At 35.0% G+C, this 72,089-nt stretch overlaps 1 protein-coding gene, 1 long non-coding RNA gene and 1 other non-coding gene across 4 annotated transcripts; 1 reads left to right on the top strand and 2 right to left on the bottom strand.

Moving 5' to 3' along the window:
* Positions 1-35,403: 35,403 nt before the first annotated feature.
* Positions 35,404-40,320, bottom strand: LOC141720524 (aquaporin PIP2-7-like). The gene is made up of 4 exons (XM_074522973.1): positions 39,922-40,320; positions 39,210-39,505; positions 35,832-35,972; positions 35,404-35,714 (listed from the first exon to the last, which is right to left on the bottom strand). The coding sequence occupies exons 1-4, from the start codon at positions 40,178-40,180 to the stop codon at positions 35,595-35,597; spliced, it is 816 nt and encodes a 271-aa protein (XP_074379074.1). The 5' UTR covers positions 40,181-40,320; the 3' UTR covers positions 35,404-35,594.
* A 5,199-nt stretch (positions 40,321-45,519) lies between these two features.
* On the bottom strand, positions 45,520-49,829 carry LOC141716998 (uncharacterized). Of its 2 annotated transcripts, XR_012573488.1 has the most exons (5): positions 49,652-49,829; positions 49,471-49,558; positions 48,121-49,393; positions 47,054-47,139; positions 45,520-45,944 (listed from the first exon to the last, which is right to left on the bottom strand). It is a non-coding gene; the product is annotated as an uncharacterized LOC141716998 (long non-coding RNA). The 2 variants fall into 2 exon arrangements; XR_012573487.1 differs by lacking the exon at positions 45,520-45,944 and having other exon boundaries at positions 46,820-47,139.
* Positions 49,830-59,983: 10,154 nt separating this feature from the next.
* LOC141723222 (small nucleolar RNA R71) lies at positions 59,984-60,090 on the top strand. The gene has a single exon (XR_012576208.1). It is a non-coding gene; the product is annotated as a small nucleolar RNA R71 (small nucleolar RNA).
* The last annotated feature ends 11,999 nt before the right edge of the window (positions 60,091-72,089 follow it).

Below are 72,089 nucleotides of genomic sequence, written 5' to 3'. Positions count from 1 at the left end.
CATAGTTCGTGCAGCTTCAATGAGAGTCCTGTTCTTTCTTTCTACAACTCAATTTTGTTGTGGAGTTCCAGGTGCAGAAAATTCCTATTTGATTCCATGCTCTTTGCAGAACTCTTCCATGATTGAATTCTTGAACTCAGTGCCATTATCACTTCTTATAATTTTAACAAAATCTTTGACCAACTATCCAGCTGTCTTACATGATCAGTTAGAGTAGATGCAGTATCATTCTTCTTGTGCAAGAAATACACCCAGGTGTACCTTGTGAACTCATCCACTATAACCATAGCATATTTCTTCTTTGCAATAGACATGAAATTGACTGGACCAAATAGATCAACATGCAGTAAGTGATAAGGCTCAAGAATTGAAGATTCAATTTTACTCTTGAAAGAAGATGTTCTTTGTTTTGCCTTCTGACATGAATCACAAAGGCCATCAGGAGCAAATACTGATTTTGGCAGTCCTCTCACAAGATCTTTCTTTACTAGCTCATTTATGTTGTTAAAATTCAAATGAGAGAGTCTTTTGTGCCAATTCCAGCTTTCTTCAATTTATGCTCTACTTAACAGACAGATTGCAGAACCATCAGAACTTGTTGAAAGTCTGGCTTCATAAATGTTACCATGCCTGTAACCTTTCAGAACCACTTTTCCTGTAGAATTGCTTACAACTTCACAGTGTTCTTCAAAGAAATCCACATGATAACCTCTGTCACAGATTTGACTCACACTTAGCAGATTATGTTTAAGTCCTGAGACAAGAGCTATTGTTTCAATGATGACATTCCCAAGATTGATATTGCCATATCACAGTGTTTTTCCCATGTTGCCATCTCCATAAGAAACTCCTGGGCCATCTTTCTCCACAAAGTCTGATAGCAGGGCTTTATTTCCAGTCATATGTCATAAACATCCACTGTCCCGCACTAGGATATCTTTCCTGTTGCCCTGCAATCACAAAGACCACTATTGGTTAGTTTTAAGGACCCAGACTTGCTTGGATCCTTTGGCCTTTTTAAGTTTGTTAGCATTTGCAGCGGATTTAATTTCATAGTTTATGCTAACATCCTATTTATCAGAGTTTTTATCAGACTTTGCATCAGACTTTACACTAGAAGGAATTAAAGTAACTTTCTTCAAAGAAGGTTTTATTTCTTAATAATCATAGTACAGACTATGATATTCCTTACAAGTATAAATGGAATGCCATAAACTACCACAATGAAAACAAGAATTTTGTGGTTTAAACCTAATAGACTGACTCTTAACTCCTGATCTAGGAGGTATAGAGTTTATATCTTTATTTTTCCTGCAAAAAGAAGCAAGATGGTTAGAGTTTCCACAGTTATAAAATTTCTTTCTAGGAGCATTATGAACAGGCATATAATTATTGCTTTTATTCACACCATCATTTTGATTCCTATTTTCCTAGCTTCCTTTACCTTGTTGACATTCCTAATCTCTTTCAGCTTATGCTTAAGCTGCTTCTTTGTCATTAAGCCTATATTTACTTCAGCTGGTTTATCCTGTTTCAATTTGTTAGAAGTTGACTTTTCCTTAACTTCTGTCACAGATTCTTTCATCTTTTCATAATCAGACTTTACAGTTTTTGCTACAAACTTAACAGGATTTACCTTTGGCTTAGCAGTCTGTTTAACAACAATTGGCTCAATTTGTTCAGTTCATTTTTCACTTTTATCATCTCTATAACCTAAGCCCTCTTTCTAGTTTCCACTACTTAATCAATTTTGAGTTGTTTTTCCAGAGTTAGTCGAAGTTATGATAATCTATTTTTCCTTTTCTAAGTCAGCTTTTAGAGATTCATTCATTTTTAACACTTCATCTCTAACATATAAAGCATCATCTTTTTCTTTCTTAGTTTGATAAAGAAAAATTAACTCATTTTCTAAATAATCAATTCTCTTTTTATAAGCAAGATTTTCAGATGTTAATCTTTCACATGTTAAAGTTTGATCTCTATAACTAATGAACATGGTTTTAAGATACAATCTCAACTCATTAATATCATCAGTATGAAAGGCATAAGTTGTTTGAGGTACCTTCAATTCAGCAGTTCCAGGGCTGCTGACAGCATTTGCCATCAGGGCATAGTTCACCTCATGTTCAGAATCTGAAGTGTCTGTCCATCTTTTCTTCTTTGTGACAAGTGCCTTCCCTTTATCACTTTTTCATTTCTTGCAGTCAGGAGATATGTGGCCTCTTTCATCACACTTGTAGCATTTGACATTTGAGTTGTCTCCTCTGTCAGACTTTCCTTTACCTTCAGACTTTCTGAACCCTTTCTTATCAGAACTTTCACATTTTCTGGAAAACTTCTTGCCTTTTCTGAATTTTCTGTAGGCTATCTTTGTGATACCCTTCACTATAAGAGCACACAATTTCATCATCTCTTCATCAACATCTATATCAGGTAAACTTTCAGTTTCTGAATCATCATCATCAGAATATGATGACTCTGAATCAGACTTTATAATGAGAGCCTTTCCTTTGCCCCTCTTTGAGGCAACCAATTTAGGAGATTCCTCCTCAGCCTTAAGAGCAACTGTCCTTGACTTTCTTCCATGCCTCTTTCTCATTTGATCCATCTCAAGTTCATAAGTCTTGAGCATACCATAAATTTCATCAAGAGTAGTTTCAGTAAGGTCATAGTTGTCTCTTATGGTAGTAGATTTCAAATCCTAATTTTCAGGAAGAGCTAAAAGGAATTTTAGATTTGAATCTTCAAGATCATATTCCTTGTCCACCAGTGACAGATCAATCAAGAGTTTGACAAACCTGTCATATAAGTCAGTTAATGACTCATCAGCTTTTGAGTCAAAGTGCTCATACTCTTGAGTGAGTATAGTCCTCCTATTCTTCTTAATTGCATCAGTTCCCTGGCATCTTGTCTCCAAAGCATCCCATATCTCCTTTGCAGTTTTGCAATTAATTACCCTGTTTTACATGACATTATCAATGGCACTATGCAGCAAATGCCTTACCCTTGCATCCTTGGCAATAGATGAGATGTCTTCAGCTGTGTACTCACCTTTCTCCTTTGGTATGGTCTTTGCTGGTTGATCAGCAACTATAATAGAGAGCTTGGTAGGCTTATGTGGTCCTTCATTAATTCTATCAAGGTATTCTATATCTATAGCTTCCAGAAATATAGCCATCTTCACTTTCCATATGGAATACTCAGAAGTCTCAATATGGGAACCTAATAGTCTCATATCGACTGTGGGTTAGAGTCTTTTGAGTTTCTTCAGTTTTGATGGGCTTAGTTGGAGTTTGTGCTTCTTCAGACATGATTGTTTGGATCTTTACTGTATGTGTGTTAACATATAAGCTCCGATACCACTTGTTAGGTCACATAACACTGTAGAAGGGGGTTGAATATAGAGTTATTACAATCAAATCGATTTAACACAAGTATGTAACAAAAATCAAGTATATTGAATAAACTCTGTTACAATAAGAACTATTGTTCTCTCTCAGTGATGAACAAATATCACTAAGAGCTGCTAGGTTACAATATATAATCTTCTCGATAACGATAACACATATAGTGTAAACCCAAAGTCTGTGTTTATATAGTACACAGTTACAAGATAAATTCTAATTGATATGGAATATAATTCTGTCTCCTAAAATATATCAATCAGATATCTTCTACAAGTCTTCCAGTCTTCTAACTCTTTCCATGCATATCTTCTTTTATTTAGTCTCGATCTTCTACTGTAAATCAGCTTCCTTAACTGTAAGTCTTCCCGCACTTAAGTTCTGATATGACCTTAAGTTCTGATATTCAGTTCTGACTTCCAGTAAGTTCTGATTTCAGTTAGTCCTGATATGTCCTGTTTATTAAGATCTGAAAACTAAACATGAAACATATTAGACATGACATCTCAAATATATCTAACACTATGAATATATAGAATAGAAATTGAAATGTTTATATTTTTAACTATAATATATTTTTAAAAGTAAATTAATAAATATATAATTATATTATTTTAATATACACCAACATAAATAAAAGTTTTCTGTTAAAGTCAAGTGGATATTAAATTTGAGTTACAATAATTGAATATGTATATGTAATTATTTATACATGTATTTCTAATATTAAAAAGATACAAAATTAATGATCAAAATAAAACGCTCAATGCCAAAATAAAGATAGAAATATCATGATAGACAAAATATTGTTGAAAAAGTTAATATTTTTCATTTTAGTATTTAAGATTTATTGGTTGGAAATATCTTTAAAAAACTACGGTAAAACAATTGTTTTTTTAATTAAGTGCATATATCTTATAAAAATAAAAAATTATAATTATATCACTTATTTCTCAGAACATAAAAGTTATGATATATGGAAATAAAAATTATTTAATAAAAATAGAAAAATAGCTTTTGAAAAAACTTTCATGGAAGTATTAATTATGCTTCATTATCATTGTAAATGGTGAATTATGATAAATTATATAAAATAATATTTTTTCTTATAAGAAGATAAATATTCATTTATCTTTTCTTACACTTATATTCATTTTATACATGTAAAATTAAATATCTTATAAGAAGAGGTAAGTAATATTTATTTTTTTAGCTTAAATTTTTCGTAATCAAAAGTTTATTGTATATTTTTAAATGTTACAATATATATTAATATTTATATAGGAAGAAATCACCAATAAAAATATATTATATTGCAATTAGTAATAATAAATTTCACTTTGAAATAATATAAAAAGAAACCATAGCTGATTAATCCATCTATTTTAGAGATATTTGTTGAAAATGCAGCAAAATTGTTTGAGCCATGGACCATAATTGCAATATCCTAAAAACTTTTATCATTAAATTAATATTCATACCCTCACTAATAAAGGAGAGAAATACCAAAACTATGAGTAAGGACAGACTACATCCAACTTTAAATTACAAAATAAAGGCAACACTTAGATCTACAAAATAAAAACCCCGACCCCTCGAAAATGAAGAAGCACATGCTTGATTGGAGAAATTAGAAAATCCGGATACTTTCATGATTAATAACAAGACTAAGAAAACTGAAAGAAAATAAAGAGATTTGGGTTTTCAGCGGAAAAAATGGGCGAGAACCCACGCGGCGGCTGTTATGGATAAAAAGCTAAGGTTACTACTTGCTGTATTTAATACTAAGATTCGGGAGCTCAAGGCCTTTAATGGCTGCTCTCGTACTTCGTAGCTTAATTCTGCCTTTACGAGATGCCTACGTATCTCTGTGAATTAGAGAATCAAGCCAAAAAACGTAGTTCTGATTTGTGGGGTGAGGCCCCTTATATAGATGTGGGAGTCCTTGAATTGGACTTGGTATAGGAGACTTGGTGGACAAGCCTCTGAATTAGGATAGACTTAGGAGTCCTAGGAAGTAGGAAGCTGATTCCTTATCCTTTTAGGTCCCCTTGAGGCTAATCTATAAGGATTTATATCCTTATCGGGACTCTTCTCAATAGCTGATTTTTCCCTTATTAATTAATTACGAAATTAATTAATAATTAGGGCTTTTGGGCCTTTTTTATTCCATCAGGCCTGATCTGGTCCATCAGGCTTAACCTTTCTGGTCTGAGTTTCATATATCTTTTTATTGGGCCTAGCAGCCCACAGCTTGTACAATTAATGCAGTATTTAATTATACAATCATAATTTATTTATCCCTATCATTTGCCCCCCAACTTTTGGGAAACATTGAAATAGGTTTCGCAGAAGTTAGGTCTATTTGTTCCCTTACAGGGTTTCGTTTTTCCGTAAAGTGTGGAGCGACCTACACGTTTACAACGAATTTTTCCTTTTATTTAGGAATTATTTTGATTTCCAGGAATTTTTCCCTTATTTCCGGGATTTTTTCCTAATTTCTGGAATTTTCCCTAATTTTTCTGGGATTTTTCCTTATTTTTCTGGGATTTATCCTTAATTTCTGGATTTTTCCCTTAATTTCTGGATTTTTCCCTTAATTTCTGGGATTTATCCTTAATTTCTGGAATTTTCCCTTAATTTCTGGGATTTATCCTTAATTTCTGGATTTTCCCTTAATTTCTGGGATTTATCCTTAATTTCTGGATTTTCCCTTAATTTCTGGATTTTTCCCTTAATTTCTGGGATTTATCCTTAATTTCTGGATTTTTTCCCTTAATTTCTGGGATTTATCCTTAATTTCTGGATTTTCCCTTAATTTCTGGGATTTATCCTTAATTTCTGGATTTTTCCCTTAATTTCTGGGATTTATCCTTAATTTCTGGATTTTTTCCCTTAATTTCTGGATTTTTTCCCTTAATTTCTGGGATTTATCCTTAATTTCTGGATTTTTCCCCTAATTTCTGGGATTTATCCTTAATTTCTGGATTTTTCCCTTAATTTCTGGGATTTATCCTTAATTTCTGGATTTTTTCCCTTAATTTCTGGGATTTATCCTTAATTTCTGGATTTATTCCTTATTTCTGAAAACATTAACATTTTTCAGAAACTATTTAAGGAATTTCCTTATTTTTTGTAATTTTCCAGGATTTTTTCTTCCCTTTTTCTTCCTTTTCTCTCTTTTTTTTTATACAATTTTCGACCAGGAATCCATTCGACCAGGATCCTGGTCGAATTAGCCTTTGTTGTGCCTTGGTCGAAGGAAATTCTACCTCAATTCATTCGACTAGGATTTTAAGGCAAGTCCTGATCGAATTGGGTAAAGGGTACCAACTTTTTATTTCTAACTTTCCTGGGCCTCTATCTTGGGCCATCCCTTTTTCTGATTAGATTTTCTTGGGCCAACCCTTTAGTGGGTTTTAATCCTGGGCCCATTCCCTAATAAATTTGGGTTTTCCCTTTTGGGCCTTTGATTTTCAACTAAATGGGCCCTTTTCTGGGCTAGTTTTATTGGGCTAATCTTTGGGCCCTCTGTTTTTAACTGGGCTTTTCTTTCACCCCTCTTAAAAAGGTATTTGGGCCTCAAACATGGCTTTTATACCTGGGCCTTAGTTCTGGGCCTTTATCTTTAAGCCCAAATTCCAGGTTCTTCTAAGGTTTTTCTGGATTCTTCTAGAATCTTTTAAAAATTAAAATTTTTCACTTGGTTTTTCCAGGAACTTCTTGGATAGTTCCAGAACCTTCTAAGCTTTGGGCCCAAATGGGCTTTTTAAGGCCCATTATCCCCCTTCCTTGGCTATATAAAGGTGGGGTGAGAGTTTGATTTCTCCACACCTCTCATTTCACCTCTCTACTCATTCTACAACTTCTCCTCATCCTTCCTCCAACTTTCTAACCTTTCCTCTCTCAAATCCCCTCCTTTAGTTTTCCAATCTCTCCTTCCTAGCTTTACTAATGGCTGACAAGAGTTCTGAGAGGGCGGCCAAGATAGCCTCGGCTTCAAAACGAGGTAAGGATATCGAGATCCGTTCTTCATATATGTCTTTAATCGATATGATTAACACTAGGGGGGATGAATATCCCTCCACTGCACATCTCGACTCTTTTAATCATTGTAATACTTGGCACAACATAGATTTCAATAAACTAAATGATCGTTATAACGTCCTTCCTCCCCTTAGATTAGTTCCAGTCTCTGGTGGTGATCGTACTTGCCACTGGAGACCCGATACTCTCTTCATTTACACAGATGCCCTTAATGCTGGGCTTAGGTTTCCTTTTCACCCCTTTATTCCTCATCTTTTGGCTGATTTACAAATCAACCCGTGTCAGCTTCCTCCAAACGCCTGGAGGAACATTCTATGTTTTATGGTCTGCTGTCTTAGGGAGGGCTTTCCTCTTTCTGTAGCTGTTTTTAGGAAAGTCTTTCAGTATTACAATAGTTCTTCCAGCATCTGCGGCTGGGTCTATGTCAAGCAAAGGCCCAAAAGCAAACATATTTTTAACAGTGCCTCTATTCCTGATAATAATCAAAATTGGAGGAATAGTTTCGTCGGGTTATGTTGGGAGAATGGTGACTGGGGCACACTTTTTCGATCTTCCTTTGGGAAGGTCAGTGATGGTAGCCTCAAATCCATTCACTTAACTCCTGAAGAAACTATTATTTATAATGGGCTTACTCAGGATGATGGCACGACCACCAGCTGGACTCTCTTAGAGGAGTTTTCCCTGATTCATGTGGGACTATCCTCTGTTTCTCAACAGGGTATTTTTCTTCCCTTCTCAATTTTACTTCATTTCATGCATTATTAACTTCACTTATTTTGTCCTTTGCTTTGTTTCAGCTGCTAAGGAGATTAACGAGGACAATGTTCCTTTGGTTGAGGAAACAGCTAGGATGAAGAAAGCTCGGCTCGCAGGCCTAGACACCCGGGGAAAGGCCACGGAGCCTATCTTTTTGAAGAAGCACAAAGAGCCTATAGGGGAGGCCTCAACTGAAGGAGCTGGGGGCCATAATTCTCCTATTACTGCTGCTGCCCCTACTGCTGCTGCCACAGGAGCCTTCCAGCCTCTCTGGGGATTCCGCCGAGGGGACACCGTGGTTGGTTCCACGAAACATGCTTGGGATTGGTCCTACCATAGCGTGACTCCAAAGGACTTTACTGATGTGGTGGCCACCCCTGACCTTGAGAGGATTAAGCTCATGGGAGCCCAATCTCTGGCTTCGGTATGCCTTCTCTCTTTTAAATTTATCTTTCATTCTTGTAGCATTTTCTTGCCTTATACTTCGTTGGTTGCTTTGTTTCAGTCTAACGCCTATTTTCAAGGCGCCGTGAGGCAAGCCGAATCATGGAAGCGGGCTTCTGATAAGGCCGATAATGCCCTCAGGAGGCAACAGAAGAAGTATGCTACCCTGGAGAAGAAGCTCAAGCGCAAGGAGGAAGAACTCGGAGAGTCTAACGCCGAGCTGGTGGTACTTCGGGCGGAGAAGGATAAAGTTATAGACAACTATCTGGACTCGGAGGAGTTTGCCCAATCTATGAGGATTAGGGATGATTCAGTCTTTCCCGAGTTTTTTAGGACTGGTTGGGACACGGCCCTTGGGACCGTGAACGAGGCTTGTCCTGATATTAACCCGGCGGACTATATCTGTCCTGATGACGAGGCTTTGCTACAGAGGTTTCGTACCCGAGTAGTTGTCTCAGACCATGCTCCTCAGGATCCACTCCTTCCTCCTCCCGAGTCTTCTTCCAGACCTGCTGAGGACGACAGCTCTTCCTCCTCCTCCGAGACGACAGAGACATCCAGCGAGAGTGGAGAGGACGATGATATGGATGCCGAGGGTACTTCAGCTCCTTAGAGCTTTTTCAGCCCTGCTTGGCTTTTTTTATTTTCGAGACTTTATTTATCAAACTTTTGTAACATCTATCAGATCTATTTCATTTATCACCTTTTATGCTTGCATCCATGCATTTGATTTTTATTTGTTAGGCCACAAACATACTTTGAAGAACTTATGAATTTCATAAAATTGTCTGGGATTCGTCCCTTACACAAGTCTTAACAAATTTCGTAATAAAACTAAAACATATAAATCCTAAGCAAGCAAAGCTTCAAGGTGCTTTTCAACCTACTCGCCATCCTGACGAGTGAGAATCGTACTTCGACCATCTCACACGTAGTAAACCTTCAGGTTTTGTGCGTGCCAGGTTCTCGGGACTTCAAAACCATCCATAGTCTCCAGCTTGTAGGTTCCTCTACCCTGAACGCTCTTGACTCTATACGGCCCTTCCCAATTTGGGGCAAGCTTTCCTTTCTGTCCGACATCAGAAGCCTCTATTTTTCTCAAGACTAGGTCACCTTGTTTGAAAAACCTCTCTTTAACCCTTAGGTTGTAGTAGAATGAAGCCTTTTTCTGATATTCTACTATCTTTGCGTGTGCTTTATCTCGCACTTCATCGATTAAATCCAGGGCTAACTTCTGCCCTTCCTCATTTTCTTTTTCATCAAAAGCCTGAATCCTTGGAGAGGAATGTGATATCTCCACGGGAACTACTGTTTCCGCCCCATATGCCAACATGAAAGGAGTTGCATCTGTCGTGACTCTACAAGTAGTCCTGTAGGCCCATAATATTGGAAGTATCTCATCTACCCAATTATTTCTTGACTTCTCGATCCTCTTCTTTAGTCCATCCAGGATTATCTGATTTGCTACCTCTGCTTGTCCATTGGCTTGCGGGTGAGCCACAGAGGTGAATCGTAACTCGATTTCATTTTCTTCACAATACTTCTTGAATTCCTCATTGTTGAATTGTGTTCCATTGTCAGTGACAAGGATACGGGGAATTCCATATCGGCACATAATGTTTTCCCACAGGAATTGTGCAACCTGCTTAGTAGTGATTTTGGCCAAGGGTTTGGCTTCAATCCACTTGGTGAAATAATCAATGGCTACAATCAGAAATTTCCTTTGTGCCGTGGCCATAGGAAAAGGCCCTAGAATATCCATCCCCCACATGGCAAAGGGAATAGGCGAGTTGATAGAGGTCAGCATCTCAGGGGGTTGTCTAACAATTGGTGCATGCTTCTGACAGCGGTCACACTTCTTTACATATTCTTTGGCATCAGCCATCATTTCTGGCCAATAGAAGCCTAAACGAGTTATCTTATGAGCCAAGGCCCTGCCCCCCAAGTGTTGCCCACAAATACCTCCATGCACTTCCTCAAGAGCTAAGCGTGCCTCATCGGGCCTGAGACACCTCAAGTAAGGAACCACGAAAGATCTTTTATATAGAATCCCATCTATCAAAGAGTACCTTAGTGCTCGAACAGTTAACTTCCGTGCCTCAATTGCATCGTTTGGCAACCAACCGGTCTGAATGTGAGCCTTGATGGGATCAATCCATGACGTCCCCAAGCCTACGGGAGCCACAAGCTTAACATCTATGCTTCGTGTCTTCAAAACACGGAAGTACACACTTCCTGAACTTTCTTCAATCTCAGATGAAGCAAACTTTGATAGCGCATCTGCTTTAGCATTTTCTTCCCTTGGAATGTGTTCAACATGGCATTCATTAAATTGGGTCATCACAGCCCTTACTAGGCGAACATACTTAGCCATCGTATCATCCCTTGCTTCAAATTCTCCCTTTACCTGGGATATGATCAACTTCGAGTCTCCACGGACCTTTAAGTTTTTGACTCTAAGTGTCCCAGCTAGACCAAGGCCAGCAATCAGGGCTTCATACTCTGCCTCATTGTTTGTGGTTGGGAAGTCTAGCTTCATGGCATACTCAATTAAGAATCCATCAGGGCTTTGCAAAACCAACCCTGCTCCACTGGAATTTGTTTTTGATGCTCCATCAAAATAGAGAACCCAATATTCTTTCTCCTTGTCCCCATTGTCGACTCCCTTGTCTTGAGGTATGGTATCTTCCTGCCCCCCGACTTCTTGGTTGGGTATGGTACATTCCACCACGAAGTCAGCTAGTGCCTGGGCTTTTATGGCCATACGTGGCTTATACTTGAGATCGAACTCTCCCAACTCTATTGCCCACTTAATCAGTCTCCCACTTGCCTTGGGACTGTGAATGATATTTCTCAGTGGCTGATTTGTTAGCACTTCAATTTGGTGAGCTTGAAAATAAGGACGCAGCTTTCTCGAAGCCATTACCAAGGCTAAAGCGAATTTCTCAATGGCTGAATAATTCAACTCAGCACCATGCAAAATTTTGCTGACATAGTATACGGGTTTCTGGACTTTCAGTTCCTCCTTAACCAACACCGCGCTCAAGGCGCTTTCTGAAACAGCCAAGTACAAGAATAAAACTTCACCCAGAACTGGCTTGGCCAACAACGGGGCCTGGCCCATATACTTCTTTAACTCTTCAAATGCCTTCTGATTTTCCTCACTCCATACAAAGTCTTTAATGTTCTTTAATGACTTAAAGAATGACAAGCACTTGTCTCCTGACTTGGAGATGAATCGTCCTAGCGCAGCAACCCTTCCTGTGAGTTTCTGAACATCCTTGACAGTTTTTGGGGGTCCCATGTCCAGGATTGCCTTTATTTTATCGGGGTTAGCCTCAATTCCCCTCTTTGAGACCATCAATCCCAAGAATTTTCCAGATCCTACTCCGAAAGCACACTTCGTAGGATTCAACATCATCTTGTGGTACCTCAGGACCTCAAAAGCTTCCCTCAAATGGGTTATATGATCAGTCTTTACTAGACTCTTGACTAGCATGTCATCAACATAGACTTCCATAGTCTTCCCAATAAGATCCTTAAAAATTTTATTCACCAACCTTTGATAGGTGGCTCCTGCATTCTTGAGACCAAACGCCATAACAAGATAACAATAAACACCAAAGTCAGTGATAAATGATACCTTTGGAATGTCATCCTTATGCATTTTGATCTGGTTGTATCCGCTAAACCCATCCATGAAACTCAGCATCTCATGTCCAGCGGTGGCATCAATCAAAGTATCAATTCTAGGCAGCGGAAAACAGTCTTTGGGGCATGCATCATTCAGATCGGTGAAGTCTATACACATCCTCCACTTTCCATTAGCCTTCTTCACCATTACAGGGTTTGCTAACCACTCCGGAAATTGAATCTCCTCAATGAAACCAGCCTCTAAGAGCTTTTCCACTTCCTGCTTTATAGCCTCTTGTCTAGCTTGGCGGGATCAGCCTTCAAGGGCTTAGGCCAGCGAATATCTCTGTCTTTCTCAATCTCCATCAAAATCTGACTTCTGGGAGCATTCAGCTTAGCGTATTCAGTGAACTTTTGCCCAGGTCCTCCCTTCTTGGGGGTTGAATCAAGGTTTTGTTCAGTTCTAGGATATTTATCCTTAGCGATATACTCCAAATCAGTTTTTCGTTTCTTGCCTCCAGTGGGCTCATTACTACGGTCTTCCTCATACTTTCTTCAACCTTGATATACTTCCCTGCCCTCTCTTGGAGCTGCAACATGCTCTCAGGGGGTCGTTTGGCCAAAGACATCTTGAAAAACTCATCCCTAGTTCCTTGTTGCAGTGCTATCATGGCTACCTTATCATCAAGGTCTGGGACTTTTAAAGCCTCCTTTGTAAAATGATTTAGGTAATCTCTTAAGGATTCTTTAGCTCCCTGCACAAGACTCATAAGAGATGCTGAACTTTTCTCATGGACTCTTCCACTGATGAATTGCTTAATAAAAGCCTGACTTAATTCTCTGAATGATCCAATAGAATTTGGGGGTAGGCGACTGTACCATCTTTGAGCCATACCCGACAGGGTTTGAGGGAAGGCCCGACATTTTATAGCATCATTCACGGGTTGCAGCAGCAGTGCATTAGAGAATGTCCTAACATGATTAGCGGGGTCTCCCGTGCCATCATAGGCTTTGATAGTGGGCATCTTGAATTTCCTTGAGATATGGGCATTCATTATCTCTTCCGTGAAGGGTGGAGTTGGATCATCAGGATCTCCAAGGGGAAGGAGATTGCTTGGATCAGTTCTTGGGACAGCAGCCCTTCTTCTTACCGGACCATCCAGGTCTATGATAGGAGGAGGATTTCTCCCCCTAGGAGGTATGTGGGGTCTGGTGGCTTGGTGAGCCTCCAAATCACGCCTCAGCCTTTGGATTTCAGCTTCATGAGCCCTGATCTTTTCCTGCACTTCTTGGGGATTCGCCCCTGGGGTGCTTTGGGGGCGTTGCCTTCCATCGGCCATTGGCTCTTTTCCAGGACGCCTCCTTCTCGGGGCCACTTCATCATCCGAAGATTCGGAGTCTCTCTCAGTGTATGGACCAGAAAATTCCCGATCCTCAGGGATAGGATTCAAACCTCGTATATAGGGGGGCGACCGCCCTCGTGCTTCGCTTCGCCCAGCATATCCACTTCCTCCAACCTCAGAGTTAAGGGGCATCCCATAAGGGGGGTTAGTAGTAACAATAGTTGAATATTCATACCCGACGGGTCGAGAATTCACAGGTATATGTATTTGTTGAACTTGAGGATTCGTACCTTGAATAGTCGGGGGAGTTGTCCCTTATGGCTGAGGTTGAGTTGCCCCTGTCTGGGCTTCCCCCTGAGTAGATGCATAAGTTGAATGGGGAGGAACCTCCACGGTTGATGAAATCACCTGGGTTGTCTCTGATGGTGTTCCTTCCTCTAGAGCTCCAATTGTTCTCCGTGTTCTCGCCATGGTTGTTGTTTTTCCCACAGACGGCGCCAAATGTTATGGATAAAAAGCTAAGGTTACTACTTGCTGTATTTAATACTAAGATTCGGGAGCTCAAGGCCTTTAATGGCTGCTCTCGTACTTCGTAGCTTAATTCTGCCTTTACGAGATGCCTACGTATCTCTGTGAATTAGAGAATCAAGCCAAAAAACGTAGTTCTGATTTGTGGGGTGAGGCCCCTTATATAGATGTGGGAGTCCTTGAATTGGACTTGGTATAGGAGACTTGGTGGACAAGCCTCTGAATTAGGATAGACTTAGGAGTCCTAGGAAGTAGGAAGCTGATTCCTTATCCTTTTAGGTCCCCTTGAGGCTAATCTATAAGGATTTATATCCTTATCGGGACTCTTCTCAATAGCTGATTTTTCCCTTATTAATTAATTACGAAATTAATTAATAATTAGGGCTTTTGGGCCTTTTTTATTCCATCAGGCCTGATCTGGTCCATCAGGCTTAACCTTTCTGGTCTGAGTTTCATATATCTTTTTATTGGGCCTAGCAGCCCACAGCTTGTACAATTAATGCAGTATTTAATTATACAATCATAATTTATTTATCCCTATCAGCGGCTATATTTGAGAAATAGAGGAGGATGTAGAGAGAAACTTAAATTGACACGTCTCTAATATATCTTTTTAATTAAAAAATAGAAACCGTCACTAAAAATGTTATTTTGATCTGATTTAAATTTCTAATTTATTGAGAAATAAATTTAAGTAACAAATTAATGTGATCCGATTTTTTATAAAATTGAACATATGATAGTATGCACTATTATTTTAACATCCTTTCTAATTGATACTTTTTCATTATTATACATATTTCTCTACTTTGAATATACATTGAGAAATATATACATATATTAGGAGAAACAACTAGTTTTGTTTTTTTATAACTTAATATTTATTTCATTGATTATTATAATTTTTTATTTAACATATTACAAGAATACATTAACTACATTGTGTTATGTTCTTTAATATTAGAGTATTGTTCATATAATGCAATAAATTATAATATATACATATTTTCTATTACACGATTTTATTTATAAATTTTGAGGGGTCGTCGAAAACGACACCGAGAAACGGCCAATAAAATATCTAATTTTAATTTTATTTTAATTTAATTTTAATTTAAAATTATTTAGAAGTATATTTAGGCAAAAAATTAATCTGATTTAATTTTTGTAAAATATAATAAATGAAACTATATATCATTAATTTCACATCCTTTTTCGATTCATACTTTTTCATAAAATATGCATTTTTTCTACTTTAAATAAACATATTGAGAAATAAATATATATTTAAGCAAACAATTGATTTATATGACTTTTGTAAAATATAACGACCAAAATTGTGCATCATTAATTTCACATTCTTTTTTAATTCATACTTTTTGTTAAATATACATAAAAAGAATTCAACATGCTACATTTTTAATTTAATAACTTTGAAATTAAAAAAAAATACTTTTTTATATTTTATACCTTTTTAGTTGCATAATAAGAGGCGTCTTATATCTTAATTTTATATTATTCCAATTTCAGTATTATTGTATATTCTCTATTATACTTTTTAGTTATAGAATACGAGGTATCGTCGAATATAAAGAAGAGAAACAATCAATTGATATATTATTTTAATTTTATTCCAATTAAAAAATTATTATATCCTCTTCTATACCTTTTTAGTTGCAGAATATGAGGTGTCGTCGAAAACAACGTCGAGATACTGTCAATAAATATCTTATTTTGAATTTATTACAATTTCAAAATTATTGTATATCCTTTGTTATAATATTAGAAATGCTAGGTACCCAAAATTAAATCCCAAAACTATTCCAAAATTTCATGTGTCACGTGTTTATTGGTCATGGAATTATTAAATAAGATGGACATCATGCATTCATATCAATCCTCCCAAATAAAATAGCCTAAATTGCTACATCACCAATGACACATCATTTTGGAACTCATTTTTGAAACCAATTTTGGGTACCTAGCACTACACTTAAAATATTTAGTGATAGAAAATGAGGCGGCATTGAAAAGAAAGTTGAGAAACTGTAAAATAATATTTTATTTTAGTCATACTCCAATTTCAAAATTATTTTATATCTTCTTTTATATCTCTTTAGTTGCAGAATACGAGGCATCGAGAAACTGTCAAAAAATATCTTATTTTGATTTTATTCCAATTTCAAAATTATTGTATATACTAGATTATACTTTTTAGTTATAGAATACGAGACCATCGTCAAAAATGAAACCGAAAAACATTCAATGAATATTTTATTTTGATTTCATTCAAATATCAAATTTATTATATATCCTCTTTATATCTTTTTAGTTGCAGAACACGAGGCGTCATTTTCGACGATGCCGAGAAACTATCAATAAATATCCTATCTTAATATTATTCCATTTTTAAAATTATTGTATATCCTCTTTATACTTTTAAGTTATTGATTACAAAGCATCGTTGAATACAAGAATGAGAAATAATTAATTAATATCTTATTTTGATTTTATTCCAATTTAAAATTATTGTAAATCCTCTTTTATACTTTTTTAGTTGTTGAACACGAGGCATTGTTTTCGTCTGAGAAACTATCATTAAATATCTTATCTTGATTTTATTATAATTTCAAAACTATTGTATATCATCTCTTGTACTTTGTAGTGATTGAATATGAATTATCATCGAAAAGGAAGTCGACTAACAGACAAATAATATATTGTTTTGATTTTATTCCAATTTCAAAATTATTGTACGTCCTCTTTTATACCTTTTTAGTTGATGAATACGAGGCATCGTATTCGACGATGCCAAGAAACTATCAATAAATTTCTTATTTTGATGTTATTCAAATTTTAAAATTATTGTATATCCTCTACTCTAATTTTTAGTTGTAGAATACGAGGCGTCCTTGAAAACAAAGCCGAGAAACACTCAACTAATAACATATTTGATTTCATTCCAATTTCTAAATTTTGTAATTCCTCTTTTATTCCATTTTAGTTACAAAATATAAGGCATCGACCGACGACGCGGAAAAACTGTTAATAAATATTCTATATTGATTTTATTCCAATTTTAAAATTATTGTGTATCCTCTATTATACCTTTTTAGTGACAAAATACGAGGTGTCATCGAAGACGACAGCGAGTACTTATCAATAAATATCTGATTTTGATTTTAGTCAAATTTCAAAATTATTGAGAAAAAGTTCAAGCAAAAAATTGACATGATCTAATTTTTATATAATGTAATGACCGAAATAATCAAGTTATTGGAACTGACATCGAATCGCATTACATTAACATTTTCGATACTTTCACCGAACAATCAAGAAATACCAAAATATACTAAATATCAACTTAACAACAAATGTCAAATAAATCAAGTAAACATATAAATCGAATATGATAAGAAAAACAAATATAACTAATCGAATACACACATGCATACGACTAAAGACCCAAGTGGATATCGAAACCCAAGTATGAGTACATACCTTACCGAAAGCTTTAACTCCCAACTCTAAATGAGAAATAGCCCATATTGGAAAGCCCTAATCGACTGAAATTTCTTACGAGCAAGTAAATATGTCTAAATTGGAGAAAGTATGTTAACAATTATCGGTTAATTTGAGCAAAAACACAAAAGCCCCAATTTGAAGACCTGCAAAATAAATGAAGAAATTAGTATGGGCCTTTAAATTAGAGCAAAATATATGTGGGTATTCAAATACCAGATCCAAGAGACTCCAATTTCTTCTTCAAGAGACGAGAGGAGAGTTTAGATCCAAGAAATTTCTCTGAGAGAGAGAGAGAGAGCAAGAAAGAGAGTTAGAGACGAGTGTGTTCAGTTTGTGTTAGTTTTTTTTTCTAAGTCCCGACAATGTTCTCTTGGGGGGGGACTGCCACTTTTTTCACCAAAATGTTCAGCAATTTTTAATATTTAATATTTAATATTTATTTTTTAAATTTTAATAATAAATTATTATTTATTAAATAATGAACCACCAAAGTTATTTTTTTATTTATTTATAATAAATTTCGTAATTTGTAAGTACTTGGATGTGATATTCTTGATTAATTAATAATTCAGAATATAATTTTAATACTAGTTCTATAGTAATATTTCCACTTTAAAATTTTTTAAAATAAAAAGTACCTAATGTAACACCAGGTGCTGGTGTTACATGCTGTGCAACACCATCATTTCATTGCAATAGTAGATTTATAGCTATTGTAACACTGCAAGTGAGGTGCTACAATAGGACAAAAATCTTTTGGCTAATATAACGCTCCTTGTAACAGTTGCATTAGAGTAGCCGACTTATGGCGTAGTGTCATGATGGAGGAAGTAAAGGAGGAAGAAAGTAGATTCTTGGGAAGAAAGGTGGAGAACTAGTTGGAACTAGTGGTACTTCTAAAACTACTAGTAGTTAATCTAGAAAAGGTGGAGAGAGAGGGAGAAGTGGAAGACAATAAAAACTGACTGTGATTACAAAGAAAATGTTGACAGTCATAAATGCTGATGAAGAATAAGGTCTTTTGGAGAGATAAGCAGGTGCTGAGGCAAGTCAATTTTTACAGACATTGAATTTTAAAGGTAAAAAGACAACTCTATTCTACAAGGATCCTAAAATACAAGTATTTGATTGAGTAGAAGGACTTTTGAAAAGGAAAATCCAGGAGTTGATTTTGAAAAATTGAGGCTTATGGAAAAGGAATTCAAATCTTTGAGACAAGTAACTGCTAATATTGTCTCACCATATGATTATGTTCCTGGAAAGAGGTCAATCAAAGGTGTAGTAATAAAAGAAGTCAGCCAAACTGAAGCTAAAGGACCTATTCTAAGGTCTCATGCAATTTTATATGCTGACAGGAGTTATAAGGCGAAGGAAAAGGTTGGTGAGAAGTCAAAGATTAAAGCTAAGCTCAAGCTTAAGAAGAAATCAGCATCTACCAAAACTCAAACACTGATAGGTCCAGTCTATTTAGTAAGTCAAGCTCATGATGATGCTGATGAAGAAAAAGTTCTTGAAGAAGAAGCTAATCAGGTCCAACAGATTGTTAATATTTTCTAAAATAGCATATTATCTTTATAACGACTCCAAAATTTACCCCCGCTTTCTTAATTTTCCTTCAACATATTTCATAATTTAATTCTATGTGTCTAAAAACGATGTTAACAACCTATGTGACGGTAGGAGTATATGATATATGTCATAGAAAGATTAATAGTGAAGTATAAATCGTACAAATATGTATAAATAGTTTGTTTTATTTTTTATTTCATTAAATTTAATATAATATTTCACCATTTCATTATGTTGGAGGATGAGTTTAGATGGATGACATATAAGAATATACGAATATGTATGTGTGTGTCCCTATATTAATTATATATATGTATATACTTATTATATGTATATATATACGTATATATATGTATGTATGTATGTATGTATGTATATATGTATGTATGTATGCATGCACATATTAATTATATAATAATTGATAATTTTTAATAAATGAAGGACGAGGTGAATTAAATATTATATAGATATTAATGTAGGGGTATAATTGTCATATGAATTAATTTGCTCAACAAACCTACTGACGATGTTAACAACTTATGGGATGGTGGGAGTATATGATATATGTCACATAATTATTAATAGTGAAGTATAAATCGTATATATGTGCATAAATAGTTTATTTTATATTTTATTTCATATACTTTAATATAATATTTGGTCATTTCATTGTGTTGAAGAACGATGTTAAATTGATGACAAATAAGAATATATCAGTATGTATCTATGTATGTATATGTGTATGTATGTGTGTGTGTATTTGTGTGTACATGCATGTATGTATGTATGTATATATATGTACGTATGCATGTATTAATTTATATATATATATATATATCTATATTTATTGTATATATACATGTTTGTATGTATGTATTAATGTATGTATGCACATATTAATTATAAAACAATTAATAATTCTTAATAAATGAATGATGAGGTGAAATAAATATTATATAGATATTAATGTAAGAGGTATAATCTTTATATTAATTAAATTGTTCATCAAACCCCATGTTGTTATATTATATATATAATAGATTTTCTGATATCTAGCTTGAAACTTTCAATATTGAAGTGTCAATATTAGTGTATGAAAACTTGTGAACATGTATGGTACTTTATATGCACCCGAAATTTGGTCATTTCTCTACAACTTGTCTTCATCAATCTTTTGACTGCATTGTGATCACTACAATAGTTTAGGTCATTCTCTACAAAATCAAATATATTTAAAATGTTTAAAACTCCTTGGACTAATGATGATTTTTCAATTTTCTATTTTCTGAATTATTTCGAGCGTGGTTATTTATGTGTAAATGTTTATTGCAAGGATATGTCTAAGCTTATGTTTGATTTTCTATGCACTCTGACCGACATGGACTACATTGTCTTTCACGCAACTGTAAAAACATGTGAAGATCGGGCAAATATGGTATATGTTCTTTAGGTTATGCAATCTTCTTGCGAATACATCATATCTTTTTTGTCTGTCCATGTAGAAAATTCTCTATATTCATTTTTTTGGTAGTAGCTATATTTTATGTACTCGATAACAAACAATAATGAGATTATGTCTAATTGTGATCACATGTGTTATTCATTAGACCTAAAGATGGAACCCCAATTAGTTCAGATGTAGAAAAAGAACGTGTAATTCTCTGTTTGAGGGATGGAATTGAAAGAAAAGCATATGAGGTAATGTTTCGTGGGTTATATCTTATAGCAAAACACAAACTGTCTTTTATATGATCTTGTTAGTATCTTTACAGTGATGTTTTTCCCTATTATAAAGTTTTACGGGGTATTATTCAACTTGAGCTCTCGGAAGATGACTAACCAAGAAAATTGGCGGATGCAATGCGGACATTTCGAGAGAATGGTATCAATGTGACAAGGGTTGAAATAGCCACTACATATGAGACGGCTCATAAATACCATGTTACAGATGCTATTGGGAACCATGTTCGTCAAAAGATCTATAAAGCAGTTTGACCAAAGATCGGTATAAACAAGTTAAAGGAACTTCCCTCGATATATAATGAAAAGGAAGGAAGGGATAATGAAGCCACATCAGGTGTTACTGGGGCAGTGTTTGTATCGATAAGGAGTTTATAGCTGCTAACTGGTACCGTTTATAAGTTTTTGAGAATGTTATTGAAATATAGTTTACAAGTTTGGTTATGTTGCTACTAGAATTATTTTATGACATAGCATATTTGCTACTAAAATTATTCTTCAAACAAAGTATATATTTTAAAAACTATATAATTAACTGTTGCATTTGTCTACTATAATATAATGTTTGTTTATAGATAGCATTACATTAATCAAAACTATTGTTTCTCAATTGAAACACAATAATGTTACAATAGATAAAATATAAGTATTACAATAGTCTTTGTGTGGGACCTACTTCTGCAAAATAAATTCAACCTAATATAACATTGATAAGCTGTTACAATTAGCTATGAAAGTGGTACAGTAGGGCCATGTTGTAATAATTTTCACGCTGTTACAATATGTTAGATATATTTGATAATGTCATGGCTAATATGTTTTATGTTTAGCTTTCAGATCTTACTGAACAGGATAAATCAATACTTAACTGTTGATCAGTACTTATACTGGAAGTCAGGACTTAAGGATATCAGTACGTATGTTATCAGGAGATAATCATCAGACTATAGATATCAGAACTTAAGTGCTGAAGGATAATCAGATAAGGACAGTAGCTGATTAAAGGAAAGAAGATCAAGATAAACATAAGAAGAGATATGCATGAAGAAGGAATTCTGTGAAGAATGGAATACTTGGAAGAAAAGATATCTGATTGATATATTTTAGGAAGCAGAATTATATTCCATATCAATTAGCGATTATCTTGTAACTGTGTAGTATATAAACACAGACATAGGGTTTACACTATAAGTGTTATCATTATTAAAGAAGATTATTCATTGTAACCCTAGCAGCTCTCGTGATATTTGTTCATCACTGAGAGGTAACAGTTCCATACTGTAACAGAGTTTATTGTTTCAATAAAGTTTGTTTTCTGTTACTTAAGTTCTTAAAGTTCGATTTGAGTGTACTATACACTTTATTCACCCCCTCTACAGTGTGTGTGTGACCTAACAATTGGTATCAGAGCTACTCTGTTAACACACATACAGTTAAAGATCCAAACACAATCATGTCGGACACAGAAACTCCAACTAAGCCTACCACAACCGAGGAACCACCAAAGACACAAATTCAGAGTCGGTATGAGACCATCAGAGTTCCCATACTGAGACCATCTGAATATCCCATATGGAAGGTAAGGATGACCATATTCCTGGAAGCAACAGATCCAGAATACCTTGATAGAATCAAGGAAGGCCCTCACAAACCAACCAAGCTCGCTGTTGCAGTTGCAGGTAAAGCAGCAAAGACCGTACCAAAGGAGAAGAGTGATTATACTGCTGAAGACATAGCATCAATTGCTAAGGATGCTAAGGTACGACACTTACTGCATAGTGCCATTGATAATGTAATGTCAAACAGGGTAATCAACTGCAAGACTGCTAAGGAGATATGGGATGCTCTGGAAACAAGGTGTCAGGGAACTGACACAATTAAGAAGAACAGGAAGACAATACTCACTCAAGAGTATGAACACTTTGACTCAAAGGCTAATGAGTCATTGAATGATTTATATGATAGATTTATCAAACTTTTGAATGATTTGTCATTGGTTGATAAAGAGTATGATCTTGAAGATTCAAACCTTAAGTTCCTGTTAGCTCTTCCTGAATGCTGGGATTTGAAGGCAACGATAATAAGAGACAACTACAATCTTGATGAAACAACTCTTGACGAAATCTATGGAATGCTCAAGACTCATGAGCTGGTGATGGAACAAAGAAGCAAAAGGAAAGGAGGAAAGTCAAGGACAGTTGCTCTTAAGGCTGAAGAAGAATTCCCCAAAGCAGTTTCCTCAAAGAAAGACAAGGGTAAAGCTCTTTTTATAAAGTCTGATACTGAGTCATCAAGTTCTGAGAGTAATGATGACTCAGATTCTGAAAGCTTGCCTGAGACTGATGCTGATGAGGAGATGATGAAGCTGTGTGCTCTTATGGTGAAAGGAATCACAAAGATTGCATACAGGAAGTTCAGGAAGGGAAAGAAGTTTTCCAGGAAAGGCATAAGTTCTGATAAGAAGAATTTCAGAAGATCTGAAGGCAGAGGAGGAAAGTCTGACAGAGGAGATTACACCAATGTTAAATGCTATAACTGTGGTGAGAAAGGCCACATATCTCCTGACTGCAAGAAGGTAAAGGGTGACAAAGGCAAGGCTCTTGTCACAAAGCAGAAAAGCTGGACAGACACCTCAGACTCTGAAAGTGAGGAGAACTATGCATTGATGGTAAATGCTGATAAAGAAAGTGCTGAGAGCAGTTCTGAAGCTGCTGAAACAAAGGTACCTCAGACTACTTATGCTTTTCATACTGATGATATTAATGAGTTGAGAAGATATCTTAAAACCATGTTTGTTAGCTATAGAGATCAAACTTTAACATGTGAAAGATTAACTTCTGAAAATCTTGCATATAAGAAAAGAAATGATTTCTTAGAAAAAGAGTTAGTCATGTTCCATCAAACTCAGAAGGATAGAGATGATGCTTTTTATGTTAGGAATGAAGTGCTAAAATTAAATGAATCTCTAAAAACTGAGTTAGAAAAGGAAAGAAAGATTATCAGGACTTGGACTAACTCTGGCAAAACAACTCAAAATTTGCTAAGTAGTGGAAACTGGAAAGAGGGCTTAGGTTATGGAGAAGATAAGAATGATAAAGGAACTGAAGAAATTAAGCCTGTTGTTAAGCAAAAGCCAAAGTTTAAACCTGTTAAGTTTGTAACTGTAAAGTCTGAAAATGAGAAATCAGAAGTTAAAGAGGAATTAACTTCTGACAAACTAAAAAAGGAAAAGACAGCTGAAGTGAACATAGGCTTAATGACAAAGAAGCAGCTTAAGCATAAGCTGAAAGATGTCAAGAATGCAAACAAGGTAAAATCACCTAGGAAAAATAGGAATGGAAAGGAAGGTGTGAATAAAAGCAATGATTATAAACCTGTTCCTGATGCTCCTAGGAAAACATGTCATAACTGTGGAAGTTCTAACCATCTGGCTTCTTTTTGCAGGAAGAATAAGAATATTAACTCCTTACCTTCAAAATGAGGAGTTAAGAGTCAGTCTGTTAGATACAAACCACAAAATCCTTGTTTTCATTGTTGTAGTTTATGGCATTCCATTTATACTTGTAAGGAATATCATAGTTTGTACTATGATTATTATCAAATAAAACCTTCTTTGAAGAAAGTTTTCATTGTTCCTTCTAGTGTAAATTCGGATTCAAAGTCTGATAGTGTAAGTTCTGATAAGAAAAATGTTAACATAAACTCTGATGCTAATCCGCTGCAAATGTTAACAAACTTAATAAGGCCAAAGGATCCAAGCAAGTCTGGGTCCTTAAAACTAATAATTAGTGGTCTTTGTGATTGCAGGGCAACAGGAAAAATATTCTAGTTCTGGACAGTGGATGTTCAGGACATATGACTGGAAATAAGGCCCTGCTATCAGACTTTGTGGAGAAAGCTGGCCCAAGTGTTTCTTATGGAGATGGCAACATTGGAAAAACATTGGGATATGGCAATATCAATCTTGGAAATGTCATAATTAAACAAGTAGCTCTGGTCTCAGGACTTAAACACAACCTACTGAGTATAAGTCAAATTTGTGACAGAGGTTATCATGTTGATTTCTTTGAAGAACACTGTGAAATTGTGAGTAAATCTAAATGCAAAGTTGTTCTGAAAGGATACAGGCGTGGTAACATTTATGAAGCTAAGCTTTCAACAAGTACTGATGGTTCTGCAATCTGTCTAATGAGTAGAGCATCAATTGAAGAAAGCTGGAATTGGCATAAGAAACTCTCTCATTTAAATTTCAACAATATAAATGAACTGGTCAAGAAAGATCTTGTGAGAGGATTGCCAAACACAGTATTTGCTCCTGATGGTCTTTGTGATTCATGTCAGAAAGCCAAACAAAGAAAATCTTCATTCAAGAGCAAGACTGAATCATCAATTCTTGAGCCTTATCATCTAATATATGTTGATCTATTTGGTCCAGTAAATGTCATGTCTATTGCAAAGAAGAAGTATGCGTTGGTCATAGTGGATGAGTTCACCAGATACACATGGGTATATTTCTTGCACACAAAAAGTGAAACTGCATCTATCTTGATTGATCATGTCAAACAGCTGGATAAAATGGTTAAAGATTCTTTGAAAATTTTAAGGAGTGATAATGGCACTGAGTTCAAGAATTTGATAATGGAAGAGTTCTGCAAAAGCCATGGAATAAAGCAGGAATTTTCTGCTCCTGGAAATCCACAGCAAAATGGAGTTGTTGAAAGGAAGAATAGAACTCTCATTGAAGCTGCACGTACAATGCTTGAAGAAGCAAAGCTTCCAACCTATTTCTGGGCTGAAGCTGTGCAGACTGTTTGTTTTACTCAAAATGCAACACTCATTAACAAGCATGGAAAAACACCATATGAGATGGTGAAGAAAAAGAAGCCAAATCTGAAATATTTTCATGTATTTGGATGCAAGTGTTTTGTTCTCAAGACTCATCCTGAACAACTATCAAAGTTTGATCTAAAATCTGATGAAGGAATCTTTGTTGGATATCCACTTTCACAAAAGCCTTCAGAGTCTATAATTTGAGAACAAAAGTGGTCATGGAATCTATCAATGTCTCTTTTGATGACAAGAAGATGTCTTGAAGATTTCATTGACCATGATCAGCTGAGATTTGAAAATGAAGACTCAAATTCTGATACTGAAAATCCTGACAGTCTAAGTCCTGATACTGTAAACTCTGATGGATTAAACTCTGATGTTATTGAAACTGTGGTGACTACGTCAAAGGAAGATGCACCTATGCAGGGGGAGCATACTCAAGATCCTACCACATCTCAAGAAACATCAGAACATGCATCTGGCTCTTCAAGTTCTGATTCGTCAAGTTCTGATAAGCCAAGTTCTGATAGTGCTGAAAATCTAAATACTGAAGAATCCAACTCAGAGAGCATAGTTTCAGGGAGAGCATCAGAAAATGAAAATGAAAATAGCATGGATCATGGGGGAGCATCCAGTTCTAGAGAAAACCTTCCATCTGCAAGGAAGTGGACAAAATCACATACACCTGATTTGATAATTGGAAATCCTGATGCAGGTGTCAGAACTAGAACAGGTACTTCAAATGAATGTCTTTACAATTCTTTTCTCTCTCAGACTGAGCCAAAGAAAGTGGAAGAAGCTCTTCAAGATGCTGATTGGGTGCAAGCAATGCAGGAAGAGTTGAATGAATTTGAAAGAAACAAAGTCTGGACCCTAGTGCCAAGACCAAAGAATAGATCTGTTGTTGGTACAAAGTGGGTATTCAGAAACAAAACTGACAGTGATGGCATAATTACAAGAAATAAGGCAAGGCTGGTTGCAAAAGGATATTCTCAACAGGAGGGAATTGATTATGATGAAACATTTGCAGCAGTTGCTAGGTTAGAAGCCATAAGGATATTTTTGGCTTATGCTGCTCACAAAAAGTTTACTGTCTTTCAAATGGATGTGAAAAGTGCTTTTCTCAATGGAGAATTGGAGGAAGAGGTATATGTTGAACAACCTCCAGGTTTTGTAGATACCAAACATCCAGATTATGTCTACAGGCTTGATAAAGCACTTTATGGACTTAAGCAAGCTCCTAGAGCATGGTATGAGACTTTAGCTCAGTTTCTTCTGGAAAATGGATTCAATAGAGGGACAATAGACAAAACACTGTTCTACCTCAACCATGGAAAGGACTTACTTCTGGTCCAGATTTATGTTGATGATATCATTTTTGGATCTACAAATGACATACATTGCAAGAAGTTTGCCAAACTAATGCAGTCAAGATATCAGATGAGTATGATGGGGGAACTTAGCTATTTTCTGGGCCTTCAAGTCAAGCAGAATGAGGAAGGCACTTTTATTTGTCAAACCAAGTACACCAGAAACTTGCTGAAGAAATTTGGAATGCAAGATTGTACAAGTGCATCCACTCCAATGGCCACTGCTATAAAACTGGATAAGGATACCGGTAAATCAGTAGATATTACTGACTACAGAGGTATGAATGGCTCTCTACTCTATCTAACTGCTAGTAGACCTGATATCATGTATGCTACCTGTCTTTGTGCAAGATTTCAAGCAGATCCAAGATAACCTCACTTAACAGCTGTAAAAAGAATCTTTAAGTATCTTAAAGGAACAGCTGCTCTGGGATTATGGTATCCTAGAGAATCAGATTTTAAACTAACAGGTTACTCAGATGCAGATTTTGCAGGGTGCAAAATTGACAGGAAAAGCACAAGTGGAAGCTGCCAATTTCTTGGAGGCAGATTGGTTTCTTGGTACAGCAAGAAATAAAAGTCAATTTCCACATCAACTGCAGAAGCAGAGTATATTGCTGCAGGAAGCTGTTGTGCACAGATTCTTTGGATGAAGAATCAGTTACTGGATTATGGGTTAACATATTTTAAAATCCCTATTTACTGTGATAATCAAAGTACTATTGCTATGACAGGTAATCCAGTTCAACACTCTATGACAAAGCACATCAGCATCAGGTACCACTTCATCAGGGAACATGTGGATGAAGGTACAGTGGAATTGCATTTTGTTCCCACAGATCAACAACTGGCAGATATCTTCACAAAACCACTGTGTGAAGCTACTTTTATAAGATTGGTAAATGAACTTGGAATGGTTTTAGGTTCTTTCTCTAAATCTGCTTAGACTTGTTCTGTGTTATCAGACTTTATGCTCAGTATTTACAGAATTAATCTCATTGTATATTCTGTGCTTAATTGATAAATGTCTTTAAGTACTGACTGTTGTCTGATATATGTTTCTAAACTCTGATAAGTGATATGTCTGTTCTAGTACCTATTCAATCCTATGAGGATAACTGTGCTAGATACTGACCTAGTAGTCTTCAATAAACAAATGATTCCATGTAAGAAGTAATTATTTCAGTGGAAATCTTATGACACTAGCAAATTCTGATAATTGAGCTTAGTTAAGTTTACTTTGTATATCTTATTACTGAGTCACAAATTAGAATAATGCTACTCATCTGCTAAGTTCTGATACTAGTAAAACTGCTGAATGTACTAAGTGCTGATAAACCTCACTTATCAAAAGAAAAAGCAAAAAGATCAAAGAATAAAATCAGGTACTCCTTTGAGATCTAGAGTAAAAATGTGGAAGGGACGACCCAAGTGCATTGCTGGTATTAAGTAAATATGCATTAGAAAAGCAAAATATTTTCTTGGTGACTTTTCACACTCTATGATTACTGGAGAAATACTCTGATAATAGCATAAATTCTGATAAACAGTCGTGACTCACTTACACTGAGAAGCCAGTGTAAAATAGAATTTCAAAAGATGCATAAAATTAGCACAAAACAGTTGAGGTGGACTCAAGCATAAACTCATTCATCAGTAGGTTTCAGGACAATGACAGCTCTTTAGCAAAATTTTAGTTATGCCTTATTTTTAAGATGTACTGAAGTGAATCAGACTTTACTCTTTGTCTGTTATTTAGCTTAATGCACACACTAATCACTCCATCTGAATGATGAAAATTTCTGTGGTGGTCTATGTTATTTTAGATAAACAGTCATTGTGTCATTATTGCACAATTTCTGAGGACAAGTTCTAGTTACACGATCTGATGATTAAGTTCTGACGTCTTTAACTCAGAACTTGTATGAGGATTTACTAAGATGGGCATTCCTTTTTCGAGTTAAGAAATTATGTTCTGATGACTGTTAAGTTCTGGTATAGGTCTAAGTTCTGATTTCTCAGTCTAATCTTTTACTTGGCTTATCTGTGAATAAAATTTGATAACAGTCTCAGTTCGTACTAGAATATGTTGAAGTGGAAGATTAATAGTCACTATGATTAGGATTAATGGTATTCATCCTTGAACAATCCACTGTTTCTTGTGTCTTGTGCGGTTTAAACCATGATTCCTCTTTCCAATGACTGTTATTCTTTTTCAAAGTCTAGGGAGATGAGGTAGAATTAATTCTACCTGTCAACATTCAATTTCTTTGCGTCTCCTGGCATTCTCTTGTCTATATAAGCAACCACTTCACATCAGTCTTTCCATCACATTCTTCTCACACACTTATCCTCCTTTTTCTTACAAAAACACAATGGTCAGATACAACATGTTTTTGAACTACCAAACCTTCAATATGGAGCTAAGTTGTGCTGAGTGGCAGCAGGAATGGCATGTCACAGCCATTCCTGAGGAGATATGGGACTCTGTCCCACAGGAGGTACTGACACGCCTCCTGTTCTTCTATATAGACTACCATCGCCATCTAGAGCGATTGGAGGAGAAAAGGCTGGAAGCTCTCCGCCAGCAAGAGCGAATCATCCGACTCGCCATTCTGTTTGTCGAGAGTAGGAAGAAGAAGAAGAAATGATTTAATCTTGTCTTCTTCCTATTTTTCTTCATCATCAGCTTTGTTAGGCTTCTTAGCTAGGACTAAGGCTGTTGATGTTAGGATTAGAAGCTTAGGGAAATTCTTGTATAAGTATTGATGTAATTTCCATTTCATAAATGTATTGTCTTGATATATTAATGAAAATTATTTTTACTTCAAGAGTTTGTCTCTGAGTTATTTTATCTTGTGTTGATAAATCCTGATTGATATTCTGATGACCATATAACTTTTGTTTTATATTAAGTTCTGATTCATTTTCAGCACTTACATATCTAATTTATCTTGGTCATTTTCATGTGATGTATTTTTAGAATTTCAATGATGCAGTGAAAAATAATTCAATCAGTGCTAACGGTTTAAATTTTGAATTAAAACTGTTTCTCTTGATAAATGGAACGGTTTTTCCTTGAAACTAGGCAACTGGGTAAGTAATGATTCCTGTTTTCTCGAGCCCAGTAACTGTCCGTTATTACTGCATGTCTGACAGGTGTCCAACGGTAACATTTTTGTTCAGAGTATAAGTACAACAGAGAGAAGATTTCTTTAATCTTTTATTTTCTTTATACTTTATCTCTCTCCTTACTTTTACTCTCCTTCTCTTCTTTCTCACGTTGGTTTTTCATACAGATATTATCTCAAACACCTAACAGGCATACTTGAATCTTATTTTTTTTCACATGGCACCAAAGGATTTAATCATTGATGGAGCTAAGTTTGTTCCAAACAACTATGCTGCAATTCTTGATCATGCTGAAGCTCCATTTGAATTGTATTTTGTGCAAGATCTTCTTGCACACAGTGAGATTGGGTACACATTAACACAACCTGAAGTCTTTTCGAGTCAACAAGTTCTGACATTTTGGCGGACTAGGCACTTTGATGATGGTGGTAAACATGGCACTCCCAGTATTGTTTTTGAAGTGGGTGATTCATCTTATGTAGTCACTCCTGGTACAATACGCAAAGCTCTACATCTCCCAGAAAATTGTACTTTTTCAACTCCAGAGGAATCAGCACTTCAGGAGTTAATGGCTGATTTGGGATATGAAAAGAGTTTGGCAAAGCTTGGGCAGTTAAAAAGGGCTAATATCAGAAGAGAATGGAGTTTCTTCTTTGACTGCATCACCAAAGCTTTTGGGAACAAATGTTCGAATTTTGATGCTATCCCAATTCTGAGTCAGCACATAGGGTATGCTATTATTCATCAAACTCATTTTGATTTTGCAACTGGAATAATTGGTTTTATTGGGGATAGGATGACAGAGAATAGCAATATTGTCTATTTTTGCTAGATTCTGTCAACTTCTATATACTTTTTATACTGATGAACCTCAACTAGTCAGTTCCTCAACCCCACCTTTTCGAGTTGCAAAACGATACTTTAATGATCTGGTAAATGCCGATACAAAGAAAAAAGTGGTTAGACCATTACAGATTCCTCAGTCTGTAAAACAGATCCTAGTAAATGTTGATCCTGATACTTATAGATCTGTTTACTTTGATTTCTAACCAACCACAAACACCCAAAAACCATCATCCTCAGCACCTACCACTCATTCTACTCAACCTACCCTCAGGAATTATCTCAAATCCTATCTCTCTACTTCACAGACTGTTAAACCCTCATCCTCCAAGCCAAAGAGGACAAAAACTATTCCTCAAACATCTCAAAAGAGAAGGAGAATTGTATTGAGAGATGAATCTGATTTTGAGGAACAGGTTTCTTCTCGAGAACCTGTTGTTTCTGAAGCTGAGAAAGAGGTTTCTCAGAAGGATTCTGAAATTGGGGGTTCTAGGCTTCTCAAGAGGCTTAGACGAATGATAGTTCCTGAAACTCCCAAGGAATCCACATCAACAAGGAAGTACAAGAAACAGAGGGCACAAAGGCCAGTTTCAGATGATGAAGAGGAAGCAGCTAAGGAAGGGGATCAGGAATCTCTGATCTCACAAGACAAGGAATTTGCTCCAGTCACTTCTTCTCCATTAACTCCATCTCAGGAAGCTGTATCTGACAAGGCTAACTCACCATCTGTGTCTCTTGTTGATCCAGGCACAAGTGCTGATATTGAGGTTCAACACTTGGTTGTGTCTGAAGTATTTCTTTTAGAAGCTCCAACAGCAAATAATCCTTCCACAACACCTGTTACTGATGCTGTTCAAACTCCAGAGTTATCAACAACACCTTCTCTGCATCAAGATGCTGATGATCAGACTTTAGGTGAGCATCAGGATATGGCTGTTGATCAGAACTTAGTATTAGATCAGCAATTAGAGGATGCTGAAGCCTCCATTGCTACTCACACTGTTGTCTTATCAGAAGATACTGATTCTTTAAGTTCTGATGCTGCAAATGCTGGAGATACTGGTGAAGTTGCTCCAACTGTAGATGCTGATGAAGCAGGTCCTTCAGGATATACTCCTCAACCGACTCTTCCTAAGTCTGAACTGGTAAAGGAGTTTGTTATCAGGGATGCACCAGTACCTTGGAGTGAAACTCCTGCAGGTCAGGAGTGGACTAAGGAATGGAACTCAGTTTCATGTGTTCCAAATGCATTACATCTTGCTGAGCACCTGACTAAAGCTGATGAAATGTTAAATTCTGATGATTTTAAAACCCAGCTTAGAGTCACTGCATTGAGTACTAAACATCTACAAGGTCTTCATTCAACTACTCATGCAGAGCTACACAAGATTCAGGAGAACTTTATCAAACAAGAACAAGTTTGGAAAATTGATAAGAAAAAGTTCTTTCAACCTACCATTGACAGGATTGCTTATATTGAGAAAACTCAAGAGAAACAACAAGCTCAGATTGATGACATTCTGACAAATCAAGCTTCTCAGCAATCTCAACTTACTGAAATCCAATCCTCAGTGGAATTACTTATCTCTCTTTTACTACCTGCTGATGCCAAAAAGAGGGAGAAGGTAATTAAGTCCAAATGCAAACCTAACAAGACACTGCAAGGAAAGGATGATGGAAATGATGATCAAGGATACTCTGGAATGGGTAGCGGTCATAGTCAAGGTAGAAGGTTTACATCAAGACAAGCTAGTCACAAAACAAGTTCTGATACTGGGAAAAGAATAAGTTCTGCTGCTGGTAAAAGGATAAGTTCTGATAAACTTCTAGATCTTGATGAGGAAATGTCAAGACAGTTATTTCTTCAAGTAAATCCAGGAATGGACTTGGAAAGTTTAAAGGAAGAAGAAGCCAGACTTAAATCAGAGAAAGTCACATCTAAATCTGAAGCTTCTGGTAAAAAGTCACTTCCAAAACTCAAAGGCATTGTGATCAAAGAAAGGACACATACTGAAGCAACGTTGGCTAGATCACAACCACAGATAGATCCAAGATCCAAGGGTAAAGAAAAGGTTGGTGAACCTATCAAGGCTTATGTACCTCCTGAGGAAGAAGAAATTACTGATAAAAAGGATGATCTTGCTCTGACTTCAAGAAAAGTTCTTAAAACAACCTCTGACATGGCTCAAGTTGTTCAGAGTCAAGAAATTGTAAGTTCTGATATTCAAAAGAAGCAAGTAAACTCTGACAGAGCTCAAGTTAACTTGATATCAGAAAATAGATCAAAGACACTCCTACCAGGATTCACTAAAGCAAAACAGACTCAATCTTTGAAGACTACTGCAAGTGGTTTTGAAGCAAGAGTAGTTACTGGAAAGGAAGCTAGAGATAAAACTGGATTGGGAAGTGCTGATGAAAGAAGAGTACACAACACTACCAATGATCCAACTTCCTTGAGTGAACCAGGTATTGGAGCAACTCCTGAGAGATTGAATCAACTGGAATCTGTACAGATGGTTTACCATACCTACTTGAAAGAATATATTATGTTGTATTTCATGACATATGGTAGGGTTTATCATATAAGACAAAATGCCATTCCATTGAAGTATTTTGAAGAATTGGAGCATGTAATTTTCTTACTTCAAGTGGATGACAGAATAACAGGGACTACTGCAAACTACTTAAAAGAACAGATTCAGAGACAGAAAAGGCTTTATTCTGTTAAGTCTGAAAGCATATATGTTCCAAAGTACAGAGATCACAATGGTGATATTGTTGATATGAAGCCTAATACTGCACAGATCAGAACGTATCTTGGTATTAAGGGACTTGAATTCAATCTAGAGTCTGACAAAGCTTATGTTATAAGACTAGATCAGGAGTTGAGAAAAGCAAAGATCAATGATCTCAGAGCTGCAATCTTTCAAACTGGTGAAGATACTGCAGAGCTTAAAGATGTTAAAAGGAGAATGATTGATGAACTAAGATATGCTGAGAAATGTTTGTTGAAGAACTATCTCAGAACAACTCCTGACATCAGAGAGATCAGAAAATGAAGAAGCCAAGTCGAAGATCTATAACTGCTTAAATTCTGATATTTATACAGACTGAAGTTGTTATCAGAAGTTGAATTTGGTAAAAACTTTAAGGACTGTAAGTCGTAGTTATCTAGTCTAATTCTCATGCATTTGTACTTAATGTTTTTGACATCATCAAATATCTGTTAAACTTGTATATTATGTTAATTTACAAGTTGGGGGAGATTGTTAGATATATTTGATAATGTCATGGCTAATATGTTTTATGTTTAGCTTTCAGATCTTACTGAACAGGATAAATCAGTACTTATACTGGAAGTCAGGACTTAAGGATATCAGTACGTATGTTATCAGGAGATAATCATCAGACTATAGATATCAGAACTTAAGTGTTGAAGGATAATCAGATAAGGACAGTAGCTGATTAAAGGAAATAAGATCAAGATAAACATAAGAAGAGATATGAATGAAGAAGGAATTCTGTGAAGAATGGAATACTTGGAAGAAAAGATATTTGATTGATATATTTTAGGAAGCAGAATTATATTCCATATCAATTAGCGATTATCTTGTAACTGTGTAGTATATAAACACAGACATAGGGTTTACACTATAAGTGTTATCATTATTAAAGAAGATTATTCATTGTAACCCTAGCAGCTCTCGTGATATTTATTCATCACTGAGAGGTAACAGTTCCATACTGTAACAGAGTTTATTGTTTCAATAAAGTTTGTTTTCTGTTACTTAAGTTCTTAAAGTTCGATTTGAGTGTACTATACACTGTATTCACCCCCTCTACAGTGTGTGTGTGACCTAACACAATAGATAACCAAAATGTTATTTTAGGGGGCCTGATATCATGCCTGCAGGTATAATGACCCTTAGCTTTACAATAGCCATATATTTGTGGCCTATTGTTATATCAAAGAGGCATTTGATCAAGCCGCTTATGGCGTAATGCATGCAGAACACGTGGTTCATTCGATAAAAAAATATATATAAATAAATTGTTTTTGTATTAGAATGGTTATGACTTGAACTTGAATTCATATTCAATTTAGAAAATCATATATTTGTGGCATTTTTTCAATTTTTTAATATATAGGGGTAAAATTATAATTTCACACCCTTTGTTTGGCTCAATTTGATGTTAGCCCTTTTTGATACATAGAAGTAGGAATTAGATCTATCGATAGATTGATATAAAAGTTTTACTATATCAAGCATACAAACGTATCTAAATATTACTTCCAAATATTTGGGTATACTGTAACGGAGAAAAGCTCACCGATTAAGTACAAGAAAGAGAAAGAGAAAAGCAAACACAGACGAGTTGATGAATATAAATATATGAAAAGAAAAGTAATTAAATAGATAAAAAAAACATTAGGTGTTACGATTGCTACGAAATGATCCCAGTGCTTTGAGTGCTCCGGCTCTCAAAATGTATTCGTGATACACAACTGCAGCTAGTGCTCCCACAAATGGTCCAAGCCAGAATATCCACTGCAAATTAAATTTATTAACCAATAAACAACCTTGTCATGCATAACATCATTACATTCACACAACAAACATGAAATTTATATTTTAAATAAATAATAAAAATAATAAAAGATATACCTGATCATCCCATATTTTATCATGACCATAGATCACAGCAGCCCCAAAACTTCTAGCAGGGTTAATGCCGGTCCCAGTAATGGGAATGGTTGCTAAGTGCACCAGAAACACAGCAAACCCAATTGGTAATGGAGCCAACACCTGTTACAAACCCACATAAACTTTCTATTTTTATAAAAGACAAACATGCCACAAATTTACCTTTCGTTATTAATGATTTGTACTAAATAATTTCATCTATAATCGATCCCTAAAAAAATATATCATGAATAAGTTTTGAGCAGTTTTCCTATTTTTTTGATCAATTATATAGAAAATCACATCCTTTTGCTAATTATTATAATCACAACTAAAAAAATTGATTGAAATTTAGTTTACAAGAAAAAGATAGAAGAAAGTTGGAGTGAATACAACTGCATTGGTTTTAGGAATTATAATTCAGGAAAATAAATTCTTTCATTGTTAAACTAATGTTGTTTTTTGTTAAACTTCATATTTAATACGAGTAAACATTACGATCCTTGTTGTTTCAAAGTATTCAAAATCTCTGATTGTAATTTTTTTCGTTTAATTTTGACTAACAGATTTTAGTTGTATATGACATGGAAATGTAAAAATTGTAAAGAGATTTTAATTTGAGGTTGAGTAAAATACGCTTAATAAAAACATCATTTTTTCACATGTTATCAAATTTGAAGTAAAATCATTGTATATATACATTAATAAAACACACAAGTGAAAATATAGTGTAAAATTAGGTTTGTAAAATTAGGGATTTTCAGCTTTTGATCAAATTGGTTCAGTTAAAAGCTATTTCGACCACCATTACGTATGTATCTGACATTTAACATGGTTATTTATCATGTTTTAGTGATAAATTCTACTTCTGTTTCTATCTTGTAAATGGGTCCATATCAGATGTTTATACCAATATTATAGAAATTGGTGATTTTGAAATGTCCTTAAATTACTTGTGTTGTTACTTGCAGTAGATTTCAATTTTAGAAAGTCATCAAACTTTCTCAATTCTTACGCCTAATATGTAGGTTATAACATAATCACAATTCAACTATGTAAATATACATGTAAGCATGTTTGTGAAATAATTATCTTACACTAGCTCAAAAATCATGTGATGTTAAATGTCACGTAACTACTACTGAACATCCAACTCATTTTTAATATTCCTTTTTTAATTGGCATGTCAGCAATGACTAACGTCTATTAGTCAAAATTAAACAGAAGAACGATAATTAGACGATTTAAAAATACAATGATAGCAATATTTAACTAAAAATAGGGCGTCACTTTTTCTATCCATGACAATTTTGTATTTGAAATATTAACAATAGAGGACATATTAATGTAAATCGCAAGACACATTACACAATAATTTCTTATGCAACTAGTTTTTTAAGCCATAAACTTGTCAAAAATCAGCCTAAGGCCCCGGCTAGAATTTTTTTATCTGTTTTCCCATTTTTGGTCCAATATGATGTCTTATTAGTTTATTCCTTACCCCTTTAACATAGTTAACATTATTATTTTTTGGTCATTAAATTTGAAAATTTTTAATATGTATCTGTGCTAAAAATAATAAGAAGGTTTCATGGTCTCAGAATTCATAAGTGTTGGGTTTAACCCCAATAGGTAATATGATCTTGGTGTTATACAATTATTATCATAATGGGAATAGATAATAATAATTGTATAGGTAGACACTAATTGTCCTAATCGGATTGGATAATAAGTGTATGCATTGACATTTATTATAGGAATCGGATTAGGTATATTTTGTTAGCTAAGTTTTGGATGACTATATATACATAGTCATATTATGTTTGATAGATATGCTTAAAAGATGTAGTCATCTTTGGTGTTGTTTAGGAGATACTTGAGAATTGGTTCGCTCAAGTATCAGTTTGGGACACCATTGAAGTCTTATGTAGTGACTACATTATTGATAATTATTTCGATTAATAATAAAAGTTTGAATGTGGGTTTTTCGGGGATATATGTTGTGTGTACACTCTGTATTGGTAGAATTAAATTTTGAATATGTGTGTGTGTTTCTTCCTAACAAATGATATCAGAGCCAAGGTTCGGGTTCGTGATAAATTGTGTTGGAGGATCGTTCGAGATTCAATTGGTATGGTAGAGTGCAATGTTGGTTTGATGATAAGAAGCCTACTAACGCGGGAAGAGGCAAAGTTACGTGCGGTTTGGCGGTTGGCTTGCACTGTGGATCGATTCGTTCAGACTACTGATAGAAAATGGAAGGGATCATTACAATAGTTTCAATGGTTTGGTAGTTGATCAACCAGGTGAAATTTTTTGGATGATGTTGTTGTTCTTTTTTAAGGGCCAAAGGATTGTGAAAGTAAGGATTGAGTAACTCATTGGTGAAACGAGGCACTCGTGGTTGATACACGTGATTTTGTAGATGGATATGTCGTTATGATGAAAAACGGTTGTTTGGAGTTCACTATACGGGTTTTAGAGATTCTCAAAATTTAGAAGAACGAGATGAAGGGATTCTTGTTTGAGGGGAGGAATCGGAGAAAGGAAGTCGCTGCCTTGAAGGTGACCGTTAATTTGGTTGTGAAATTGTATTGGGTGGTAATATGGGCTTGGTGATAAAAAATATTATCATAACGGGAATGTATAATAATTGTATAGGTTGGCAATAATTGTCATAATCAGATTGGGTAACAATTGTATGGGTTGACAATTATTATTGTAATCGGATTAGTATTGTTGGCTATGTTTTGGATGGCTATATATACATAGTCATATTATCTTTGATATGTATGTTTAAAAGATGTTGTCGTCTTAGGTATCGAGCGAGAGATGCTTGAGCATTGATTGACTCAAGTATCAGTTTAAAATACCATTGAGGTGTTATGTATTGACTGTATTATTGATAATTGTTTGAATTAATAATACAAACGTGAGATTTTCGCGTGATATATTTTATTTGTGTACTATGGATTGATAAAATTGAATCTTCAATATGTATACGTGTTTTCTGGTAAAGCTAACTTAAAATTTATGTGCAAGTTCTTAAAATTTAAAGGTCTATCTTTACATAGATCTAAACACGAGTAGGCCATTGAAAAGGCCTCATGCTAACGATAGTCCATGTAACGAGGATGAACAATGAAAGGTACTAATAGTCAGAATATGTTTTTAAATAAGGTATGTTATTTTTTAGGTTCTCCAAAGTCCAACCAACATGAAGTGTATGTGGCGTGTGGCAACACACGGGGCATGACACATTAGGACAGATCACTAGCCGAGTAACAATTGTATGACAGATCACAAGCGACCGATAATCAGAATGTGGAGGGTTTGGAATCAAAGATAAAAAAAACTTACAGGAATGTGCGAATCTCGTGCGTTTCTTTTGGGATCGGTAGCAGAGAAGACGGTATATACAAGAACAAAAGTGCCGATGATTTCAGCGCCCAAAGCAGTTCCTTTTGAGTAGCCATCTGCAATAGAATTGGTTCCGCCCCCGTTCCTGTTATAATCATGCTTCATAAAAGCCTTAGCGAACCCCACTCCACAAATTGCTCCCAAACACTGTGCCACCATGTAGCCCAAAGCTCGCACCAATGTGACCTTCCTTGCCAAGAATAGCCCAAATGTCACCGCCGGATTAATGTGACCGCCTGTACATTTATTCCAACAATTAATGAACACAAATACTCTAATAGATAAATTAAGTTGCTCATAAACAGTGCATGTGAGCTGCCTAGCTATTATATCATCCTGTTTTCAGTTGTGTAAATTGGAATGAGATAAAAATTGGGGACGACTCCAGAAAGAAAAAATAAAAACATATCATTCTGGAAAAACATATTATATCATGGTTAAAAATGTTTGAATGACACCATTCAGTAAATTAAATAAGCACCTCAAAGTAACTAAATTAGCTAGGCCATCTCTCATCTTATCTTTGCAGGTCATATAACCCAAGTCCGGCCCGGGGTAATTTAAGAGTAATGTCTACCTAGCTACTCATCCCCAATTTTGAAGAAAAAAGAGGAGACTAATTATGCACCATTAAATATATGAGAGTAGTTACCAGATATGCCAGCAGTGCAGTAAACCAGGACGAAGATCATGCCACCAACACCCCATGAAATACCAAGAAGGCCAACGCCATCACAGGGTTCGTCTTGCTTCTTGTGGCCTATGATTATGGCGACGATTATATAAAGGAACAGAAGGGTGGCTACAAACTCTGCAATTACTGCTCTGTAATATGACCATGTCAGTAGCTCTCCCATCTCCAACATCGCCACTGGCTCTGGTTCCACATAATCCCTATTCTGAGTTGACATCTTTCTCCTCCTCCTTTTTTGGATTACCTATATATGCTACCACAACTTGATCACTGATCACTTCTGTAGCCCTTAAACCTGGTGCCACACAAATGCTGTATACACATACATTTTTATATTTAGATCTTATTATCACACTACGCATGGCTGTACATTCATACATAATATAATTTATTGTTCTTTCTTGACTGGCTTATGAAAATTTAATTTTCTAAAACTTTGTCACGTTTTTCTCTCAAAACAAATCAAAGAAATGTTATCACGTTTAATATTTCTTTCTTATTTTTTCACCATCACTTTATATAGGCTCCACATTTTTTATTAATTAAATAAATTGTTTTCCGATTTGCAAGATTGGTCGGATCGACTAATAATAAAAAATATCAACATATTTATAAAAGAAAGAAAAGAAACTACCCTAAATGCGAATACAGAACCAAAACCTGACACCTACTCGCACAAATGAACAACAAAGGCTAAAATAAGACGGATTCCACACTCGAGATTAAAAAGTCAATTAATACAATTACCTTACTCCTTTCATCCCGATAGTCTTTTTTGACTTTTTTGTGATCAAATTAATTAATTTTAATTAACAATTAAAATTTATTATTTAGTATCTTAAAAAACTGAAAATTATCTAATAAAATAAATTGGTTATATTCTCAAATTACATAACAAAATAAATTGTGTAAAAATTTTCAATTATATAATTTTATAAAATATTTTTAATTGTATAATATACCTAAATCTCCATCAATTTGAATATCAAAATTCAAAACATGAATACGTGACAATTTAAAAAATTGGAAGGAGTATATGATGAGAAATATCTAAAAATTATATCTAGATGGGTAAGTGCTCAGGATTGCCCATTTTTTTAATTAGTGACTCATATCTCATATGCGAATTCCTACTGAAAACAGATACATTATTTATACCAGCCTACCAGCCTACCGTTCATTTTGGTGTTCACATAATATTTTCATTATTAAATATTTATTTTATATATTATAATATATATTACAATATTTTGATAACAGGTTTTTAATTTTTTTTAAACCGCTTTAGTTGAATTAAGTACATGTGCATGTATATCAGTAGGCTAGTGATTCAATAAAACAAGTTTTATTTATTTAAGTTACTTTTATATAATAGATTTTTATCATTAATATACTTATTTTAAAGAATAATTTTTTACCATTAAGATGCTTATTTTAATATATAAATGAACTCATATTGTAACATTTACCATTATTTTGTGATATATTAAATGAGTATCATGTGATTTTATGTTATCATAAATTACCATTGATCTGAGTATATGTTACCTGCTATATGTGTTCTGTGTGATTCGGGATATTTTTGGGTATTTTATTAAGTGTTAAATAGATTTATATTAAAAAAATTCTACTTTCCAAATTTCATGTTAATAGCCGTTATTTCATATAGAGCAAGTGGCTTTATTCTGCATCATATGGCGTATATCATAGTGATTTTCCGAATATCCAGTTAATTTAGAAAATGTTTTGTTTCGTGAAAAATGACTTTTCTGGGCCCCTACCGGGACGTAAAAGCCCACAAAAATCGTATTTTTATTTTTATAGAATTGTGGGACTATCGAATATTCAATATTTTTGCATATTTGGATTATTCGTAATTTTTGACATAATTTTTGTATTTATTGGATTAAAAATTATTCTCCGTAAATTATTAATTTTGGACTAATTATTTTTATTAAATGATATATTTAGGCCCTAAATAATTTTGGGAGTATTATTTTTTATAACTATAAATAACAATTATCTATTTTATTTTAATTATTTAATTATATGAAATTATAAAAAAATCAGAAAATAATCAAAATTCTCTACACAATTTGGGAATTAGGTTTCTTAGCAACTGAGAATCAAACAATGATTTTGAAGTGATCTGGAAAGCAAATCATATCATGTTTGTAGTGAAATTGACCCTCTCATCAAGTTTTATTCAATTATGTCATCAAAAACATTCACGGAGGAATGAATTTTAAAATTCGATTTTAGGGTTCTTGACCCGATTTGGGGATTTTTGATTCATGAATCGTTTGTTGATTTTGAGGATGAGGATAGCTTTATTGTATGATTTGCAATCTATTAATATATATAATTGATAATTATAACCCCAAATAGCACTAGATCGAGTTTTTAGTTTTTAGTCATTTTTACTTTTGATTTTTTGATTAATATGTTGATTGTTAGATGTTATGGTTGTGGGGGTTAGATTCTGTGTTTTCTGAGCTTTAATTCTCCATATAACTCGTTGATTTTGGTTTATGTTTTGATGAATTCGAATTTTTCCGATTTGTTCATCAGAAAAGTTTTTGAATTAATCGAAGAAATTGATATGGACGTTGTTAGTTATGGTTATTGTTGTTTCTAGGTTTTTGAGTTGAATTAGGACGAAACCCTGCTGAAAAACTTGCAAAACAGTGTGATTTTCGCCTGAATCGGAGGTTGGCCGACGTTTTTTCGGCGACCGGAACGACGACCGGATTCTGGATTTTGAAGTGATCTGGAAGCAAATCATATCATACTTTACTTAACTAAATTATTTTAATTTCAGAAAATCATTTTCTTTCTTATTTCCAAAAATTCAAAATTTGATTTTATTATTTATAATTTATTTTAATTAATTATTTATGGATTTAAATAACTGATTAATTTATTTAATTAATTAATTTTATTTATAAATGATTAAATAAAATGTAATTATTTATAATTAAGCCAAATAATGATTTAAAAATCTTTTAAAATTTATTAATAATATTATTAATTGAATTATTCTTGTATTATTCGTAATAAATAGACCGTTCGTCTGTTTAATACGAAACAAACGCATCTAGACTCAGAAAAATATTCTGCTTCTATTAAAAATACTTTCGAGACCTAAATTATTTTGTATTTAAAGGTCCGTTGTTATACGAGTCGCTCTGAGTCGATTATTGATTGATAAATACTATTTTTAACCCGATTTCAATTCTAAAAATACTGATTCCTATCTTTGAACGATTTGACGTATATGTTACATGAATTATGTGTACAGGTTTTATATAAATAACATGATTACATTAGATATGTGACTCGCATGCAACATGTTTACAGTTTTTAATGCCATGATTGGGTATAAACGATCAGGTAGACGTCAGGACGTATAGTTACGTCGATTGAATTTTGTCTTGTTAATTGAAATAGTATATTTTATGATCGATACACCTAACTCAAGGCATTCAAATCCAGACAGTGATAGTGAAAGTAAAGTCTGACTGTGTGTAGTAATGAGACGAGTAGATACAGAGTAGACGTGAGCATAGAATGGTGATTAAAGGTTAGAAAGCGAGTCAATTGAGGCAAGTATTCATGAACCTTCTTATGATATATTGCGAGTATTTATTTCCTATTCTAAATTCTGAATAGTTAAATGTTTTTACATTTCGCTGCAATTACTCTTAATTATGCAAGTACCCCTTTTACTCTTGTTCCTTATTATTATTTGTGATCTCTTTAGCAAATACCTATTATTTCGGGTTATTTGTGAACCCTAAATTGGTATGTTTTGAAATCAAGATGATTTTATATCAAAATACTCTACGAACTGGATGGTTATGATGAGGGCTAGAGATGGACTGGACCTTATGGGCCGGGGATGGACCGAACCCTTGTTTATTGGGCCATAGCGCCTAGGTACCCGAATGGATCTATACAGGTGGGTATAGATCTGCACTCTATCCTGACTGATCAACAGGGTATGAGTGCGAATGTTGGTTTTAATATCCAGTCTAATTTATTGTTGATCGCCACTAACAGCATTCCTTCTTGAAAAGTTTTATGATTACAAAACCAGACAAAGACCTGATTCAATAGATGAATCTGGGAATTGCTCGTTACTTTTGATTTATGATTAAGGGCTAATAATGGTCAATGTTTTATTCGCTCAACTACTTCAAATAAATAAATAAATAATGTTTATAAATTATTTAAAGATTGTGTCCGAAAATTTCTTTGGATATTGATACCCGAAAATCAGTTATGTTACTTGCTAGGCATTTTTGGCTCACTATTTCTTTGTAAATTCTTATTTCTTCCAGTTTCAAATGAGGATTAAAGTGAATAGCTCTTTATAGATAGCAAAATTGGAGAGATCCTAACTGCAAGAGGATGAAGATGTTAGAATAAATAAAAAAATGGAGTCGGTAAGAGGTAATAAAATTGTATTTATTTGAAGCAAATTCTAGAAGGTTAGATTCTTGTTTCATACCATAACCTGTAAACGATCCGGAATTGAGGGGTTATCTGTATATTTGTTTTAATATACAGGTTTATATTGTTTAAAGTTATTTGGTGACACCCAATCCCAACCCCAGATTTGGGATGTTATAGTTGGTATCATAACGACAGGTTATTGGTTGTTAGGACGAAAACACGCGCTAAAATTACACGCAAGTATACGCATTCGCAAGAAATATAGAATTCTTTCTAGTTCGTCCCCACAGAGACTAGTTTAGGTTAAGTTTAATTTATGCACTTATGCAACAATGATATGACTATCGTTCAATGCTAAGACAAATAACAAGTTGAGTTTTTATTAAATTAAGAGATTATACTAAATAACATTAACTAAGAGAATTGAGGTTGAATAACTTATATGAGATAAACATGGGATTATAACTTCATTACTACTTAATTCAAAGTCATTGTTCTTAACCTTAGCATGCAATGGTGATAACAACTAATCAGATAACACGAAACTAGTAAACGCCAACTTTCGTTATATGAATATCCTACTACCAGACATCCACAAAAGAGATGGAAGTTGAATAAACAGCCATTATGTTGAGACTCTATATGTCTATAGAATTTGACAACATAAAGGTTTAATGCGCAAGTTATCTATCGTAATTACATAGGGCAAGTAAGATGGTTAAAATTACCTACAAATCATGCATAATAAATACATGAACCTATACTAGCATGGCAAGTTCTAAACCTATATATTCATTGTAACTTCAATAGAGATTAACACATTATCTTATAAGTTCGCGACACTCATAAGACGAATAAGCACAACCAATACTAGGAAATCATACAATCACCACACACTAAGGTATCGAAACAAATTAACTATAAAATTCATAAGTAAATCTGTTGGAACCCCACGATAACGATTAGTTCATAACCGAACTCATCATCACCGTGGGTTCCGATGAAAGCATGGTATAATAAACTAAGTCTTTATAAACTGAATAAATAATCAAAGTGCGTAATAAAGAGTAATAGGTTCAATAAACAAGAAAACAAGCATCCAATATTACAACTTAAGCAAAGAATCACAAGTAAAAACAAGCTTTTCTTCTCCTTCGTTGTATTTGTACTCTTAGGTCTTCTCTTCGTCTTCTCCTTAGTCTCTGTTATAAAAAATGTCTTAAAAGAGTCTTTATATAGCAGCCCAACTCGAATATAAGTCCAGAAAATTAGTCTCAGAATAGAATCAAGATTCTCAGAATTCGACCTGGCGCGGCCGCTCTGTGAAGCAGTGCGGCCGCCCTGACATTCTGTAAACCGAGCGCGACCGCTCTGGACTTGGGCGCGGCCGCCCTGTGCTTCTGGCAAAACTTATTTTTCTTGCTTTCTTTTGCTGGTTTCTTCGCGCAATTGATCGAGGCTCCATCCTAACACTCTTCTAGTATAAAAATAATGTAAAAACCTTTCCTTCTTCCGATTATGCCCTGAAATGCAAAACACTACAAAAACACATCAAATACACAAGCAACTTGAGTACAAAACACCAATTCAAGCCTTTATGAAGCGTTCTAAGTGGACATAAATACCATTTAACACATTCCCAAACTTGAATCGATGTTTGTCCTCAAGCATAACAGACTCAAAAATAAGAAATAAAAATATATGAATGCAACTAACATGAATGCAATGATCCCCTTAGCTTAACTAAACCAATCAATGAGCAACATCTCAATAAATGCAATTATTCACACAAAGTTCAATCAAATCCCACAAATCAACTTACAAACCAGAAACGTGTGTGTGTGCAATTGTTTAACAGATATACTTTTGCAACTAGATTAATAATCACACTACGCCATAGATGGCCTATAGCAACAGCAAGAAAATGTTACAACAGGCCCAAAAAAATGTTACCACAGCCAACAAAAGCCCCAGGGTAACATAAAAATTAAGTTATTTTTTTCCAAGTTACCTTTGGCCCCTAAGGTAACATTCTTTTGCCCTGCTGCAACCTTGAATTTTGTGTTATAATAGGCTTCAAAGGTAACATCAAAGTATGTTTGTAGTATCACACTATACATGTTACCTTTGCACTTAGAATTTGCAAAAAACAATGGGTCCCACATGTAAGGCCACTGTGGGCCCCACATGTGGGTCACCAAATCACTGTAACATTTTTTTCCTACTGTAACAGTTTTATAATAATTTGTATTATATTATACTAATTTTTTTGTAATATTGAAGTAACTAATGTAACATATTTCTCAAAAAAAATTAACATAATTTGTTCGTAAATTGAACATGCCATAAACCTGTTTTTCATACAAGTCAACAAAATAAACAATTTAAACCACCAAACTTTAAATCAGTTTTCACAAACCCCACCAAATACTACTTCAGTTTTCACATAATTCACCAACTTCACGTACTCCAAAAAATAGTTAGTCTATAGTCTAGGACGATAAATAAACATTTGAAATTAATAAAACTTGATACTAGTATGCAAAAAAAGATATGTAAAATGATACACATCTGAAATCTAAAGGTAACTGGTGTGAGATTAAATCGCAGTCGACAAAGCACACGTTCCCACCTTCATCCTACACTTGCTGTACTCAAAGGTCTCCTGTAGTTCATATAGTTTTCCCTTTGAAGTAGCAATGCTTCCAACTGCCATTACTAAATGAAGGGCATGTTAGAATTTTGACAAAGGCACATTTAGCAAATAAAATATAATGTTTTTAATACAAAATTTTCCACAACCCAAACTTAAAATAGGTCGGACAAATTTTTTCACAACCCAATTCTGGTAAAACAGCATTCCAGAAGACCCTACCAGTTGCCATTGAGTAAAGACCCTATCTCATACTGAAGCTAAATATAAATAGCCATGAGACCGTGAGTAAACAGATGTTCAGAATGTGCAATACATATAACAGTGAAAGAAAACTTGCACATCATTAGTCACTAGAGGATCATTAAAAACCTACATACAAGTAACTTGGATACATCAATAACTGTAAAATAATTGACAATGACAATTGATGTAAATATTTTACATTAGAAATATAATCCATGTACGTACTATTTACAATCATATATATATATATATATATTCTTATTATTATTTAATTTAACTAAATCATGTTTAGATGTCTGTTTTTAATAACATCGAGTCCTTAGACCTATGCATATGCAGAACTTTGGTCTAGTATTTTAACCTCGTCTTATTGTGATTTTAAGTATCAGTTGATAGCAACAGCCAACAAGTATCGACACAGGCAGCAGACATAAAGAGATGGATCAGAAGTGATTGCTTAACAATCTACGGGTAAATGAATCATAGATATATACGATGTCAAGCGATATATTGATAATTGACAGTGTCAGCCTAACAACTAAAAAATAAAAAATAAAAGGAAAAAAGTGGTAGAACTGTGTAGAATGTTCTAGAAAAGAAATGGCAAGTTTTAGAATATGATATATATAACTGAATCAATTGTAGGTTAGCGGGGAATTAATCTAAAACGGTTCCCATTTAGTCCTGTATTCATGTAATCACCTTACTATATATTGATTGTTATGAATGTAAAAAATTGAGAGCGACAAACAACTACATCAATTTTTTTTAAAAAACATTTAGATGATAAGAGAACTCACAAAATTTGGGAAGAAGCTAAACACATAAGGAAAATGTCTTCATGAGCCCATGTAAGTGGTTTGCAGATGTTCCCAAATCTCTTGCTCTTTATTCCACATCGAGATGCTAGGACAGCAGCACACATTAAAATGTAAATTTCCAAGCTTGTATGTTCTATTTCTAATCCAGTTAGAAGCATTGAAGGTCGAGCTGTTTCCCCTGCTAGAAAAGCTCTCCACCTTGCTTTCCTAAACAAAAAATAAAATATTTAACAAATATAATTAATCACGAGACCATATATGTTCTATTTGAAAGAAAAAACTACTATTACAATTTAGTAGGAATAAGTTGACAGAATGGATATTAGAAGTACCAGTCTAATTGTTTATTTAGTATAAATTATAGTGGTACTCACTTGAATCTAGAGTTTTACTTTGATTTAACTTCCATATTAGGGTTTGGTCTCCATAAATTAGCCGAGCTTGTTTTCTACATCAGGCACTGTTCTCAATCAATTAGCAGTCAAGCCTATCAATTAGCATTAGGCATTGATGTAACACAATCTATATTACATTTTCTCTTTTATTTAACTATTTCACACAATAACCTGCCCAGCCCTATTGTCCTTAATCAATTGGCAGTCAAGCCTGCCAAGAAAATCCAGCACAGAAACAACGTTGTTCAACCCCGGGACACATTAAGCAATCTTGATGTGTAGATCATTTATTTTGGACAAGCCTAGAGAAACTGATAATAGCTTAACATACCGCCATCAATTGTATATGAACATCTAAATATCTAATCCTAGTTCCACAACACTTTCAAATAAAATTTGAGAAGATCAAGATGGAACCATGCACGAGTCTAACAATTTGTACCCGGAACTATACTTGTGTCACTAACATCCCAAAACTCAAAAAAGTGGGTGCTAGTAGAAGACCACTTTAATGACATAACCAGAAACCAGTACCATAAACTCATGACAAACTAATTTTATATTTGCTGCAATACACTAAGATTAACAATACTAAAAGTTTGACTATCCATAGAATATCCATTTGTATCATGCATAATTGACTAAAACTCAAATTCTCAATCCAACTACACAACAAAATTAATTAGATTAATAAATATACAAGACAGGAAGGTTCCCTGTGATGGCCTCCAATAGCAGCAATAAGCTCATCTACTGAAACAAAAGTCCCAGCATAAGTTCCGAGGAATAGACCATATCTCAAAGTCTCTTTAATCGCCAAAATAATATCCTCACCACCTGTAGCCATTTCAACCTTCCTACACTCCAACAAACACAACACTGAATTATTCATTTTATAGTAACTAAACCAGAAGAAGAGAGAGAGGAGTAGTACATGCATACACACACAAAATTGAAGAGAAGTAGTAACTTAAGGTAGAACAACAAGCTAAACCCAAGCTGATTCGACCCCAAAATTAGCACTGAAACAAAGAGAAAAACCAAATTAGCTTTGGAACAAAGAGAATTTAACAAAAAAGAACTAAAAAACAAAAACCCCCAATTTGAATATATACCCTAGTTTCATCTGAAGCTCGAATCGGTTCAAGCAGTCCTCATCTCCATCGATCTGTAAAAGTTTAGTTCTAAATTGAAAGTATAGCTTTAATTTACTGTTCAATTCAAAGTAAAGCTGGAATAGAGAGAGAGGGTGAGAGTTGCGAGCAGAGAGAAAGAGAGAGACAGATAGGGAGATATTTAGAGAAGATTGGTGGAGTTATGATTAAAAAGAGTGAATTTTGACTTGTTTGTAATTTTAACCCGCTTGTCTAAAATTTCCCGGTTATCTAAAAATTAAATTACCGCTTGTCTAAACATTTTGAGCCTGTTTTAGCCGCCTGATTGATAGCCCAACAAAATATTTAATATTGCTAAGTTAACTTTATTTTTATTTTTCTAATAAACTTATAATAACAAATAGTGTTCAAAATTTTTATTAATAAAAAATATCAGTTACTTTAAATAGTTTATAAACTTAAAGAACGATTTTATTTCATCAAAATTAGCTAATTTTAATATTTTTGCTTATTATATTATCAAATTAATTAATTTTGAAGTAAAATAATTATATGTATTTTGTTTTTTGTAAAATTTTACTTTTTCTCTATTAATACTCTATTGTAACATAAGTTTCCAAATGTTACCATATGTAACACTTTATATCTATAGTAACATGTTGTAAAAGCTTTGGTAACATCAAAAGTACTAGGTTATGGTAGGCTAAGATGAGCGTAGCTAATGTAACATAAATTTGTAACACGCGTGATCAAACTATTACGATAGGCCATCTATGGTGTAGTGTCATAACTCACCACTCATCAAGGCAATCACAAGGTTATGAATAGAATAAACGATAAACTCAAAATGACTGGCAACACTTTAATTTTATCGGAGTTATACAAGGATTTATGCTTTTATTTATAACACATAACAAACACAAATATGCTTATTTGATCGTGCAATGAGTGAGGTCCACAAAAGACTTATTGTAATACCCGGGATTTTCACGATTTGTATTACGTGTTTATTATTATAATAAAATATATGGTAAGTTGAAAAACATGTGTGGCATGATTGTCGAATATGAAATTATGTGAATTATGTGCTTATGTGCTATATGAATTATGTGATACATGAGTTATGTATTTACATGCTATGTGAATTACGTGTATATGTGGATCAAGAGTCCTGTATTTGTCTGTTATATTTATATGTGGGCTATCGTATGGGTAGACGATAGGCTTTTGACGCGCAGTTCGTCGAGTGATTATCGATTAGACAATTAAAGTTGTATCTTTTAATTATAGATGCGGATCTCTCGAGTTGATCGGGACAAGACGTTGGATAAAGAATGAGATGGAATGGTATTGGGTATCTGGCTTCTAGCAATCGCAGGAGCAGCATATCAGTCAAGTGTTGAAAAGAAGGACGGTGATGTTTTAAGACAGAATTTCAGAATAGATGCGTATTTGCGAGTGTGACTAACTGCTAAAAACCCAAAGGCAAGTACCCTGACTTCACTTATCATTCAAGTGACGTTTATTTCGAATTATATTATGCAAGTATTGTTTTCCCTATTCTCTGTTCGGAATAGATAAATGTTTTACATATCGCTGAATTAAATAATTCTGTTTATGCAAATACTCATCTGCTATTCTATATTCAGAATAGTCAAGTGATTTTACTTATCCAATTTCTGGATTTATAAATATTTTGGATTTTGATAAAAGTGATTTGGTTGTGAATATTCCTACCCAAGTTAATGGGGGAATAAAATTATTTCGGGTGTCGAGTATTATGACCCCTTTTCAATAAAAGGTTTTGAGATTTGATGGTTACTGGTAGCGTAAGAGGCCGAGGCACCGGTCCAGCGTGAGCTATTATACAGAAGTGCAATACAGAAGTGTAATATCTTACAAGGCTTGTTATGCCTTTTTCTGGCGCCCTATAGGTACCGTATGTCTTCGGGATACGGGTAGTACCTATATTTACGGTATACTGCGGGATACCGGTGCTGTTTCATGACTGATCATCAGGAACAGCATAGTGCATAATTTGGTTCCAATCGAAATTATTATATTGATTTTGACATCTTACAAGGAATGATTTATTAAGTATTTTATTTTTGGATAAAAGATGAAATGTGGTTTTGATTCAGTTTCTACTTGATGTGGATATTTAAGTTGTTAAATATCAAAGGTGGTATTAATGCAGATGATTGATATTGACTTCCGTATTTTAGCGCAGGTAGGTTGTAAGCATCAAATTTGGTATTAATATCTAATTTGATATGACAGCAAAATAAGTATTAATATCAAGAGTTGAGTTTTGGGTAAAGTTTATGATTCATTCCCTGATCATTGTTTCATGTTATTGTGGTTTACCATATTTCCGTAAACACTGTTTTTACGAGTTTTATTCTCGTCAAGATTCAAAGTATTGCTGAAGCATGTCGCTCAAGAATATCAAAATGGTTTTGAATACAATTAAGGAATCAATTCTGGGGTTCCTTAACTAAAGTTTTATGATTCAGCAATTATGATTTTTAAATGTTCTGCGCTGATGCAGATGTCGGTTTTATATCAAAACGACCCTATATATGTTATAATTAACTTGCTGAGCATTTCTTTCGCTCATACTTGCCTGTTTTTAAATTTAACCTCCAGTGAGGATTAGCTTGCTGTTTAGCCGTGTAATTCGAGGAAGCAAGAAGAAGCTCTTGGAAGGTGGTTGGTCCAGGGTTTGCGGACTAGTGTAAGTTTTATTATGTAAAATTGTTTATATTATATTATATTATAGTTGTGTATTTTATTTAGGCCTAGTATACTTCATTTCGAAGTTATACTAGCGGGTTAAGTTTGGATATTGAGAATTATTGAAAAGAGTTTTAAAAGAAAGTGAAAAAAATTATTGTGGAATTTGGATATCTTGTTTCTAGAACTGTAACCTTAAAAGATCTTGGATTAGTTGGGGTCATTTATGTTAAATATCTTCCGCTGGCATCTATTATTTGATTTAACAGGTTATTTTGGATTGAGGTTTCATAGTGACGACCAAATCCCTTGACCCCGGATTTGGGGGCGTTACACTTATGTAATAATACCCATGTAGCGAGTGTTAGGTTAGCGGATCCCAGACTATGAAAGCCTTAGGTCACTAGGCACAAAGTCCCCTAGAACTTAATAACTCGAGTATTAAAGAGCCCACTCGTGATCAATTATGCATAACACATATTTTTTTCTTCTTTTTTTTCTTTTTCTTTTTTTCAACAATTTCTGAACGAGTGAGTTTCACTCCATCTCGCTCAACCCTAGACTACTCATATAAATATGAGTCGGCTACTAGCCATTTGACACCTAGCCACAACTAGCAATGAAATCCAATGTTTTTCTCCAATTTTTAAATGTCCATGTTATTACGCCACTAAGAGAATATCCTAAATTTTAAACATAAATAAGTGATTAAATCTTGACCAACAAATAAGTCATGATCATGATCTAGCACTCAAGCAACCTATAAGACTTAATGAAAATTTTCTTTTTGTTTCTAGCATGCAAATCAATTCGTTAGGACTTAACATTCCTCTATACGAGATCACTACACTTGAATCAACATCACAAATTAATCGGAAAAGCAAACTTAAGGGATCATGATATAATGCCAATACAACTATATGCAACACACTATTATGATAACAAATAAACAAAATAAAAAAATGAAAACAAATAATTACATGACAAATATGCAAACTATATGAACTAAACTAACATGAATATGCAAGTATATGGACTCACACATAAATATTCCTTAAATACCACCCCCAAACTTAAAATTTTCACTATCCGCAATGAAGGTAATAGTAAGGAATCAAGGCATACCTACTCGGAATCAGGATGGTCATCCTCCACGGGTGGAGTGTCAGGAGGTGGGTACACAGAATTCTCACCAAAAAATGGCCACTGAATGTATACCACTGTGGCTCCAAAAGATGTACCCAACGCCTGGGTAAGATCCTGTGCAAACCTGCTATGGATGTTATACATCACATCCATTCGCCTCGTTAAGCGTCTATACTGCTCCGAATCCAAACCAGCACTGTCCTCTGTTTCCTGTTGTTGCTGCTGTTGTGAAGAACCGGCCTCACCCATTTGATGTCCCCATGCCGCTCTGCGTTCCTGGGTCGAACCACCAGCATAAGTCTGATCGGCTGGCTGGCGACCCGACAAGTGCTCATAGGTGTACCCGAGTCCCTTATCATCATCCTTCCCACCAAACCACTCCTGCATCATTGCGATCGTTGAACTGCAAATAGGGGCACTAGGAAACTAAAATTACTCATGTGCGGGCCAATGAACTCCCACCGTCACACAAAGCTTCGTAACAATCGAAGCATATGGGATAGACCCCGTAGTGCTCCCACGCAGAAACCTCAGAATACCTTAATAAATAATGGACCCGAGATCCACATAAACCCCCTGAAAATTCCCCCACAACAACTTTGCACGATCCACAGTAACATCGTGCACATGTGAAGAAGGCATGATGTCCGCACAAATAAAAGAATTTCATGCACGAGCGAACCTGTTCATGTATGAGGCGGGGAAAGTGGCATACTCGTTCAAACCCCTCTTGAATTTCCAGTGAGAGTTTGGGACACATAGCGTAGCAACAATAAAGTTCAAGTCAAAATCCTCCCCGGTCTTAGTCACCCAATCCTCCTGAGCCGGCTGTATCTCGGGCTGGTTAATCACCCGGCGAATAGCCTCAGCACTATAATCCACCGTTAGCCCCCTCACCACCGTAAACCCATTCTTATCAGCCTTCGCGTTCGTATAGAACTCGCGAACAACACTCATAGGCACAGCAGCAGGTGCCTCACAAAAAGAAACCCAACCCATCTCCAAAATCATCTCAAGGAGCTTACCATCCTTACCTGATGGCAGAAAACCCCTCTCCTTCGCTATCTGCTTCGTCAACAACCTCGTATACTCCGCTTCAGCCTCCGGAGTAGCAAACCTAGGCCTCATACACCCAAAAATCAAAGAATCGGTGGTGTTGCTACTAACTTGATTCCTTGCTCTCTTTGGTGCCATTGGATTTGAATAATTTGAGAAAAGAGGAGTGTATAAGAGAGATTTAGGTTTGAGAATTGAAAAGTATGGTGGGGATGATTGTGTATAAGTTTATCTATATATAGAGATTGAGAATTAAAATTAGAAGAGAAGTGGGTTATGAATATGGAATTCGTGGGGGTAATGGATTGTAAGGATTGAATTGGACAAGGAATTAAGGGAAGTGGAGGAGGGAAATTCGGCCGGTGTGTTTGTTTTTGTTTGATTTTTTAATTTTCTATTTTTTTTCTACAGGAGGTCAGCACGGCCATCCCGCCAGGCAGCGCGGGCGCGCCGTGTCTCTGCAGTTCCAGCACGGGCGCGTCGTACTTCTGTACTTTCAGCGTGGGCACGTCGTGCTTCTGTAAAACACACCATGTTTTTCTGTTTTTTTATTTTTTTTGTCTTTTCTTCTACTTTTCTTCCTTCTATCTTCTACTAATGTACAACATGTTTGGGTTGTCTCCCAAGAAGCGGTTGGTTTATGTCGTTAGCTTGACGTAGAATTCCGAGATCAATTGGACAATAGAACGACACTAACCACCTCACAGTTTTCTGTATTTCCATAGTAATGCTTCAGACGCTGTCCATTTACCTTGAATGACTGGTCTGGATCATTCTCAAAAATCTCCACCGCTCCATGTGGAAACACAGTTTTGATAACAAACGGCCCTGACCATCTTGACTTCAACTTACCCGGAAAAAGATGGAGAATAGAGTTGAACAAAAGAACTTTTTGCCTCGACACAAATGATTTGAGCACTAGATCCATATCATGCCACCTTTTGACTTTCTCTTTATACATTTTGTTTTTCTCATACGCTTGAAGTCGAAACTCATCGAGTTCATTCAATTGAAGCATCCTTTTCTTTCCAGCTACATCCATATCAAGGTTTAATTTCTTTAAAGCCCAATACGACTTGTGCTCTAGCTCCACAGGAAAATGACATCCTTTACCATAAACCAATTAAAATGGTGACATGCCTAGAGGAGTCTTGAATGCTGTTCGATACGCCCAAACAGCTTTATCCAGCTTCAAAGACAAATCCTTTCTCGATGGACATACAACTTTCTCCCGAATTCGCTTGATCTCTTTGTTAGATACCTCAGCTTGACCATTAGTCTGAGGATGGTAGGCTGTAGCAATGCAATAATTCATATTATATCTCTGCATCATAGCAGTGAATTTGCGGTTGCAGAAATGCGATCCCTCATCACTGATTATGACTCTTGGAGTCCCAAATCTTGTGAATATCTGCTTGTGAAGAAAATTAAGCACTACCTTCACATCATTCGTCGGCAAAGCTTTAACTTCCACTCATTTTGACATATAATCAACCGCCAACAAGATATACTGATTATTGCAAGATGAGACAAATTGCCCCATGAAGTCAGTTCCCCAAACATAAAAGACCTCAACCTTAAAAAGCACATTAAAAGGAATCGCATCCTTCTTTGACATATTACTAACACGCTGGCAGTGATCACACTTCAAAACGAACTGATGTGCATCCTTAGACAATGTAGGCCAGAAGAATCCTACTTATAGGATACAAGCTGTTGTCTTTTCTCCATCATAGTGGCCTCGATAAATAGTCGAAGGACAGTCTCGCAAGATACCCTCCGTCTTGCTGTACAGAATACATCTCCTGATGATTTGGTCAGCACCTTGCCGAAACAAAAATGGCTCATCCTACATATACCACTTTACTTCATGAAGAAACTTCTTCCTTTGAGCAGAAGATAAGTTCGGGATTATAATGTTTCTCACAAGGTAGTTCACAATGTCTACGAGGCACGGTTCCTCTTCTTGCATCCCAAATAATTGCACATCGGGAAAAGACTCATTTATCAATGTCTTATCCTGTGAAGTCGCACTTGGATCTTCTAAACGAGAGAGATGATCAACAACTTGGTTCTCAGTACCTTTCATGTCCCTAATCTCTAACTCAAACTCCTAAAGTAAAAGAACCCATATAATCAGTCTAGGCTTCGAGTCCTTCTTCGAGATGAGATAGCGAATTGTAACATGATTAGTGAACACAGTCATCTTCATCCCAAGCAAATAAGAACGGAACTTCTAAATCATGTAGATAATAGAAAATAGCTCATTCTCAATAGTAGTATAGTTTAGTTGAGCATCATTGAGGGTCCTACTAGCATAGTAGACCACATGAAATATATTGTTCTTCCTTTTCCCAAGAACTGCTCCAACTGCATAGTCACTTACATTGCACATCATTTCAAACGACTCATCCCAATCAGGTGTAGTTATGAGAGGTGTCGTAATCAAACTCTTCTTTAAGCTCTCAAAAGCAGCTAGGCACTCATCATCAAACTTGAAAGGGACATCTTTCTCCAATAAATTGCACAATGGTTTAGAGATTTTAAAGAAGTCCTTGATAAATCGCCGATAGAAACCCGCATGACCAAGAAAACTATGAATTCCCTTTAACAAAAATTGGCGGCAGAAGGTTTTCAATGACCCCCACCTTGGCTTTTTCCACCTCAAGACCTTTACTAGAGACCTTGTGCCCAAGAATGATGCCCTTTTGCACCATATAATGACATTTCTCCCAGTTGAGAACCACATTGGTCTCAACACACCTTTTAAGAACCGCGCCAAGATTTTGCAAGCACTCGTCGAAAGAATCCCCGAACCAGAGAGAAATCATCCATGAACACCTCCATATTTTGACTAATAATGTCATAGAAAATGGCCATCATGCATCTCTGGAATGTGGAAGGTGTACCACACAACCCAAAAGAAACTCTTCTGAAGGCAAAAGTACCAAACAGACAAGTGTAGTTAGTCTTTTCCTGATCGTCTGGAGCAATGCAAATCTGATTGTAGCCCGAATAGCCATCCAGAAGATAATAGTATTCATGCCCAGCCAACATGTCAAGCATCTAATCAATAAAAGGAAGAGGGAAGTGATCTTTCGTCGTGGCCTTGTTCAGCTTCTTGTAATCCATGCAAACTCTCCACCCCGTGACTATTCGAGTAGGATTGAGCTTATTCTTCTTATTAGTAACCACTGTGATGCCTTATTTGTTCGGTACACACTGAACTGGGCTCACCCAAGAACTGTCATAAATAGGATAGATGATCCCTACATATAGACATTTGAGAATTTCCTTCTTCACAACCTCCTTCATGATCAGATTTAGCCTTCTTTGTTGCTCAACAGTCGGCTTACTTCCTTCCTCTAGCAAAATTTTATGCATGTAATAAGAATGGCTGATTCCCTTGGTATCTGCTATAGTCCATCCAATTACCGATATGAACTCTCTCAGAATTCTCAAGAGCTTTTCTTCATCACTACCTGAAAGGTCAGATGCAATAATAATTGGCAAAGTAGATGCATCATCTAAAAACGCATACCTCAAGTGTTCAGGCAATGGTTTAAGCTCGAATGTAGGAGCTTCCTCAATAGATGGCTTGAGACGCCCCTCAACATTTTTGAGTTATGACATTCCAAGAGATTCAAAAGGCATATCCAGCCTTCGCTTCCAAGAAGAAGCATTCAAATACTGTAACTGCTCATCACCTTCATCATCTTCACTATCTGAATTCCCCATCAAGTCCTTCTCTAAGGCATCAGACCATAGCATTTGATTAAGTTCTGAAGTAACCACAGAATCGACCAGTTCCACTTTTAAGCACTCCTCATTATCAGTAGGGAATTCCATGGCATTGAATACATTAAAAGTCACATCTTGATCCAGTACTCGCATAGTGAGCTCAACCTTCTGCACATCAATCAAGGTTCGACCAATAGCCAAGAATGGTCTTCCCAAGATTATGGGAATCTTTTTATCCTCGTCAAAATCAAGAATTACAAAGTCAGCAGGAAAGATGAGTTTGTCCACCTTGACCAAGACATCCTTCACAATACCTCGTGGATATGTAATAGAATGATCGGCCAACTACAAGGACATATATATAGGCTTAGGCTTTGGATAAGGTAAATCCAACTTCTAGAAGACAAACAAAGGCATCAGATTGATGTTAGCTCCCAAATCACATAAACACTTGTCGAACGATAACTTTCTGATGGTGCAAGGAATAGTGAAGCTCCCAGGATATTTAAGCTTCAGAGGCAACTTCTGTTGCAGCACAGCACTGTATTATTCCGTAAGAGCAATGGTCTCTAAGTCATCGAGCTTCACTTTCCTTGAGAGAATACCTTTTATAAACTTCGCATAGCTAGGAATCTGTTCAAGAGCTTCAGTGAAAGGTATGTTGATATGAAGTTTCTTGAACACCTCTAGAAACTTAGCAAATTATTTATCTAACTTTTGCTTCTGCGGCCTCTTAGGAAAAGGAGGTGGAGGATAGACATGTTTCTCCCCTGTATTACCCTCAGGAGGAGTGTGTTCCACAGTTTTCTTCTTTGATTCCACTTCTGCTTCCTTCTGCACATCTTCTTCAGCCACAACTTCAGATTCTGGAACTTGAGATTTTTCGGGGCTTGCAACCTTCCCAGACCTCAATATAATTGCCTTTACCTGTTCTTTTGCTTCCTTCTTGCCTGGAACTTCTGTGTCGCTAGGGAGTGTTCCAAGTTATCGATTCAACAAGGCATTGGCAATCTTCCCAATTTGATTCTCCAAGGTCTTAATAGAAAGTGCTTGGATCTTGCACATGAGCCTTAACTCCTCCGATTTAGATTTTTCATTAGATTGTTGAAGTTGGAGTTGTTGTCTTGGTGCATATTGCGGTTGTTGAAAACCAGGAGCGTTGAATTGCTTTTCCGCGTACTATTGATAAGGCTGTTGTACCACATTTTGAGTGTTACTCCAACTGAAGTTAGGATGATTGCGGTTGTTGGGATGATAATTGGCTGGAACAGGTTGATGCGACCTCTGAAAGTTGCTCACGAACTGAGCTGATTCACTAAAAATAGCACAGTGCTCTGTCTCATGCACACCAACACAAAGCTCACAAACACTAGTGATATGATTAACTCCATAATTAGCCAAAAAATCCACCTTCATCATTAAAGCCTTAAGCTGAGCAGCTATAGCAGTAGCTGCATCCACCTCCAGAATTCCTGCTACCTTGCCTTGAGTTAGTTTCTGAGAAGGGTTCGGGTATTCATCAGCATCCATCAATTCAATCATCTCATAAGCTTCATCGTAGCCCGTAAGGCTCCACCTGCTGTTGCATCAAGCATAGGTCTAGACTGTGCTTCAAAGCCATTATAAAAGCAATTGATAATCATCCTGTCAGGCATCCCATGATGAGGACACTTTCTAAGCATCTCCTTATAACGATCCCAAGCTTCACATAAAGACTCTCCCGATTGCTGCGCATATTGAGTAACAATATTTCTGATTGCAACTATCTTTGCCATAGGGAATAATTTAGTAAGAAACTTTTGAGCAAGTTCTTCCCATTTGGTAATAGAACCTGCTAGTAGAGAATGTAACCAACATTTAGCTTTATCCCTCAGAGAGAACGGGAAAAGCCTTAGCTTTATAGCATCTTCAGAAACTCCATTGAACTTGAAAGTATCACAGATCTCGATGAAATCTCTGATGTGCATGTTGGGATCTTCTCTAGGAGAACCCCCAAACTGAACTGAATTATGTATCATCTGAATTGTGCTAGCCTTGATTTCAAAAGTGTTAGCCGCGATGGCTGGTCTGACAATACTAGACTGAATATCATTGATCTTCGGTTGAGAGTAATCCATCAAAGCCTTCAGATTCGCTGCTGGTTCTCCCATTGCAATAACAACTTCTTCTTCAACTTTCTCCTCAACAAAAACTTCTTCAACTACTTCCTCTGCTTTATCTAGTATTCTCTTGCAAGATCGAGAACACATTAGCATACACGCTCTCTAGAGTACCTGAAACACAAACAAGCAACAAGTAAGTAAAATATCCGAGTCAGTGAACTTTAACGACCACTGAAGTCAAGCACATAAACTAAAAATTAACACCGAGTCCCCGGCAGTGGCGCCAAAAACTTGCTAGGATGAAAACACGCGCTAAAATTACACGCAAGTATATGCGTTCGCAAGTAATATAGAATTATTTCTAGTTCATTCCCACAGAGACTGGTTTAGGTTTATGCACTTATGCAACAATGATATGGCTATCATCAAATGCTAAGACAAATAACAAGTTGGGTTTTTATTAATCTAAAAGATCATACTAAATAGCATTAACTAAGAGAATTGTGGTTGAATTACTTATATTAGACAAACATGGGATTCTAACTTCATTACTACTTCATTCAAAATCATTGTTCTTAACCTTAGCATGCAGTGGTGATGAAAACTAATCAGATAACACGAAACTAGTAAACACCAACTTTCTTTGTGTGAATACCCTATTACCAGACATCCATAAAAGAGATAGAAGCTGAATAGACAACAGTTATGTTAAGACCCTATATGTCTATAGAATTTGACAACATAAAGGTTTAATGCGCAAGTTATCTATCGTGATTACATAGGGAAAGTAAGATGGTTAAAATTACCTATAAATCATGAATAAAAAATACATGAACCTATGCTAGCATGCAAGTTCTAAACCTCTATTTTCCCTATAAGACGCTCATAAGATGAATAAGCACATCCAATACTTGGAAATCATACAATCACCACAAACTAAGGTATCAAAACAAATTAACTATTGAAATCCATAAGTAAATCCGTTAGAACCCCACGTTAACGATTAGTTCATAACCGAACTCATCATCACCGTGGGTTCCGATGAAAGCATGGTATAATAAACTAAGTCTTTATAAAATGAATAAATAATCAAAGTACGTAATCAAGAGTAATAGACTCAACAAGCAGGAAAACAAGCATCCAAGATTATAACTTAAGCAAAGAATCACAAGTAAAAACAAGCCTTTCTTCTCCTTCGTTGTATTTGTGCTCCTAGGTCTTCTCGCCGTCTTCACCTTACTGTCTATTATGAGAAATGTCTTAAAAGAGTCTTTATATAGCAGCCCAACTCGAATAGAAGTTCTGAAAATTGGTCTCAGAATAGAATCAGGAGTCTCAGAATTTGACCTGGCATGACTGCTCTGTGAAGCGGCGCGGCCGCCCTGACATTCTGTAAACCGAGCGCGACCGCTCTGGACTTGGGCGCGGCCGCCCTGTGCTTCTGCCAAAACAAATTTTTCTTGCTTTCTTTTGTTAGTTTCTTCGCGCATTTGACTGAGGCTTCATCCTAACACTCTTCTAGCATAAAAACAATGTTAAAACCTTTCGTTCTTCCGATTATGCCCTGAAATGTAAAACACTACAAAAATACATCAAATACACAAACGACTTAAGTACAAAACACCAATTCGAGCCTTTATGAAGGGTTCTAAGTGGACATAAATACCACTTAACATTGGTCCCTAAAATAAGAATAGGTGGAAGTAAGATAGGATTGACAGGTTATATAGGATAAGGAAGACCCTAAGTATACTCATTTTGAGTTCCAGTTCAGTGTGAATTAAGATTAGCAGATCCGATATAGATTAGTAAGATAGGATATTGTTAAGATAAGTGGAAGGCAAATATATTGACGCTATAGATATATTGAGTTCCTAGATCCTATAGTTGCGAAGAGTCGGCAGCTCGACGGATATTGGGTAATTACCCTGCTTTTCATGTGGTTTTAAAGAAAAAGGAGATTGATTCTTCTGAGAAGTTTGTATAAGGAAAGATTGATAAGTTTTAGTATGATCTAACTTAGAATTATGTAGTAGGACAAGCTCCAGACTAGAGGTAACGAGTTGATTGAAGTTGACGGAGAGCCAACATTGCAAACTTCAAAGGCACCATCGCTGCGAGAAGTTTCTTATCACTTTTCGGGCATCACGCAAGCAATGACATCTATCTTATTAGATATACTTAAGGTTAACAAGAAGATACGACCTTATTTATGGATAAAATGTTGAATTATGTTAATTGGTTGTAATTATGACATCAAGGATGACGTGATAATATTAAAAATAGTATTAGATGTCAGCGTTGGAGTTAGGATTATGAATAAGATAGTATGCAATGGTAAATGAAGTTTTCATCGACTAATGAATGAGAAATGAATTTGATGAAGATTATGAAAATAACAAACAACTCTTATAGTAATGACAACCAGGTGTGCGATTGTCAAAATTTTAAAAACAAGTTTTCGAAAAAGATTTCCTTAATAAATTTCTAAAAGATCTTTACATAAAATGAGTTTTAAAAATTTGGTTGTCAAATTACTACTTGAGTTTCTTGTTGTTATAAGTCGTAAATTAACCCGAAGAATAATGGATTTAAACTCAGTATTGTTAGTTAAGACGGCCTAGTAGACCCGGTAATATGGAGAACCTTAAAATTTTCTCGAAAAAGTGCAAACCTTGTTTAATAATATTAACAATTGAATCAACATGAGGAAACATTATTTATCCAATTTATTAAATTATTAAAGTTTAAAAAAGTTTGTGGACCCAAGAGAAGTCCGAGGATGATTATAGAAAATGGAGGAATCTTCCAAATGATTGAAGAAGAATAATATTCCTATCGACAAAATCGAGGTGTTGCATGATCGAGGGTTATTCTACGCGGCATAGACAAAATTAGAAGCTATGACTATAAATTCCGTAAGCACGCGATTACGGTTGAATTACTAAAGTATCGAACATGGAGGCACGATGTTAAAAATATAAGATTTAATAGTAGGAAATTGGCATAACCGACAAATTTATGAAGGCATTTTTTTAGGACTTTCCGAAATTATTATATGACTTGGATTTGTAACCTATTGATCGAACGATCCTTGAAGGTATACATAAATAAAATATGGATGACGACCAATGATGACATTCTTTTCTCCAGCACAACATCGTATATTCTTCTCAATCCTTTAATAATAAACTGCTTTGTTAATCCGTTCAACGAGGCAATAAAGAAGAAGAGGTTGTTGAATTCCTTTCAAATTATTCTTCTTTCAATATATTTCTTCTAATTGAGACAAGCAGTGCTATGGTGTGAAACTTTGTCGAAATGACAAAGAGTTTGGTGGGACGCCTGTAACATCCGAAAAATATCGTGTAATTATTTTTATCAATAAATAATTATTATGTGAGTATTATGTGATTTTTTATGAATTATATGATGATTGGTGTTCATATTTGGATGCTTATATATAATAAAATGTGAGTATGTTAATTTTATGATGCTCAGAATAAAATATAGATGATTGTGATATTCTTCTGGTAATTTTTGGAATGTTATATGATTTTATAATAATTTATGAATTTATTAATTATTTTCTGAATAATTACGAAACTATTTTATAAAGCCGGGAATCGTCCAACTTCAACCGTTATTACGTCTTTATAAACCAAAATTTTTCCGAAAACTCCTTCCTAACCTAATCTGGTAATTCCGGACATTTTTCGTGTTTTGACTTTTTCGATCCGGATTACGGTTTGACCCGTGCGCGGCCCGGCACAAAATTTTCGATACGATAATCATTTCGATAAATCAACAAAAACCCGTATCCTCAAAAGATGGGATAATATTACATTAGTTTCGTATAAAGTGTTTTATAAGAATCCCGGTTGGGATAATTATCCAATACGGGTACTAAATCGGATCATTTTTGCTGTTACTTAGCGGTTAAATAACTAATTTATCGATCAAATACGATCCAACTAGTATTATTTTTATATAACTATAAATACCCTTTATTTACTATTTAATTATTAATTTATTATATAAAAAAACAGTAAATATAAATAAAATTATGAAATTTTCTGAAAAATTGTTCTTGGTGTTCTTGAGAATCAAACCCGAATTTGAAGGTGATGCCGACTTCAGAATTTGATGTTTTAGTAACCAAAATGAAGCCCTCGATCTGTTCTTTCATAATCCATCATCAGAATCATCAAACGATAGGTAAATTTTTATTTCGAATTTTAGGGTTCTTGATCCGAATTAGGGATTTTTGATTTATTGATCGTTGATTGATTTGAATGATACAGTTTCACCTTGTTATTTGCAATCGATTGGTATACATAATTATAGTGTTTGATTCTGGGATAGTACAACCCGAGTTCATGGGTTTTGTAGTTTTTATTTTTGGATTTTCTGATTAACATGAGGTTTGTTAGATGTTATAGACTTGGTGGTTTGATTCTGTGTGTTCCTGGCTTTAATTCACCCTATAGCATATTGAATTTGGTTATGTTATTATGCAAATCGGAATTCATCAGGAAAGCTTGAATATCGTTGGCTTTAATGGCTAAACGGTCGGCAATTGACGAACTCGGTTCGTCCTGAATCGTTTTGACAAAGACTGAGTTGCTGGGAAAGGATATAATTTACTTGGACCAAAATCAGCTCGAATTGATTAACGTTAAACTTCTTCGGAGTTACCGGATTTTCGCCGGCGATGGCCGGAATCCGGGTAAATTCTGACTTGTTCTTCAGAGATCGATCGGGATTTAAAAACCCGTTTTCGACCCGTTTGTTTTTATTGGCCGACTTCAACTTTGATTCTTCCATTCCCAATTTCGGACCTAAAAACCTGTTTGTGGAATTTTCTTTTTAAAAATAATTCAAAATTCATTATTTCATTTCTAAAATTCATTTTTAATTCCAAAAATCATTATTTAATTTTTGAAAACTATTTTTAATTTAAAAATAAATCTTAATTAATTAATTAATTAATTTTAGTTGATAATTAATTATTTAATTAGTCAATTAACTTAAATATTAATTGATTATTTAACTTAATTAGTTATTAATTATTTTTAATTGATTATTTAATTGGATTTAATTTTTTATTTTAATTTAAAAATACCGAAAAATAACTTCGAGCTTTAGAATATTATTTTAAATTATTTTCAAGGCTTGAAAATTATTATAAAATCATATTCGGGTATTCAAACCCTATTATTTAATTATAAAATGATTCGGACACCTGTTTTAATTCCGAAAAATATTCAAAAATTCATAATAAATCAACCGTTCGTCCGTTTAATACGAAACGAACGCCTCTAGACTCAGAAAAATATTCTGCTTTCACCAAAAATAATTTCGAGACCTAATTTATTTTGTATCAAAATATCATTTGCTTTATGAATTATCGAGAGTCGATTATTGATCGATAAAATTACTCTTTTTGACCCGATTTCAATTCTAAACGCATCGAGACCTATCTTTTGATGATTCAACTTATATGCTACATGAACTATGTGACTACGTGTTATACGAATAACATGATTATGTGACTTATGTATACGTGTTATGTGACTTGTGAGTCAACATATCTTTTAAACGTTATCTGATTGAGATGTGATCCTTATCTGTTATTATCGGGCGGGTATACGATAAAGATAAACGTATAGACTAGGAAATTATATATTGTCAGTTCATTAAATAGTATTATTTATGATATATATACATAGTTCGAGGCATTCAAGACCCGACAGAGATTGTAAAAGTAAAGCCTGATTGCGTATAGTAATGAACCGAGTGGATTCAGAATAGAGATAAACCTGAAATGATGACTGACAAGAAAGGGCAAGTAGCCTGTCAATGGAAATACAGATACATCAGGACTAAGTATGATGACGGATAGTTAAAGATCAGAGGGTTATCAATTGAGGCAAGTATTCCTAACCTTTCTTCTAAAATACTGCTAATATTTCTTCGTTCCTATTCTAAGTTCAGAATAGTTAAATATTTTTATATTTTTCTGCAATTACTCTTATTTATGCAAGTGCCTTTTGATCTAGTTCCTTGATTATCGATTGATCTCTTAAGCAAATACCCATTCTTTCGTGTTATTTGCGAACCCCGAATAGGGATGTTTTGAAATCAAAGTGATTTGACATCAAAATACTCCACGGACTGGATGGTTATGATGAGGGCCAGGAATGAACTCGACCCTAAGGGCCAGAGATGGCTGGTCCCTTGATTATTAGGCCATAGTTGCTTGGGTACCCCATATGTTGGTTGGGCCGATGCAGTTGGGTATTGATCCGTACTATATCCTGACTGATCAGCAGGTTATAGTGCATATGTTGGTTTCTAGTGTCCAGTCTAATTTATTGTTGATCGCCATTAACGACATTCCTTCTTGAATAGTTCATAATTACAAAATCAAACAAAGATTTGATTTCAAGGGATGAAACATTGAAAAGTTCACTGTTCTTTTACAGAAAAATGTGATTTATGATTAAAGGCCAATGAGGGCCGACGTTTTGTTCGCTCAACTGTTTTATATATAAAAAGATGTTTTGAAATCATTCAACAATCGCTTCCATGAGTTTCTTTGATCTGATACCCAGAAACCATTTATGATACTTGCTGGGCATTTTTGGATCACTCTTGCTTTGTGAACTATTATTTCTTTCAGTATCACATGAGGACAAAGTGAATAGCCTTTAATAGACAACAAAAATGGAGAGTTTCCAGCTGAAGAAATTTGGAGATGTCAGAGTGATCAATACGAGGAAATTAGTAATGAGGTAATGAAACTGTATTTAGACATTATAAATTTTAAAAGGTTAGATTCTTGTTTCATACCATAACCTGTAAGTGATCCTGATTAATGAGGGGTTGTCTGTATATTTATTTTAATATACAGGTTTATATTGTTTAAAGTTGTGTAGTGACACCCAATCCTATCCCCGGATTTTGGGGTGTCACAGTTGGTATCAGAGCTACAGGTTATTGGTCCCTGAAATAAGAATAGGTGGAAGTAAGATAGGATTGACAAGTTGTATAAGATAAGAAAGACCCTAGGTATACTCATTTTGAGTTCGAGTTGAGTGTGCATTAAGAGTAGCAGATCCAATATGGATTAGTAAGACAGGACATTGTTAAGAGATGTAAAAGGTGAATATATTAACGCTATAGAAATATTGAGTTCCTAGATCTTATAGTTGTGAGGAATCGACAGATCGACGGAGATGGGGTAAGTTACCCTTCTTTTCATATGATCTTAAAGGAAAATGCGATTGAATTCTGTGAGAATTTTGGGAAGACCGAAAATTTCTAGTATGAGCCAACTTAGAATTGCGTAACCGGTTAAGTTCCAAACTGGAGGCAATGCGTTGATTAAAGCTAACAAAGAGCCAACGTTGCAAGCTTAAAGGCACCACCGTGGCGAGGAGCTTTTTAGCACTTTTCGGGCGTCGCGTAAGGAATGATATCTACCCTAGGGGATATACTGAAGATTAACAAGAAGATACGACCTTATATACGGACAGAATGTCGAATTGCATCAATCGGTGGTAACTACGACATCAAGGACAATGATGAAAATATCGAGGATCATATCGCATATCAGCATCGGAGTTAAAGTTAAGAATAAAATGGTATGCAATGATAAATGAAGTTTTCGGTGGCTAGTGAAGGCGAACTTGATTCAATAAAATACAGAAGAGATATTGGAGTGGATGAACTTTAGGTGGTCATTCCCTCGATTAGGTACCTTTTTGAGGTTGAAGAGAACAACAACCAACTCATATAGTAAGGACGATCAGATCTGTGATTTTCAAAATTCTAAAACAAGTTTCCGGAAAAAGACTTTCTTAACAGAATTTCTAAAAGTTCTTTAAACAAAATGAGTTTTAAAATTTTGGTTGTCAAATTACTACTTGAGTTCTTGTTGTTATAAGCATTAGATTACCTGGAAAAATATTTGATTGAACTCAGTATCGTTAATTCAGAGGGCCAAGTAGAGCCGCTAATACGGAGAAGTTTAAAATTTTCTCGAAAGAAGAGTGCAAACCTTGTTTAATAGTATCAACAATCGAATCAATGTGCAGAAATATTATTTATCCAATTCATGGAATTATTAAAGTTTAAAATAGGTTCGTTGACCCAAAAGAAACTTGAAGGTGATTGAAGAAAATGGAGGAATCTTCTAGATGATTGAAGAAGAATAATATCTTTATCGACGAAATCGAGGCATTGCAGGATCAATGGTTACGTCAGGCGGCATAGAAGAAATTAAAAATTATGATTATAAATTCCGTAGGAACGCGATTATGGAAGAATTACTAAAGTATCAAACATGGAAGCATGACGTTAAAAATATGAAACCTACATGGCAAGGAGGAAGCAAGGAGTTAAGACGACAAATTCAACAAGAAGATAATTATGCTCAGATTGTTAAAATGTTAAAGGTGTTTCTAGAAGATATTCCAAATCTATCATCTGACATGGATCTGGAATCTGTCACTCGAACGAGCCTTAAAAGTATGCATCAGTGAAACGTAGGTGGCTGTAATAACCCCAAATTTTGGAATTTTTGAAACCCTTATGAATAGTTATTTTGCAGATTATGCTGAATGAGAAAACTTTTCATGCCACAATATGTAGGGGTTCTTCTATTGTTATTCTGAGATCTTATTAGTACTTTATATTTGATATAAGTGTATGTAAAGATCGTCAGAATCCAAATCCGAACACTTTGATTTTTCCTGAAAATCCACCAGATACCGAAAGAATTGGGTATAAGGTAACAGGATAAAAAGGATCTAAATTCAAGGATTATAAGAGAGGATCATAAAAGGGAGATAATGTATTGAGAAAGGTTAAGGGAACCTAAGTAATAAGATCCCTGGTATGATCCCTCAAACGAGAAACGAGAACGAAAGTTAAGCGAACCGTATAACAGATCAGCGGTCATCAGGCAAACAATTTGGAAGTTAATCAAGGAGGTTAGGGATTATGAAGTCATCCAACCAATAAGAAGAGGGCAAGTAAGGGATGATGACATCACAAGGTGATATAAGCATGACATAGGGGGGAAGGAGGTGTGGATGAATGATAACCACACAAAGTTCAAGGTTAATAAGGCAATTAACCAAAATCAAAACAAAAACAACCAAGGCAAATCAAAACAAATCACAAAAACACAAAAATCTCTCTTTCTTCCAAGCTTGCTCTCGGCTTTTCCCCATTTTCAAGAAGAAGAATTTCAAAATTCAAGTTCCAAGCTTCCTTAATTGGTAAGATAATTATCTAGTACTCCTTATGCATATATATAGCTATTCCATGAGTTTAAGCTTCAAATTCCTTCACAATCTCTTCCAATAATTCAAGGAAGAAGATGGTGAATAGTAACTTTCAAAGAAATAACTTTAGTTTCTTGAATTTTTATGAAAGTTTAAGGTTATACAAGCAATGATCAAGGTTCTTTAGGCATTCAAAGCTCTTGTGTTGTGTTAAGAAGCTTCAAGAAGGTATAAACTCCAAACCCTAGCTTTATTTTTGAGTATTTAGGAATGGTTATGATTGATATAGTATATGTGAAGCATGAAGCTTGTTTGTTTAGAGTTTGGGTTGGAGTGGTAATGAAATGAATGTTGAATCTGGTTGATTTGTTAAAGGAATTAAGTCTAGTTTAAATTCATGATGAGAATAACATAAATTGGAAGAACTTGAGGTGTTGGGACTGTTGTAGTGTGTTTTGGATGGATGTTGGTTGTACGAATGAATTGGGATTGATTGGTGGTCGATTTGAGATGGTATAAAATTGGGAAATCGCGTAAACATAGCCGTCGTAATGTCCGATTTACTTTAGGCTGTTTTTGTTCTTAACATTAGGACCTGTGAACTCACTGCTAGGTTTTGACCATTTCCATGATTAGATAGTTCATGTTACGAGCTTCGTTTTGATATGTAGTTCGTTTGATTCCGATGTACGGTTTAGGAGAAACGACTATTTTAAGTAACGGTGTTTCGCGACCGAACCATTACCACACGCCTTACTTTGAAACATAGGTTAAAGACCTTAAAGGACTAAATGGGAGTATGAATCATTTATGTAAAGTGTATTAGGCAATTGGTAAGACACTCGCGAAAGAATCGCCTTAAAACCCTTAATGGTTAATTTATTAAAAATGGTGGAGCCGAGGATACTCGAGCGACTTAAGTAAATCGTTAAGCGCGAAAGCGAACGTTAGGACTCAAAATGGTTAAAGTCTAGTTTCTTAAGCGACCGGGGTTTAATTCCGACTTATGTTGTTGTTCATAGGTTATCGGACCCACTCTAAGCTTAAGCCTATCCGGGAGCACTCAGGCAAGTTTTCTACCCGTATAACTGTTGTTGTGATGTATATGTGTATATGCATGATCTTGCGATAAATGCATATTTATTATTAGCAAATTCTTGCGATATATTGTAGCATGTGATATGGTATATATGCATTCCTGTTTCATATTCTTGATTTATATATCTGTTGGTTCAATGCTTATAGTTGCATAATACCTATGCTAGAGATAAGCGGTATTTGAGTTTACCCTTAGTGTAGGGGATCAAAAGGTGAACATATTTCTAAACCGGGAGTCGATGTTCCCGAGTATATATATATATATATATATATATATATATATATATATATATATGGATATAGTTTTCAAAACTATTGATCGAATAAGGTTTATTCGATAACTTTATATTAATTAATGAATATTATTTGAATATTCATTGGAGGACTTATGACTCTGTTTATTATATTTAATGATTATTAATTGAATATTCATTTGAGGATGTATGACTCACTTTATTTTATTTAATGAATATTATTTATAATATTCATTCGAGGCATTATGACTTCGTTTATTATTTAATAATATTCTTTATTTTATTAAAGAATAATGTTTCGATAATCAAACTTATTTTCGATTATTCAAAGAAAGATAGTACTTTCGTATAAGTATATCTTTGGTTATTTAATATCCATTTCAAGTATGAGTTTTAAAACTTCTACTTCGAATATTTTAATAAAGATTATCTTTATGAGAATATTATTTAAATAATAATATTCAGATATTTCTAATATATCGGGACTGATTTATTTTAATAAATCAGAAGTACTCCAAACATTCTTAAAAGCTTTAAATAAAATTATTTTGATTCAAACGTTTTCGAGTCTTCAAAATGATTTTTAAAGTTAAAGTGGACCCCAAAACTCATTTTTATATTTAAGATCTTCCTTTCAAAGGGGATTTAAATACTCGCTCAAAACCTGGGGGATCCAGCTCTGTGGTTTATTTTACATTCGCAACGTGGTTGCTGTTTTGAGAAAACAAATGAATTGATTACTTACCCAACATTCGGGAAGTAAGCCCATCTAATTGAGTCGGCATAAGCGACAGGCCGGGGTACGGTCTATCAAAGTGTAAGTGGCTGGGTGGCAGTCCATCAACGCGTAAGAGGCCGGGTGGCGGTCTAGCACAAGGTCCTAATGAGGCCAGGGTGATGACCGGTGGGGGATTCATCCATCTACTAGTAGAAAATGTTACTTATTGGTATCTTTGCCTGATCAACAAGATATCAGGTTTATGCCAAAATTTCTTTTCTTTCCAAATTC

This window comes from Apium graveolens, chromosome 4 (genome assembly GCF_009905375.1).
Source record: "Apium graveolens cultivar Ventura chromosome 4, ASM990537v1, whole genome shotgun sequence".
Taxonomy (NCBI): Eukaryota; Viridiplantae; Streptophyta; class Magnoliopsida; order Apiales; family Apiaceae; genus Apium; species Apium graveolens.
This window is presented reverse-complemented; position numbering and strand designations above follow the sequence as displayed.

Excerpts from the sequence above, each read along its gene's own strand:
- LOC141720524 (XM_074522973.1), bottom strand. The coding sequence starts at position 40,180 with ATGTCAACTCAGAATAGGGATTATGTGGAACCAGAGCCAGTGGCGATG. Across the intron at positions 35,973-39,209 it reads CACGAGATTCGCACATTCCT|GTGTTGGCTCCATTACCAAT; the intron begins GTAAGTTTTTTT and ends GGTTTGTAACAG. Across the intron at positions 35,715-35,831 it reads ATAAAATATGGGATGATCAG|TGGATATTCTGGCTTGGACC; the intron begins GTATATCTTTTA and ends TTTAATTTGCAG.